The 72089-nt window shown below is 44.2% G+C and overlaps 1 protein-coding gene across 1 annotated transcript; it reads left to right on the top strand.

Annotated features, from left to right (window-relative positions):
• The first annotated feature begins 15753 nt into the window (after positions 1–15753).
• On the top strand, positions 15754–68325 carry NUP153 (nucleoporin 153). The gene is made up of 22 exons (XM_066579403.1): positions 15754–16131; positions 27944–28172; positions 29652–29903; positions 30024–30163; positions 31253–31378; positions 33025–33141; positions 34735–34773; positions 35835–35885; positions 38461–38613; positions 38954–39006; positions 39537–39651; positions 39747–39866; positions 40345–40443; positions 43697–43775; positions 46801–46920; positions 47688–48284; positions 53471–53659; positions 56623–57366; positions 61058–61786; positions 64179–64436; positions 66063–66213; positions 67202–68325. The coding sequence occupies exons 1-22, from the start codon at positions 16000–16002 to the stop codon at positions 67272–67274; spliced, it is 4566 nt and encodes a 1521-aa protein (XP_066435500.1). The 5' UTR covers positions 15754–15999; the 3' UTR covers positions 67275–68325.
• The last annotated feature ends 3764 nt before the right edge of the window (positions 68326–72089 follow it).

Genomic DNA, 72089 nt, shown 5'->3' with positions numbered 1-72089 from the left:
AAAACATACAAAACTGCAAAGATTCATCAATGTGTGAGCAACAACATTCATTTATAGTCAACGCTTCGTAATCCAATTTCCCTGCCATCCGTACCTCCCAGCTCTTATTTGGGGTATGCTCACACAAGCATCTGCTAAAATCGTTGTGCATAAAATGCATATCACTCGCACACCATCACGCACCGGCTTCCTGTTTTTTTATTTTCTTGCCACGTTTTGTATCCTAGCAACATGGGTATAAAATAACGCACATACACAATGTTATTGCCTATGTACAGCGTTTTCATAGAGACCCATAGACAATAGGGCTCTATTGCGCGTAATAAGTGGTAACATAGAACATGCTGCATTATCTTTTTTATATATGCAAGTCTGAATGAATCGATGTACTTTAATTGACTCAATTCACCACCTTTGATGCGCGGTATTATGCAAATTCCCAGTGAATGTCAATGTTATGCAACAGAATTACTAAACCCCTAAAAACAAACAAAAAAAAAACATTTTAAAATGGCTAAGACAGAAGAAACATTGAGCAACAATAAACTTTTAATAATATTAATAACAAAAAGTTTCAAAACTAAGGTAGTCTTCTGTCTGCAAAATCTTCTCTTTGTTTAAAGAGCCGCCTGTTTAGGCAGAACCTCTTCGGGACACTCACAGCACTTGGTGTAGAATGTTCTATGAATTTTGGTGTGACAGGATGGTAGGAGGCTTCCACCTAAAATACGGGAAAATTATCTATTAACCCGAGGTGTTACTTCTAATGCAAAACATACAAAACTGCAAAGATTCCTCAATGTGTGAGCAACAACATTCATTTATAGTCAACGCTTCGTAATCCAATTTCCCTGCCATCCGTACCTCCCAGCTCTTAGTTGGGGTATGCTTACACGAGCATCTGCTAAAATCGTTGTGCATAAAATGCGTATCACTCGCACACCATCACGCACCGGCTTCCTGTTTTTTTATTTTCTTGCCACGTTTTGTATCCTAGCAACATGGGTATAGAATAACGCACATACACAATGTTATTGCCTATGTACAGCGTTTTCATAGAGACCCATAGACAATAGGGCTCTATTGCGCGTAATAAGTGGTAACATAGAACATGCTGCATTATCTTTTTTATATATGCAAGTCTGAATGAATCAATGTACTTTAATTGACTCAATTCACCACCTTTGATGCGCGGTATTATGCAAATTCCCAGTGAATGTCAATGTTATGCAACAGAATTACTAAACCCCTAAAAACAAACAAAAAAAACATTTTAAAATGGCTGACAGAAGAAACATTGAGCAACAATAAACTTTTAATAATATTAATAACAAAAAGTTTCAAAACTAAGGTAGTCTTCTGTCTGCAAAATCTTCTCTTTGTTTAAAGAGCCGCCTGTTTAGGCAGAACCTCTTCGGGACACTCACAGCACTTGGTGTAGAATGTTCTATGAATTTTGGTGTGACAGGATGGTAGGAGGCTTCCACCTAAAATACGGGAAAATTATCTATTAACCCGAGGTGTTACTTCTAATGCAAAACATACAAAACTGCAAAGATTCATCAATGTGTGAGCAACAACATTCATTTATAGTCAATGCTTCGTAATCCAATTTCCCTGCCATGCGTACCTCCCAGCTCTTATTTGGGGTATGCTCACACGAGCATCTGCTAAAATCGTTGTGCATAAAATGCGTATCACTCGCACACCATCACGCACCGGCTTCCTGTTTTTTTATTTTCTTGCCACGTTTTGTTTCCTAGCAACATGGGTATAAAATAACGCACATACACAATGTTATTGCCTATGTACAGCGTTTTCAAAGAGATCCATAGACAATAGGGCTCTATTGCGCGTAATAAGTGGTAACATAGAACATGCTGCATTATAATCGCATCATACAAAAATCGCATAGCACAGACTTGCGATTTTTCCATTAGAGATTGCCACTGACATTTGCATTAACCCCTTAAGGACATGGCCTATTTTGGGCTTAAGGACACAACGATTTTTGGCGGATTTTCATCTAAATTTTTCAAAAGCCATAACTTTTTTTACTTTTCTGTTGACGCGGGCGTACAACGGCTCTTTTTTTTGCGTGGCGAACTGTGCTTTTTGATGTTCTTACAGTCCTGCTGTGTGTTGAGGATTTGCATTCCGTCTGTAGTCGGCATATGTGAACAGGTTTTGCAGGTCTTATATTGCAGGTGTGAGGGTATATATATATATATTGCCATATGTGTTTTTTATGTTTTATACCTATATGCAAGTTTTATTCAATTCCAAATGAGAGAAAAAACTTATATGTCGCCTTACATCAGATATTTCCAAGGCTTTAGAAGGCTGAGAGAGATGTTCTAGAAGTTCAGCAAAGAAGAACCAGACATGAAGGCCGCATGTACTTGGCCGATTTCCCAGAAGCGCTGGAACAAGATATCAAGATGTTCAAATGTACATAACTTTCACTGTCTCAGGCCCGAGATCCGGACTTCTTAGAATTGAGTGGGTGATTCTTTGCACTGGAGTTAATTGAATACGTGATTTTCTGTACGTAAGCCAGAGGCGCCAGTATCAAGATAATGACTGTTATATGATTTTCACTGTCTCAGTCCGCAAATCCGGACTTCCCATATATGGTTATGAGCCCATCACCCCGTGTTGGTGAGGGGACAAAGGGTATAAGATCTCATGTAATCTGTAATAAAGCACGTCGACGTCAGCCGAGAGCCATGTCCCGTGTGAGAAACTATACCAGACCTCTGTGTGGTGTCTATTCTTACGGCCGGCAACGGGGCAAGTGGGGTGGGCCCGATTGGTGCTGTACTTAGAAATTTTAACCTTCATAAATGGCGCCCAACGTGGGGCGACAAAACCGGAGCTTACAGCGCAATTCACCCGGATCCACGCTACTGAGAAGCGTCCTGCTGCAAACCGAGCCTGATCAACTCACTTAGAACTCCAGGTAAGACAAACATATATTTATGTTGTGTTTTACACTGCGAGTCTTGCAGCAGGACTGACTGTCTGTGGTTTGTGACCGGACGGGTTGGGTTAAGAGTTCTACACGGTAACTCGTGTGGGCTCCGGGTTTGCCGTCATGGACCACTGACCGTGATATGCGCACCAATGGCTCACCCAGAAACTAGTCTGTAGTTTATTTGTACTTTGAAGTCCGTAGCGTTTTAACGATAGTGGAGATTGTTTGATTGTTTGTTGTATCTGCAGAATTTTTTTTTCTCTTACTTTTCATTTAATCTCACAGGAGAAGGGACCCTCGGTTGTTCTGCCGGTATATAAGGGGCTGACAATTTGAAAATTAAGAGGGATGCATTCTATGGAGCGTGTTATTATTATTATTATTATTGTTGTTGTAATATGCGTAAGACCTTATTAAAGAAGATAGAGCCCCTCAAGGGCTGCCGCCGTGTGGATGAATCTGTAAAATGGAAGAAAACTCCAATGAAAATGTGTGACACCGACCCGCACGGCAGATTACATAATGGTGTCTGGGAGGAGGTCTTTAGGACCCAGAGGTGCCTTGGAAGATCAAGGTTTGCTAGGAGAGAGAGATAGACAGTCAGAGTAAGTTACGTATGTACACATTATTTGTTTAAGAAAGTATCCGTAAGTGAAATGTTGAAAAGTACAGTAAGTGATCAAGAGGGCGTGAGGAGAGTGTCTATTAAAGGTTATATTGGCAGTTAGGTAGGGAGAAAGTGATGAGTAACAAGCAAGTCGATAAGTAAGTTACAATGCACGTGATTGGTTGGCAAAGAGAGAAAGAAAATGTGTATAATACAAGATAGATAATAGATAATATGTATAATCCATACTAGGTGGATTTATGTGTGTATATATATATATATATATATACTGTAAGTGCAAATAGTTAACTGAGATTGCTTGTAGGGGAGAAGAGTCTGTTGACATGTAGCTGCGAGCTTGTGTTTAGTCTCCAAGGTCGGAAGATAACAGCGAGAGAGAAAATGCAATAACATCCTTGGTTAATATCTTGGCTTGCTTACAGTGAATTGAAATGAATTTAATTAGTTATACTTAACTAATTAAAGGCAGGGAAATATAGCAATTTCTAATGTATATTCTTACTTATACAGGGGTTGAAAATGAATGTTGCAAGGTCCCAGGATATGTGTTAATTATGAGTTCAAATGTTTTTTCAATAGTTTAAGCTAAAACTTATTCAGTCTGTGTCTCATAGTCGCGGAGAGATAAGAGATGTTTTAAAAAAGTGGGGGCTTTCAGATTCACTCTGAGCTCAGGGTCACAAGGGGGGTTGAAAAATACCCAGAGATTCTAAAACACTTCAGCGTTTAATACAGCATATAATAGCTTCAGTAGATAAGAAATATAGAATATTTCAGTAACTCAGCAAACTTTTTCACATAATTTGTCAAAAATAGCGCTCATTCACAATCTCATCTCAATAGAATTATGTACTTTATAAAAATAATAGCACTCACCTCGGTGTTTTTCAGCTGATGTATGTATGTTTGTCAAACTTTTTTGTCTGTGCATCTGTATGTACTGGTACGCCTTCAATAGGGGGTGACGGAGCAGACTTGAGCGCATGGATGGATGAGAGTTAGTGACCCGTGTTCAAGCTATGGTGGAATGTGTGATGTGGATAATTGACTGGGGATAAAAGTCCTCCCCATGCATGGGACTTTGCTTGGTTGAGATGTGGACGTGTGGACGGTTAAGCTGAAATTAAGCTGGGAAGACGGACGCAATGTGCCAATATCGAAGGGGTGGAGCTAGATGATGTAATAGTACGTAGTAATGTTTCATCCTTCTTGCACAAGGGAGGGGTGAGAATTTTGAGCAGCTAGTAAAAGGTTTTGTTTTGTTTTTGTTTTTTTTCTCTGCAGAATACATTCCATTGCAGGCAGGAACAGACTAATAATGAATTCACTTAAAGGGATATCACATTTCAAATATTAATAGATGTTTTGTAGATTATTCTTCCCCGGTGTAACTCATGTTTCTGTTATAGGTGCTAACATCTTACAGGCCTTATCTGCATCCATCAAATCTTTTTACAATGTTGTACTAACTTAAACCCGGCTACTATTCTTCCAATTGAGTACCCTGGTTTAAAGGGGGGAGGAGAAGGCATAGGTGATCTAGGTATTGCAAGTCAGCCATTTTTAAATAGGTATTGCAAGTCAGCCATTTTTAAAAAAAATTTTTGCAAGCCATTTTTACATTTTTAAATTTTTTTGCAACAAGATTCTGATCTTTTTGAAATAGAATACCAGCCTGATTGTCTAGCAGTGATGCAACAAGAAAATTTAAGTTTTAAAAAAGTTACTGAAAGCCCTTGTTAATAATGCATATTTTGAGTTGTTTTTTATAGATGGTACCAGGGTGATTGACAACTCCACACTGGATATACGGTGGTTACACAACAAGATGTCCTAAAAAGCAGAATGTCTCCGCATGTCGCAGTACAAGAAGCGGAATTAAAAGCACTCACGGAGGCGTGTAGAGTGGAGGAAGGTAAGACGGCAAACATTTACACTGACTCCCGGTATGCATTTGGCATAGCTCATGATTACGGCCCAACATGGAAGGCCAGACAGTTTTTTTTACCACAGCAGGACAGCCAATTAAAAATGTTGCAGCGATGCAGTCTCATGGAGGCCCTACTTCTACCTGACAAAGTGGAAAGCTCACACCAATTCCTACACCGGAGAAGCAAGAGGCAACGCCATCACAGACCACACAGCAAAAGCAGCGGCCCTCAAGCCGTGAAAGAAAGAAGAAAAGAAGAATTTAACAATAATTTTGGACTTTGACTACACTTGGACTTTGATTATAACTTTGGACTTTGACTAAAACTACAAATGGACTAAAAAGGGACGGCGTATGGTGAACAGTCAACAGAACTTGCCTACCATAGTCCCTGTGCCTCATAATGGCCCAGCTGACGCACGGAAAGACGCACCTCTCAAAGCAGCAATGATGACGACGCTTGAACGAGGACGGGTGGCTTCTTGGTTTTCTGTAGCTGCTGCATCATTTGTCCAATTTTGCATGATCTTTGCCGTAAAGCAACAGGGCAGAAGTAAATTTGCCACACCACACTTGCCGGGGCCACTCTACCCATTTCAGGGATTGCAAATTGGCTACACTCAGCTCCCACTTGTTGGGAAGCATGAATATGTGCTTGTTGTTGATTTCTTTTCAGGTTGGAGACCTACCCTGTTACCAAAGTAAATAAGCAGGTAACCGCACAGAAGCTCATGAATGAGGTAATCCGCAGATATGGGGTACCGGAAGTGATTGAGTCAAACAAAGGTACAAATGTCACAGGTGAAATAATGCAACACATCATGTCTGTTTTTGGGTATATTCCAGGCTTTTCACACACCCTACCATCCGCGGAGTAGGGGGAAAGTAGATACAAAAGGCAATGAAGAAAATAGAAAAATTTTGAATTGAGTGTCTTCTATTAGTTTTTTTTCCTTAGGAGGATACATGTCACAGTAGCAGAGTTTGGGGAATGATTTTCTTGTTAATTTTGTCACAGGTCCCTCCAAGGAATTGTTAGTAATGTATTCTGTAGTCTCTGCTTTTCTCCCAGGTCCTACAGATGAGTGTCACTATCTAAAACCAGGTGACAGGGTCTATGTGAAAAAGTTTGAGCGAGAAACCCAGTTTGAATGTCCTTACCAGATGTTGTTCACCACCCCAACTGCAGTCAAGCTCGAAGGAAAGCCCACTTGGATCCACACTTCGCACTGAAAGAACTAATGATCCTGCATATCCTTTACATGCTATAATGTGGTACAATTCCTCTAACACACACCTTTGACTACTGTACACTAGCCCCCTGTTTCAGAACAAATTAATACAATCAAATGTGCAATATGAAGACTACACTGAGGGTGAGAATCCAACACCGCATCGTGCTAAGAGAGAAGTTGACGCTCTAGGTGGTAACTTTGATCCACATGTATACATAGATGCAATAGGAGTGCCAAGGGGGGTGCCAGATGAATTTAATTCTAGAGATCAGGTTAAAGCAGGTTTTGAGTCCTTATTTGCTATTGTCACTGTTAATAATAATGTAGATTAGATGAATTATATCTTTTACAATCAGCAGAGGTTTGTAAACTACACCAGGCATACTTTGCAAGGGTTAGCTGACCAGTTAGGGCCCACTGCATCCATGGAGTTCCAAAATAGAGTGGCCGTGGATTCGATTTTAGCAGAAAGAGGTGGGGTATGTAACTTCCTGTATGTGTATTTTCCCTTTGATCAAAAAGAGTATGAGTATGAGTAATGTGACACCAATGTTTCCCTTGTTTGAAAAAGATGAAGAGCCAGTTCCGATAATGCCAACCAGATACGTTACCAGAAGAATGGAGAGATGGACTAGTACTGCGCCGCCTCGGTCTTCTAAGATGGACTGTCAGTGGACTTCCCATTTGCCTAGGGAAAGTGCAGAAGACCTTAGGTTCCGGCGAGGGCGCACCCTGTGGGGTGTTAACTTGTACAGATAGAGGATATGGATGCCCGGAAATAAGCCCAGGGAATCCATGGCCTCCTTCTGAGGTGAGGTAGGGATCCCTCCCTTTTAGGAGTAGGGACTTACGGGCAGTGGAGAAACCCTGACGCAAGGGAGAGACGACCGAGGAAGAGTGCAAAGTCTGATGCTTGATCTCCATATTAAGTTTTTTAGGGGGGTTTGTGAGGGGTATATATATATATTGCCATATGTGTTTTTTATGTTTTATACCTATATGCAAGTTTTATTCAATTCCAAATGAGAGAAAAAACTTATATGTCGCCTTACATCAGATATTTCCAAGGCTTTAGAAGGCTGAGAGAGATGTTCTAGAAGTTCAGCAAAGAAGAACCAGACATGAAGGCCGCATGTACTTGGCCGATTTCCCAGAAGCGCTGGAACAAGATATCAAGATGTTCAAATGTACATAACTTTCACTGTCTCAGGCCCGAGATCCGGACTTCTTAGAATTGAGTGGGTGATTCTTTGCACTGGAGTTAATTGAATACGTGATTTTCTGTACATAAGCCAGAGGCGCCAGTATCAAGATAATGACTGTTATATGATTTTCACTGTCTCAGTCCGCAAATCCGGACTGCCCATATATGGTTATGAGCCCATCACCCCGTGTTGGTGAGGGGACAAAGGGTATAAGATCTCATGTAATCTGTAATAAAGCACGTCGACGTCAGCCGAGAGCCATGTCCCGTGTGAGAAACTATACCAGACCTCTGTGTGGTGTCTATTCTTACGGCCGGCAACGGGGCAAGTGGGGTGGGCCCGATTGGTGCTGTACTTAGAAATTTTAACCTTCATACAGGGATAAGTTCCTTTTTGTGTGTTGGAGGGCAATGCACTCCTGATCATAACATTTCTCATATGTAGAGGATCTCTGTAACTTAGCAGGGAGGGGCTATAAATATTATTTTCAGGTGGTCATCCTTGTGTAGGGTATAATGGAGTTTTCTTGCAGTTTTCCTTAGGACCTCTAGCTGTGGATTGTAGGTCACCACCAGAGGTACACAGTCATGTTGTTCTTTTTCGTTGTATTGGAGCAGTTGACTTCTGAATATCGCGATGAATATCTGGCGGTTTTATCATCAATTAAAGTGGGAAGGTTCAAAAATGCTCTTTTGAGATGGTTAAATGTTCATCTCTGTCTGTTGGGCTGCAATAGGTTTGGTGATATCTGATGCCCTGGAGGTAATGGACTTTTTATTGTGTTTGGGATGGAAGCTGTACCATCTGAGGTGTGTAAGCCTATCAATAGGTCAGTGATTCCCAACTCGCGTGCCGTGGCTACCAGGCTTGGAATCACTCAGCCGACAGCGCCCACTGGGATACACCGAGAACAGAGCAGTAGTGGCCGGCGCTCATATTTGCAGGTGCAGCTCTCATTGAAATCAATGGGAGCTGTACCTGCAATTACAAGCACAGCTCTGATTGATTTCAATGAAAGCTTCGCCTGCAGTTATGAGCATCAGCAACTACACAGGGGTCGCAGCAGTGCTTTCGCTCCGACCCCGGTACATTCTGGCATTTGCTGCATGGAAACCCCCTTTATATACCAAAAATGACTGATCAATGGTGATCCTCTTGCCTAAACCACCGCAATCCTGAAAATGGGGATGTCTTGCTGTTAGGGTTGTGATGCAGTCAGTGATCACATCAGAAGACAGTACTGGCAAATGTTTTTCACCAGCAATAACAATTGTCTGCTTTGCATGCAGTGCCTGCTCCTGCCAAATTCCCTGGTGAAACTGCACAGCAGAGAGGAAGGTACACAAGCAGTGCTCTCCTCTGCTGCTGCACTAGTCAGCACCACCTGTGTAGGCTGCAAACACCACCAGGTTGGGTCCAGACGGGTCAGATTAAGGGCGCCCACCCACTGGCGTTTGCGTTGTTAGTGCGTGAAAAACGCAGCGATTTCGCATCTACGCGTTTGCGTTTTTCGCTGCGTTTTTTTTACGCAAAACGCGGAGAATGTCTCATCCTTAAACCGTTGCATAGCGTTTCTATACCAACACACCCTACAGCACCTGTGAAGAATGCCCGCCCTTCCACAGTCTTCAGTAATGTTGTCTGCAAAAACGCCACGCGGCGCGTGCGAATTGCGTTGCGTTTTTTCCGGGAGCATTGAAAACCATGCGAGAAGTTAGATTAAAAAAAGGAGCCAGAGTGTAAGGACAGCTGCGATGCGATTTTGCGGGGCGGGGCGATTTTAAAAACGCCAGTGGACATGAGCACACTTTATCTCTATGCCTGTGCAGGAAAAACGCAAAACGCAAAACGCAGGTAAAAAAACGCCAGTGGGTGGGCGCCCTTACTGTGGAATTTCGGCGCAGAGGGCATTTACGAGTAGCTGCAAAGGCCCAAAATTGACATGCGGTGCGAAATTTGATTCTGCAGCATGTCACTTTTATCACAGTTTCCACAGCGGAATTCACCTCTTCTCCATGAGGTGGTAAATTCCGCACAAAGATACACAATAAAACCCGCATCAAATGGTGCAGCAAGCTTTCCACTGCTGAAGCAAATCAGCCGTGTGTTGACCCAGCCTTAGGGCTTATTCACACAAGCGTATATCAGCCTGTGTTTTCACAGCCGGCCGATATATGCTACTATGTGATGCACATCCTGCATTAATCTAGCCCAGTGTTTCCCAACTCCAGTCCTCAAGGCACCCCAATAGGTCATGGGTACACGCATATAATGCTCTGAGTTCAGGTTCGGAGACCTCCGGTCTGGCTGGGAAGTACTTCTGCATGCTGTACGTGAAACGGATGGTACAGAAGCCAGTGTGGTCAGGCCATAACACAGAAGCATGGTCAATACTTAGGCAGTCGTCGGTATACAGATAATTACTATATCTGTATACTGACGAGAGCTACCATATACTAGTCAAAGCAAAATTATCTTACAGGAAGGAAGTCGAAGGGACGGACATTTATAGGAAGTCCAAATAGGAAGCTAATAAGGTAATCAAGGCAAAACAAAGCAAAGATTCCTACACTGTAAGGGCTCCCTCACAAGGGCGCCGTGTATTTCGGGTGCAGCTCACCTGAAAATTGCATGAATGAGAGGCAGCAGCGACCAAGTCGCCGCTGCATCTCCCGTTTTAACGCCCATTCAGATGGCGGGGCTGCAGCATGTATACCGTCAGGCGGAATACCTTTGGGCGGGGGGATAGAGTTTAGCTCTGCTAAACTCCCTCCCCCTTCTCGCCACTTGCTGGCTGCCGGTAAGGGGAGGGGAGGAATCGGAAGCTTAGCAGAGCTAGTGTGCTAATCTCCCGCCCCGTCCCTTTGCCGGCAACTGGCGGAGAGGGGGAAGGAAGGGGAAGGGAGTTTAGCAAAGCCGCTGCTAAACTCTCTTCCACCTCCCTTTTCCGGCAGCTGTCATAGGCTCCGATATGAGTCTATGGGACCGGTCGGAGTATTCCGGCAAAAGATAGGTCCCGTCCGGGCGTAAAAACAACCTATCTTTTCCGCCCGGCAGATTTTATACACCTGAAAATCGCCCATCTGAAAAAATGCATTGGAATCCAATGCTTCAGATGGTCGGATTTTCGGCCAGCGTTTTATTGCAGCAGAATTGGTGCAATAAAACGCTCGTGTGAATCCAGCCTAAGGGCTCATTCGCAGAAGCGTGTATACGCCACATATTACACACAGTAAATACAACCCACTGATTTCAATGTGCTCATTCACAGGTGCGTATTTTTCACAAGGCTTTCAGTCACATGAAAAAATACGTGACATGTCCTATCTAAGTGCATATTACACACATTTACAATGGGCGTATGTAAATACACACTAAATATGCAGGAAACCTGAGTATATGCTGCATATTTATACACCAAATCAATGGGATTTCACACACATAAAAAAGGCTGCCGATAAGAAGAAATACAGAATGTAACAGTGTATTGTAGGCCCATGAATACACTGCGTCTTCACAGACTAAAATATGCACACACGTGTAAATGCACCCTAAAGCAAGGCACTATGTCAGTAGTCTAGCAAAGGAGCTGTCCAGAAAAAGCAGTAGCTCTATGAGAAGACTCAAGGTTCCAGGTTCAAATCCCAGCAGTTGTGCCCCCTATTCAAGTTGAATTTTCAGAATGCCTTTGATGGAAAGCTTTTGTTAGATTAGGGGGATGGATGTTTTATGGTGGCTCCCAAAAATTATCTTCTGAACTTTATCCTTTCCACTCAACCAGATATTGCAATTTATTTTAAACAATTTCTAGAGTCCAGAATATTTTCTACAATAATGTGGACATTTACAGTTCAATAAGGTGGCAGAACTTTTTCAAGAAAAAGATTAAATGGTTTCAACAGCAACACATGAAACACAGGATTCATTTTCAATTTATTGGATATTTTTTAGTGAAAAGTAACTAAATTTGGGCAAAAACCTCCAAAAAATGTATGAATTTTTGTCTGAATTTGGAAGACGTTTGTCCAGTTCTGGGCACCCCACTTTAAAGAAGACATAGACAAACTGGAGCAAGTTCAGAGAAGAGTTACCAAGATGGTGAGTGGTCTGCAAATCTTGTCCTATGAAGAATGGTTAAAAGATCTGGGAATGTTTAGCTTGCAAAAAAGAAGGCTGAGAGGAGCCTTAATAGCTGTCTACAAATATATGAAGGGCTGTCACTGTGCAGAGGGATCAGCCCTATTCTCATTTGTACAAGGAAAGACTAGAAGCAATGAGATGAAACTGAAAGGGAGGAGACACAGAATAGATATTAGAAAGACCTTTCTGACAGTGAGGGTGATCAATGAGTGGAACAGGTTACCGTGGGAGATGGTGAGTTCTCCTTCAACGGAAGTGTTCAAACAAAGGCTGAACAAATATTTGTCTGGGATGATTTAGTAAATCCTGCACTGAGTGGGGGGGTTGGACCCAATGACCCTGGAGGTCCCTTCCAACTCTACCATTCTATGATTCTATGACTTTAGTCTTCATACAGGACTTGAAAGTGCAATGATCTGATTACTGGTACAACATACTGCAATACCTCAGTATTGCAGTATATTTTAATTTTACTAGCTGCCTACTAAGCCCTTCCATAGGCTGAAATACATGATGGCTCTGGGAGCCTTCACAAGACTCTAGGCTTTCACATGACCCCATTGACTTTCCACAATCGTGTCACGAATGGGCTGAGGGGCACATCCTCTGGCCAGCTCCTTAGACACCTGGGTCCTCGTATAAGCAGTTACACTGCCACAACTGGAGCTGCTCTATCCACGGCTGTTGTTGGCATCTTCAAGCTGTCAGCAACAGCTGATAGCGTCCAGATATGAAGCGAGCTCAGCTCCCAAGCCTGCTTCATACAACCACTGGTGACCAATGACTGATATATCCATCATAGATCACAAAAGGGGTTAAGATTGCATTTGTAACAAGGCTGGTAATTATACAAGGATGGTTATAATGTAAGGTAGCATGTATTGGGAAATGGAAACAGTAGGTAGATAGAGTGTCAGGCTACTCGAGAAGTTTTATTATGAAGTGTAAAACAGTATTAGTAGGAGTGATGGATGGATAGTATGAAGGTCCAACAAAAATGAGCCTTGGGATTAAAGGGCTTGTGCTACAATGCATAATCCATCCCTAAATGTGGTGCCCGGGGGATTACCCTTGGCATTCCCCCTTGGAAATCTGTTAATTTTGTCTGGGTAGCCGTGGCAATTTCAGCATTGCTGCTGCACGGGAGATGGATTATTACAGAACAATACAAGGTCTGCCAGAAAGGGAGCAATGGTTGTATTGGGGGACCTGAGCAGAAGACCCCGCTCTATAGTGTTCATAAGCCTATAAGAGTCCATAGGAACGGAGGATGCATTTGAAAGCGCAGTAACAACGTGGCAAAGAAAGCCGATGGCGTCACCACTTCCCCTACTGATGACATACAACGCAGCATTCTACCACGTTTTTGACAGTGTTGAAAACGCTCCCCGTTGACTTCAATTGGGGACGCATGCGTTTAAAAACACTTAAACCACCCTGTTTGCCTTCTAATAAATGATCTGTACATGAAATTTCCTATTGCCTGTGTTCCCCACCCCCTGCACCTCCTGTACCACCCCCAACCCATTTGTGTCTAACCTAATGTATCTCACATTGTAATTGTTGCAATTGTTGTATTGTTTTGCATTTATCCATGCCTGACAGCGCCTGGATAAATGCAGATTATTATTAAGATTATTATTATTACTTAAAACACCGAAAATAGGACAGCGGTAAAAATCGTGGCGTTAAAAACACCGCGCTTGAACGCTAGTCTGAGAAGCCCATTGAAATCAATGGAGCCGTTTTACAGTGTTTCAATCACCGTGGTAAACAGTGTAAAGCGTTCTCTGTAAGAGTGGGCTAAGGGCTCCTTCAGAGGGGTGTATGCACGTATTCACACGCCTAAGCCCAAAGCATTTGTGCCATGAATGCCAACTTTTGCGTGTGCATTGGCGCATTTTACTGTACTTTTCGCACCTGCAGGGCATGTTCACATTGGCGCGAGAAACATCTGCCGTGATTTAAAAGGCTAGTAAGCCTATTGCAGTCCAGGAGTGTTCTGTTCGCCACGATTTTGCGCTGTACATTGCACATCCCATTGCGTACGCACCCATCTTGGACTTCTATGGGGCGCTTATGTGCACAAATGCTCACAAAATAGAGATGTTCTTTTTTTTCCACATGTCACAAATGCGCGCACAAAATACAGGAAATTAAAACGAACCCATTGATTTTAATGGGTTCTATTCTCTGCATACCGCATGTGCAAATATGTCCTTGTGAAGCCGCCCTTATGGTGACTACCCACTACAGTTCTTTTTCACTGTGAAATTTGCAGCGTTTTTTTTTCTCCAGGTGTCTATGGGACTTGTTAATGTTAAAATCGTGATCACGCTAAATCGCAACTTACCGCAAAATCGCGATTTTGCGCGATCGCGATTTTAACATTAACAAGTCCCATAGACCATTGGAGAAAAAAAAACGCTGCGAATTTCGCAGTGAAAAAGAACTGTAGTGGGTAGTCACCCTAAGGCTGTGGTCACATGGCGGATACGCTGCGGTATTCCCACAGGGCAGTTGATAAATTGTCCCGAAGCCCGCAAGGCATAAAGTTGCTATTTTTTGCGGATTTTGTGTTGTTTTTCTCAGCTAAGGGCTAAAACACACAGGCGTGATTTACTCAAATGTTACTGCTATGACATGAGAAAACCATCGATTTCAATGGTTTCGTTCTGACTAGTGGGATTTTCGTGTGAGAGAAGATATAACTTGCCCTATTTTCGTTGTCTTTTTTAAAGTCTCGCTCAATAATGTGGAGTTTTAATTATATATATATAAATTCAAAATCAGTTTCATGATTAAATACGCATATTCTCCCAGGCACCCATGTGTTTGAGCCCTAATGGGGCATTGGATTCCTGTGCACATTTTAGTGATTTTGACCTCGGTTCGTTACTGCGGATTTTTCTGTTACTACATTCCTCTATATTAAATTCTGCTGCAAAAACGTGCAGAAAAAGACATTTATACGCTGTTTTTCCACATTAAAATCTGCTCTGCAAGCACAACTCCACAGTGGATATTTTCTGTTCCGTGAAGCCAAAAAAGGAAAATCACAAAAACTCATTTATATGGTGTTTCAAAAACGTGGTGGATCGAACGCTGAGGAACAAAACCTCAACGAAAACCTGTCTGTTGCCCATAGCAACCAGTTAACTTTCCTTTATGAATCTACACTGGTAAAATCTAAGCTGTGCTACGATTGGTTGCTATGGACAACAACAGTTTTTCTTTTTTAAATCTGCCCCAAATCTCATAAACCAACTAAAATGATGTCATGAGGTGAGAGCGTCTAAATATGCCTGATAGCACCAGTCCAACCCACATATAGTTATAGCATATAGAACTATATAGGTCGTACGATTAGAACAGGCAGGGGCCGGAGGTGAAATCACCTCACAACAAGGTGTCATGAATAAGAGTTGCGTAACAAGCCCGTCGCCTCCGTTCCCGCCTCTTTCATCAACCAATCAGACGTCGCGAAGGACTTTACGTTACGTCCTTCTTCGTAACGTCATGAAGCTTGTTACGTCCAGTAGGCGTCTCGCGTGTTATCGCGAAACTACATTTCCCGACAAGCACCGCGCGTGCGTGCCATTGCTCTATTGCGTTATACGTCTTCGAATCGTCGACTACGCGGGCAAGCGCAGTGAGACACAGGCGGGCAGTGTGAGAAGCGGAGGCCTGAGTACTCGGCGCACTCGTACCGGGGACTGAGCGGAGTGTTCACTTGACCTATTCGGTCATTTTTTTTTTTTCGGCCCGTACAACCGGGCCCGAGACTGACGACTATAGTAAGGCCGGCCAATCCAGTTCATCCCACCAGTGTAGTAGCCGCACGGGGTCCTCGGGCCAGAGTGACCCGAGGAGGAGTCAGCCGGATGGCGGCAGCGGGTGGCGGAGGAGGAGGCGGAGGACCATCGGGCGCCGGAGGGAAGATCCGGACCCGGAGATACCATCTGAGCTCTGGCAGAGCCCCGTACAGCCGGAGCCGCCAGCAGGGCCAACAGCAGGTCAGTGTGTGCGGAAGCGTGAGGGTCCATGTGCGCGGGGGGCGGGGGCGCCCCCTGTCAGCGGCACCGGCTGGTGTCAGAGATGGCATGTAATACGGCTGTGCTCCTCAGTCACCGTGGGGGCGCTCAGGTAACCGGGGTCAGCGCGTCTGTGAGGGGGGGGTTACTAAATTCAGGGTTTCCAGCCCCGGTTTTGGTATAATTCTTCCTTTTTCATACATATTAGGCGCGTTATGCCCCGAAAAATACATTATTTACCCTTCTTTCTGTCACAAATTCTCCATAAATCTGTTTGGATTACCATGCCCCCCCTCCCCCCACATGCAGAGCTCCGCCCCCTTCCTGGAAAGGTGGTGAGGAAAAATTCGCACATTTTTGCACAAGTGGGAAAATTTTTTTCCCTTTTCTCTCTACTGTAGAGCTCTGGTGAACGAGCTTTTGTATCCCGTGATCGCCGGCGTCCCAATGGACGACCCACGGTAATACGCGGGCGTTACAAGGCATTTTTTTTTTTCCACACCTGTAAATATAAATTATAGATTCTGCGAGGGGAAGAAAAATCGCCTCATGTTCTATCTTGCTGTGGAATCCGCGCGGTTGGTCTCCGTTGACGGCAGTGGAGGCCGTCCGCCCCGCAGCCCGTACGCAGGTCACATGGCATATGGGTTGTGAGTATCTGCGTCATCGCTAAGCAACAGCGCTGGGAATACAAGGAAACACAGCTGTACTGCGCATGGCCGCCGGCGAGAGGCCACGGGCATTCATTATACAGATAAATCAAGTACGCAGGTCGCCCTCCGGGCTCCCACATGTGGCGTCCCACCCGCTCGTGGGCGCCCGGCCTTAAAGGGATTTTGTCTTTTGAAGCAAACTGTGGCTCCCCCAGCTGGGCTCTGCCTAAAACAACAAAGGAGGGTATACTGACCCCTCACGCCGCTGACATGTGACCGCAGCGGACATCGCGGCTAGGGCTGGTATGGCTGGAGATGGGGGACATGAAGCTACGGCTCTGATTGGCCAAATGCTTCCGCCCGGTCTGTTTGTCCGGAATCGTCTCTGATGCCAGCGCTGGCTGTCAGTTGGGGACCCCGGAGAGGGGAGTACGCCCTTCAGCTGTCAGCGCCTCCTTCACCTGGTAGCCTGTACTGAGTGCAGCGCCGCTGGTCAGGTGATGCAGAAGTGCCATCACCTGACTAGCACCGCTACTCACTAGAGCCCGCCAGGTACCGGGTGAAGGAGGCGCTGATGCACCATAAGGTAGTGCTGGTGACGCTGATTACAGTGATAGGTCTGCTGTATAGATCTGTGCAGGAGTTTGGGAGAAATGTTTATTAGCAGCAGCCAGACACAGAAGTAGTCCTACATATTCATGAGCTGCAGGTTAGCCACACCCACCCCGCTGACCAGCCAATGATTGGCAGCTCTCACTATGCACTATAATAAGTGGAGAGCTATCAATAACTAGCGGGCAGGGTGGGTGTGACTAGCCTACAGCTCATCCAGGACTACTTCCTGTAATCCTCTATGCATGTACTGCTATTGATAAAATGCAAATTTCTCCAAAACTACTGCACGGATCCTCACAGCAGACATATCACCGTAATCGGTGTGACCGGCACTACCTCAGAGAGGGGTGTAAAAGACGGTGACAGGCTCTGTTGAAAAGCTATATATCAGTGGTGATTTTCGGATATGTAATGGGACATTAACGGTTCACACAACCTCCGCTCATCTAACAGCCGGCGTACATCCTCAGTCTTGTAATATACTTTCATTATAAACTGTCATTTAGCACTTGAAAATCAGGCTTGACTTGTCTGCCACTAGAGGTCTCCCTTCCAGCTCCTCTTGTAGTCCACTGCCTGTAGTTAGGCATGTGGATTCTCTAGTAACAGGGGCACGGGGACGCTGCTAGTTACTGCATGCAGCCCGTTATCTATATAAAACTAGTCATTTTGTAAATGGCATTCATTTGTTGGTTTTAGCCAGTCCAGATCTGCATGCATGGTGCTGATGGTGGGAGCCATTAAAGTGTAATTAAAGGGGCATTCAAGTTTAATTAACCTTTTTAAGGACTGTCCCACTTTCTGCATTTGCGTTTTTTTTTCTTCCCAACCAAAAAAAAAAAAAAAAAAAAGAAAAAAAATAAATCCCATTTTAGGTCAATGTAGCGGTCTGAGGGTTTGTTTATTGCAAGAGTTGTGCAATGTGATATACCATTATGTAAAATATTGTATTAAAAATGTAAAAAAAACAAAAATTGTTAGCGTGAAATTGAAAAAAAAATGAAATTCCGTCATCTTTGGGGAAGGAGGGTCTTGGTTTTATCATATACACTGCGGTAAACATGATATTCTCTTAGTCAGTGTGATTTATGATGCCCGATCTATATAGTGTTTTTTTTTTGTTTGCTTGTTTTTTTGTTTTGCTGTTCTACTGTTGTAACTTTTTTAAATGTTTTTCCTTGTCATAGTTGTGCTTTTTTTTTTGCGGTACCATTTTGGCGTACGTGCGACTTTTTGATCTCTCTGTATTACATTTTTTCTTGGAGATGGGGTGACCAAAAGTGCAATTCTGGCGTTGTGTATTTTTTTTGCAGACAACATTCGCCGTGCGGGTTGAATGCGCTACACTGATGGATCGCAACTTTACAGACACAACGATGCCAAATGGGTTTTTATTATATTTTTTTTAAATTCTAAATAGGAAAAGAGTTTAGGAACTTCTAATACCTTCTATTTTTTTCTAATAACTCTTTAAACTGACATTTTTTTAAGTCCTCATAGGGAACTTTGAACTTGCGATCTTTTGATCACTCCTGCATTATAATGTAATACCCTAGAAAGCCCCAGGCTGCCATGGCAACCTGCAATTCACCCAGCATTGCTGATGGCGGCTGTTATATGCGGGTGTCGGCACCCACATTGTAGGGAACGGGATTATCTCCTGATCCCCCCTCCGTACAAACCCCAAGCGCACAGGATGTAAATGTGTGTCCGGTGTCTTTAGGAGTTAGAAGGGTTTAATAATCAAAACCCATTGATGACCTATTTTCAGGATGGGCCATCAATAGTTAATGGCCAGGGACACACTGCTTGGGATCCCCGCCAATCAGCTGATTGCCCAGCTCCCTGTGGGGCTGGAAGTGTTGCTAGGGATGGAAGCGGAAGTGCAGTAGCGGGCTTCACTCCTGTTGACATCCATAGCAGCTATAGCGCTTCCTCATCGGACCCCAGTGCCTGAGGTGGAAGTGTAATAGTTGCATCAACTCCCATGGACTTTAATGGAAGTGAGGCCTCAGCCAATCACAGCCAGCGCTTCCTGGAGGCGGGGATTTTCAAATCCTCATTCAGAAGAGATGCTGAAGAGCAGTGCTGGGGAGAAGATGCTGCGGTGTCGGAGACCGCTTCTAGTTGTGATGTCTGTTTTGAGTTTTCCGCAGCCAGGGCTTAGTTTAGGGCTTTGACAGTAGAATTTCCTAATGTCAAAGTTGTATCGTGCAAAAATTGTGTTTTCATGCGATGCAACGTAGAGAAAGGCTCCGTAGGAAAAGGGCTACAAAACCTGACAAGTGGCGGGCGAATCACGAAATATGAGGTTTTTGTGTCACAATGTCACAGGTTACAAAACATTGCAGATGTGAAGGAACCCATAGGAAAGCATGGGCCCCACATACATGCGATGTGCAGCATTGTCGCAACGCAAGACAATTGTGCGACTTTAAAAGTGGCCTAATGCTTCTGTGGTATAATTGTAGCTTAAACTCCACACCAGGAAGTACTGGTGGAGTCAAGGTTACTAGGGGGGTGAAGCCCCCTGTACCTGATTGGCTGGGCTGCAGGTCCTGGCAGGCCACTAACAGAGTATACAGCTGCATTTGTTTGACGTTCTGACTGCGGCCCTGGCTGTAGCGTTGCATCTGATGGTGCAAGGGTCCTCCCCGCTTCCACAGAAGACGCCACCCCCTTCTGTGTTTACGCGCAGAGCGGGGTCTGCAGCAGGGAGGCCACACCGGCGTGAAGCGCCTTTCCTGGTGGTGGCGCCGGACAAGTGCCTCTTTCCCGCCAACCCCAACCTGTAACAGAAAAATCGCCGGCAGAAGCTGGGGGGATAGACAGTGACGGCCAACGGCCCCAATCTGCAGGCTGTGACCGTGAGGAGACCACAGCGGCGCAGGACAGTCGCTGACATGCCTCCCCCGCACAGCTGTAGCACACCAGGGAGCCAACAGCGGCGGGGGACTGTCAGTCATAGGCAGCGGCCACAGACGCAACGAGGAGGACAGACTGCCAGGGACAGAGATGGCGGGGGGTGGGGGGGTGGTGGAGGCGGGTACATGGAGTCACAGCGGTTGAGCTGAGCACCGGCCGCTTCTGGTAGAAATCCACTGTAGCAGGACCTTCAGCTCTTGAGCCAATCGGGAGCTAGGGGTGTGACGGGGCGTTCCTCATGGAAGCCCTGTCAAACCCCTAGCTTCCGGTGGCGTCAAGATGCAAGAATGCCTGCTCATGTAATAGCGCTAAGTGCCAGGCTGACTTGTATGTTCAGTGGCAGCCGCTGGTGCTCATGTGATAGCAGCCTAACGGGACAGATTGATATCCTTAAGTTTGTGACCTGCACTTAGACTGATGCTTAAAGGGGTTGTCTCGCGGCAAACCTCGAAATTTTACTTTACCCCATTCCCCGTCACCCCCCTGGCATAAAATAGCAAATAAAGCGGTTTTTAAGCCGCTTGCTACTCACCGATCCGACGAAATAAGGACTTTAAAAAATCTTCTCCCAAAGATGGCCGCCGGTCCTTTCCCAGGGATGCACTGCGGTTTTCTCCCATGGTGCACCGTGGGTCTTCTCCCATGGTGCGCCATGGGCTCTGTGCGTTCCATTGCCGATTCCAGCCTCCTGATTGGCTGGAATCGGCACACGTGACGGGGCGGAGCTACGATGACGACGCGGTGACCAGCTCTCCGGCACGAGCGGCCCCATTCACCAGGCAGAAGACCGCACAGCGCAAGCGCGTCTAAAAACGCCAGAAGACATCAGAATTAGATGGATCCATGGAGACGGGGACGCTAGCAACGGAGCAGGTAAGTGAATAACTTCTGTATGGCTCATATTTAATGCACGATGTACATTACAAAGTGCATTAATATGGCCATACAGAAGTGCTGAACCCCACTTGCTGCCGCGGGACAACCCCTTTAAGGCTGCTCTCACACTAGACGCTTCTTACTTTGATTAGCGCACCGTCCTGAATGCTAACCGTGGAGCGATGGGGCCTCACAGACCGGTGCTACAACTGCGTTTCTATCGCCATGACTTGAGTGCAGTCCGCTCGATTTTTCGGCGTGTCGGCGCTTTTTGTAACCCATCTGATCACCCATTACAGTGATAGGGTGCGTTAAAAAATGGTGTAACATGCGGTCCAAGTGTAATAAAATGCTTCGGTTTCCTGAACGCATGTGTGAGAGTGGCTTCAGTGTTCCCTTAAATTGTGTCTGTGCAAATGAGTGTGTGCGTGTATATAATATATAATCTAATTTTAATCATGGTAGTTTTGCGAAGATGTATTTTGCACTTGTTTTAGGTTTCAGTATAATTCTAGTAAACATTTGTTACGTTTGACACTCAAACTGCCGTGTTCGTCCTAATGGCGTTCTGTTTGTGGCACCACTGATGGTGGTCAGCACTCGCTTTCATTTTAGTTTGTGATTTCATGGTGGAGGGTGCAGATTGGAATTACGGTACTTTTGCTAGGGACATGACGCCATCCTGTTCTGCACTGGCTGATCTCACACAGGTGTATTGTCATTGTAATCCCCCCCCCCCCCCCCCCCCCCCATGATGCCAATAGCCTGTTGACTTGTATCGGCCGCTCACACCTGCAATTCTTTTTCTTTGAATGCATATTACTCACGCAGAATGGCAGCTATACACAAAGATAATCTATGGGGATTGGCGACGGCCAGCAAGTAGGCGTGTCATTGTCTACCTTCTGCGTGCATAAATTTGCATGTTGGAGATTTAATTTGCGCTGCGGGTCATTTCTTGAATTCCTGTCCGCTTTGTTCTGTGATGCTCTACATGCCTCCCGCAGGCAAGCCTTTGGCAGATAAAGGGAAGTGTTTTGCTCTTGTATTTACTGTGAGCAGCTAACAGAAGTGAATGCAGTGATTGCGTATAGTGATATGACTGGTCTTATGGCCTTTATTGCCGGTGGCTTCCACTATGGCGCCCAGGTCTAATACAGCGATGACCTCCCAGGTCGTGTATCTGCAATTCACAAAAACTAGGGAGTCATGGGGCCTCCAACCTACTGGCTGGGGAACCCTAAAGTAAGTCTTTAGTGGTCTATGTTGCCTATCTGTTGGCATTCGGCAATTGTGTATTGTGTGCCTTAACTTTTTATTTGCTTTATCACATCAAAAATCCCCCCCCCCCCTTTATTTTCCTGAGCTTTGTTTAAGATTTCGGTGGGGAAAGTCAGTGTGAGTTGTTTGAGTTCAATGGGAGTGCCATGGGCTTCCCTCGGAGGTATGCAAAATGCCTAGTGAAGACAACTGAACATGGCCGCCCACCATTGGTGTGTCATGGGTCTTCAGCTCACAGATGATGATGAAACCTAGACCTAAGCTTACACTTTTATGCCAGTTTATAGGGCCGTTTCTGGAGTAATCGACCTCTTGGTGTAGTAGGCATTCTGGATTATCAGATTTGTATATAGAAATGGTTGTACCGCCCTCCATAAATGTAAAGATGAGACAAGTGTGACTAACGGACACAATTACAACCGCAAATGATGGGTTTTGAGTAAATCTTTTACCATTTGTCTTATGTTTTATTTACTTTGGTCGTCAGTGATGGACCACTGGGTTGCTTTAATGGATATTGTGAAACATTCATGTAAGACCAGCGTTCTACACACCGGTCTTGGGTACCTGTTGGAGTATGATGGCCTGCTGCCATCTACGCCCCCCGTCCGCCAATCTCTGCAAACCTTTTTCAGAAGTGATGAGGATGGTGTAAAATGCAGAAAAGTTGTGCATTTTTGTGCAAAGGGGGACTTGCACAAACATTTGCTATTTTATTTCAGTTCTGCAATAAAATGCTTGTGAGTCCCCAATATCAGTATCAGCTGTATCCCGCTGTGAATCCCTGATAAGGCACACTGAAAGACAAGGACGAGTGATGGTTTAACGAAAACCGCATGGTCAGTGCAGTTACACACAATGATTATCACTCAAAGGATGGCTTTTGAGCGTATTTTGAGCAATAATCATTGTCTAAATGGGGCTCTAATAGTGTGTGAGATGAGAGGTTTGACCTCCCGTAATGATCTTTTATCTTATTGTTTGGTACTTTCCATGATAGTTTCTGTAGGGCTATCTGAAGATCCTGGTTCTCAATGGATAACCACAATAAGGAGCAGCTCCTTTTGTGGTCTTCTGAGGAAAGTTTGGGGTTTATTTAAAAGTTTGTCAGCTGCGAGCTATGCAGTGTAGATGGGGGCAGGTGAATAGGGATGGATACCCCTACCGATCAGTGTAGTCCCTATTCTGTGGATAAAGCATAATAATTTATCATTGCACAACCCCTTTAAGGTTGGGTTCTCACACTCCGGATTCCGGGTGGAAATCTCGCGGTTTGGCCGCAGCAAAAAACCGAAAGATTTCTGCCGGAAATCCGCTGCTTCAAAACCCTCGGCACTTAACTGTGGGTTTTGAAGCGGCCTGGCCGCTCACTTTACCGCTGCGGTCGGTGCTCCCATAGAGGAGAGCGCAGCCACAGCGGAAGAAAAAAAAACTGGGCTAAAAACCAACAAATCCATCAAGCTCCCTTACCATGTCTGGTCCCATGTCCTGAACCAGTGCCCTCCACTATGATGCCCATAGAGAGAATCCGTAATGGGGATCACTTCATGAGGTTACCTTAGGCGGAACAATTATCATTTGCCTGAATTTAGACTGCTCGTTTGAATGATAATCATTCAGTCAAAATTCACGCCAATGGCCAAACGATAAACGTTCGCTTTTCATGCAGTCCTAATAGTCGTTGGCTTGTTCACTTATCGTTACCGATTTGTTCATTCGCTCTCGGTCACTCATAGTAACATAGTATGTAAGGCCGAATGAAGACAATGTCCATCTAGTCCAGCCTGTCTATCCTACTGTGTTGATCCAGAGGAAGGCAAAAAACCCCAAGGCCAGAAGCCAATTAGCCCTTTTGGGGGGAAAATTCCTTCCCGACTCCCTAATGGCAATCAGACTGTTCCCTGGATCAACCCCTAATAGTTCCTACCTGCCTATATACCAGGATTGACACTTAACCTAATATTTATATCCTGTAATATCCTTCTTCTCCAGAAAGACATCAAGTCCCCTTTTAAACTCCTCTATGGATTTTGCCATCACCACTTCCTCCGGCAGAGAGTTCCACAGTCTAACTGCTCTTACAGTAAAGAATCCTCTTCTATGTTGGTGATGAAACCTACTTTCCTCTAATCGTAGCGGATGTCCTCTTGTTACCGTCGCGGTCCTGGGTGTAAACAGATCTTGGGAGAGATCCTTGTATTGTCCCCTCATGTACTTATACATGGTTATTTGGTCGCCTCTTAACCTTCTTTTTTCTAGAGTAAATAGTCCCAATTTTGATGCCTCTCTGGGTATTCCAGTCCCGTCATTCCATGTATTAGTTTAGTTGCCCTTCTTTGAATCCCCTCAAGCACTGTGACATCTTTCCTGAGCACCGGTGACCAGAACTGTACGCAGTATTCCATGTGAGGCCTGACAAGTGCCTTAAATAGTGGGAGGATAATGTTCTTGTCCTTCGCCCCTATACCTCTTTTAATGCACCCCAAGACTTTATTTGCCTTTGCAGCAGCTGACTGGCATTGGTTACTCCAGTTTAGTCTATTATCCACTAGTACCCCCAGATCCTTTTCCATATCACTTTTCCCTAGCGGTACCCCATTAAGTGAATATTGGTGACATCCGTTTCTCCTGCCCATGTGCATAGTCTTACATTTTTCAACATTGAACTTCATTTGCCCTTTTCCTGCCCAAGCCCCCAGCTTATCTCGGTCCGTTTGTAGCCGCACATTGTCCTCCGTTGCATTAATTATATTGTATAATTTTGTGTCATCTGCAAATATTGATATTTTGCTGTGCAGCCCCTCTATCAGGTCATTGATAAATATATTGAACAGAATGGGGCCTAATACTAAATCCTGTGGCACCCCGCTAGCGACTGTGGTCCAATCAGAGTACGAACCATTTATTACCACCCTCTGCTTTCTATCATTGAGCCAATTTTTTACCCACTTAGGCCGGCTTCACACGAGCGTGACGGGCTCCGCCTCGTAATATTCCGCAGTGAAGCCCGTCACGGCGCCCCCCAGAGACCCCATACTTACCAGCGGAAGATAGCGTGAAGACGCTTCCCCGCCCCCACCGCCGTCGCGTCATGTGACACGCCCACCGCGTCACGTGACGCGCCGGCCGCGTCATATGACGCGCGGCGGTAGGCGGGGAAGCGTTTTTTCACGCTATCTTCCGCTGGTTGCAGCGGGAGATGGCGTGAATGGACGGCTTCCATTGACTGCAATGGAAGCTGTGAGCGCGTACACCTGCGGCAAATAAAACATGCTGCGGGTGAGGACGGGAGATTTCACGGTGCGAAATTCCGCGGTGGAATTCCGCACCGTGAGCATTGTGCTATTAGGTTCAATAGAACCTAATAGCAGGGGGCAACGCAGCAGATTTTTGCCGCGAATTTACGCGGCGTAAATCCGTTCGTGGGAAGGAGGCCTTACACATGTTTTCGCCCAGTCCGAGCTGCCTCATTTTGTATATTAGCCTATTATGTGGCACGGTGTCAAAGGCTTTAGAGAAGTCCAGATATACAAGATCAATAGATTCTCCCTGGTCCAGCTTAGAGCTTACTTCATCGTAGAAACTGATCAGATTTGTCTGACATGAGCGACCCTTCATGAATCCATGCTGGTGAGGAGTTATTCCCTTAATCTCCTTGAGGTACTCATCGATGGCGTCTCTCAGAATCCCCTCGAAAATTTTTCCCGTTACTGAAGTGAGACTTACTGGCCTGTAATTACCAGGCTCACTTTTGCTCCCTTTTTTGTAGATTGGAACCACGTTGGCAATGCGCCAATCCAATGGTACTACACCGGTCTTGATAGTGTCTAGAAATATTAGGTATAGCGGCCTAGCTATCTTGTCATTTAGTTCCTTTAGTATCCTTGGGTGTAATCCATCTGGGCCTGGCGATTTATCAATTTTAGTTTTCTTTAGACGCTTCCGCACCTCCTCCTGCGTTGGGTATGAGATATTTTGTGAGGGGTTCGTTTTATTCCCCTGCATCTTGTGTGGCATTTCCTTTTCTTTGGTGAATACACTTGAGAAAAAACTGTTTAGTAGATTTGCTTTCCCTTCGTCATCATCAATGATTTCTCCTGCATTGTTTTTTAAAGGGCCAGCGCTCTCCCTGCAAATCCTTTTGCTGTTAATGTAGTTAAAAAATAGCTTCGGGTTGTTTTTGCTCTCTTTGGCGATCAGTCTTTCTGCTTCCTCCTTGGCAGTTTTGATCGTATCTTTGCATATTTTGTTTTTTTCCCTGTACGATTTTAGCGCTTCTTCGCTGCCTTTTTGCTTTAGTAGTTTGAACGCTTTCTTCTTTTCGTTTATTGCCCCTCGTACCGTCTTGTCGAGCCACATTGGTTTCCTTTTAGCTGAGTTTCTTTTATTTTTAAAGGGAATGAACTGCTCACATGAGGCGATTAGGATCCTTTTAAACTTTTCCCATTTGTCCTCTGTACTGATATTTTTGAGGATGTTGTCCCATTTAATGTTACCAATAGTAGTTCTAAGCTCATCAAATTTTGCTTTACTAAAGTTTAGTTTCTTTGTCACTCCCTGATAAAGCTTCCTATTGATTGACAGCTGGAAGTTGATTATTTTGTGGTCACTGTTCCCCAAGTGCCCCTCAACCTGCACCCCCGTTATACCTTCCGGTTTGTTAGTACTAGGTCCAGAATGGCCCTCCCTCTTGTTGGTTCCTGCACAAGTTGGTTCAGGTAATTGTCTTTAATTACTCTCAAGAACTTATCACCCCTGTGAGATTTGCAGGTTTCGTTCTCCCATGTTATATCTGGGTAATTAAAGTCCCCCATGATAATTACTTCGTTTCGCTTTGACACCTCTTCTATCTGCCTTAGTAGTAAGTCTTCAGTTTCTTCTGTTGCTTTTGGTGAATGTGAATAACTGAGTGATTTATCGTGTGATCGACCCAGCGATGTATCTGCCTGTATAAACGGGTTGCCCGAGCTAGCGGTGACATCGTTCGCACGTTCATAGAAGAATCGTTCGGTGTAGATGGACTGTTGGACAAGGTTCTCTGCACAATTTTTCCTATAATTAATAATTTCCTAAACTTACTTGAGTACCAAAAGTTTTCCGAAGAGTCGTCCTGTCCGTGGTTCTTCCTGGCTGTAGCCCACTATTCAGTGCTGTCTACTCTATTTCGACATACACATTTAGAAGCGTTTGTCTGTAAAAACGTCGCATTCCGATAATCTCGGCGTATTGATATGTGCAGCTTTCCCTAAGTCCTCTGTGTAGCAGAATTGTTGCTTCAGAAGGCCGGACATTGGTTCGCCCGGCATTACTAGAGGATTTGCATTTCCAGGAGGGGTAAAGTAGGCGTCATTTTATGGGAAAGCATTAAACTTAATGAAGTTTCCAGTATTATATACCAAATTCCTGATTGTTTCCTGACTTGTTCCCTTTCTCATCTCATCCAGGGGCTTATCAGTCGTGTCACAGACACTGTAAAGAGCATTGTTCCTGCTTGGCTGCAGAAATATTTTAACAAGGAGGAAGAGGTCCCTAATAGAACCTCAAATTTTCATCGTATTGAAGACCATGTTGATGATGAACAAAACGAAGAGCAGAGTCAAACCTATGTTCAGGATGACCTGCCTAACACTGCAGATGGCAGAATCACTCCAGAGCCTGTTCGGACCCAGGAAGGTAAGTCAAGTGACCCGAGATTAACCCTTTCTAATCCACTGACCTCTTCAGACATTATGATTTAAGACTGTACAGCTCCGATGTTGGAAGACGTTCGTTGGGGTTCTTACTGTATATTGCCAGCCTCTTTGCTCTTGGAACCTATCCAATGTGTCAACTCATGCAGTATTGGCTTTAGCCAGCATATAGCGCTGTTGTATAACGGCAGAAAGAGTAAGCCCCCTAGGAAAACCAGGATGCAAATTGGATTGGAAAGGGTTAAAGGAGCTGCTCAAATGTTGGTATTGCCAAAACTCCTAGAAGTATGTGAGAATTAAAGTGTCTGGCTCAGGCAAAACAACATTGGAGAAATGAGTTCCCAGTTCTGTGGGGAGGTGTTGGTAGTACTAGTTCTCCTTAAGTCGGGCTCTCGCAAAAATGAGATGGAGATGGAGATGGAGATGGAGATGGAGATGGAGATGGAGATGGAGATGGAGATGGAGATGGAGATGGAGATGGAGATGGAGATGGAGATGGAGATGGAGATGGAGATGGAGATGGAGATGGAGATGGAGATGGAGATGGAGATGGAGATGGAGATGGAGATGGAGATGGAGATGGAGATGGAGATGGAGATGGAGATGGAGATGGAGATGGAGATGGAGATGGAGATACCCTATTGTTTTTTATGGGTGTGTCCGGAACACAGTACATACACAATTACTTTGTGTATCTGTGGTGATGTTCGCGCATCTCAATAGATAAAAGGGAATGTTAAAAAAAAAACAAGAAGCCAGTGCAGTACAGCATGCGTAAAATTGCGACAATAGTTTCCCATGCCGGTAAAACTGATTTTTGTGGGCCCAGCCCTAGGCCGAATGTCCACGGACGGATTTTCGCTGTGGAATTCACGACCAGACGCAGTTTGCAATTTCCGCAGCAATGTTCGTAGACCTGCTGGGTTAAGAGTCTCCCCTGCCCACGAGCGGAAATCAACTGCGATTCTTCCATTCATGGGGGGAGAATCGCAGCATGTTCTAATCTGTGCAAAAAATTGCAGTCACTGGAAGTCGTCCGTTCTACAATACTTCTGCAGTAAGCACTGAGCCAGTGCAGGCGTGTCATGCCCTGCACTGCGCCTGCTCAACGGCTGAGACACTTGTGGCGGATCCAGACAGGTGAGTATGGGTCACTGGGGGGCATTGGATCTGATTCCGCTGCAAGATTTTACAGTTGGAATCTGACCCGGCCGTGGGCATGAGGCCTTAGTCAGTTTGTGTAGGGAGTCTTATAGGCAATGCCTGATGGGGATAAGAATATGCGCACTGGCTTGAGGTGTCTGTAGTGTCAGGTAACTTGTAAGCCGATGTACAACCTATTAAAGAAGGAAGAGCTCACATTGTTGTGGTTATGTATGTGTAAATTGTTACAGATTTGGAATATAGGCATGAAGTCTGCCAGGCTGAAGATTTTCTCTGTTGATTTTGTTAACCTTTGCAGATCAGTCAACAAGTCGCCTGACGTTAAATCTTTCTGACGTATTAACCCGACCTTCACTACACAGAGCTAACCTAAACTTCAACATCTTGGATTCTCCAGCACTTAATTGCCAACCCTCGACTTCTTCTACCTACCCTATTGGCACTTCTTCTAGCTTTTCATTGGTGAAGGAAATAAAAGATTCTACCTCTCAGCACGACGATGATAACATTTCCACCACCAGTGGTTTTTCCTCACGGGCATCTGATAAAGGTAAAAGTGGCTTTGGGTTCATTTTTAGTCCTTGATGTTTTGATTGGATTTTTATATGCTTTTATATAGTGAATTAAATTATTGATTTGAAACTTTTTTTTCCCCCCGCCATTTTACCAGATATTACTGTCACAAAAAGTTTGAATCCACCACATCTGTGGTCTCCTGAGACTGATCGTCCACATGTTTCACATAACTCCTCTGTGAACAACTCTAGGAGGCCAACCTTTAACCTTTCTACATTTGGAACCCTGTCACCGGTACGCTCTTATGTTTAATGCTTCGCTTTGTATGAAATGTATCATAACTGTTATTGCCTGGTCATTTCAATGGAATTAATGCAGCACTCAGCAAAGCTTTAAAGGAAACATTTGGAAAAGTATTCTCTTGGTAGTTCCTGCTTGTATGCTAGAATTTGGAAAACAATGCAATTATTTACTGCCACCATCGTCTGACAGCCGCACGCTGAATGCAGAGGGCCGGTCGGATTCCGACTGTGAGATTCTCGTAGCCCCTGCAGTGACCTCCGGCTTAGCTGTCCGGAGTCTTCGCCCTGCGGATGTGCGGGCTGGCGTAGTACAGACCTGGCGCGTCAGGCTCACACTGAAATGGGACATGCGGGTCATTTTTTATAGTGCGAGTTTTCCGATCAATATCGCGGCTGTCTGCATTGGTTTGCGTAAACCAATGCAATCCTATGGAAGTGTTAACGGTGGAATTTCCGCGCATGTGCATTCGGCCATAATTTGTTTTTCTGTCAACGTAGTTGTGCGAGTGCTCATTTTTTGCAGGAAGTCCTGTAGTTACTTTTGTAGTACATATAGCTTTTTATTGTACACTTTTTATTTTTTTTTCTTGGAGACAGTGACCAAAAAAGGCCGTTCAGGTGTTTTTGGTTTTTTCTTTTTTCTGTGATGTTCACCGTATGGGGTAAATAATGTGTTCCGTCGATGTTCAATTAACACAGCTATATAAAATTAAACAAGTACCGGCCACTACACAGAGGTTGGCGCGAAGGCTTCCGCTCCGACCTCTATTTGCGCCGCTGACAGCATGTGCCCGCTCAGCTGATCGGTCAGGGTCCGAGCGATGGACCCCAGCCGATCAGCTATTGATGACCCCCCCCCCCCCCCCCCATGCCCCCATACAAACCCCAACTCCCCAAGATGTAAATGTATGTGCTGGAGCTTTTAGGGGTTAAAGGACGCTGTCAAGTAGATGGTAATTTTGATGATTTTGCTCAATTGCTGGTTGTTAAAATCTCAACCTGTTGCTTTGTCGAATTAATTAAGCTGTGTATTAGAGGAAAATGTAGTAATTTTATATAACTTCTCTGCACTTGTATTCAGTCTCTTGGACATTCATCAGTCTTAAGATCCAGCCAGCTTGGGGATTCTCCCTTCTATCCTGGAAAGACAACTTATGGAGGTGCAGCCGCTGCACGGACACCAAGACTGCGCAGCACTCCGTATCAGGTAAATGGACAGGACTTTTCACCTTCCAGCAGGGGGAAGCAGTCGTTGACTTAAGGCCCTTTTAGACACAACGAGAATGGCTCAAAGCCATCTTTTGAGCGATTTATTGTTCTGTCTAAATACAGGGACATTGTGCTGCTGATCACTGAATTCTAGCTTGCCAGAATTGAGCGATCAGCAGTTACCAGTGAAGCAAAGCTGCTATCAGCTGGCTGCACTGATAAGATTCTCTCTACCTGTGTCCTGCTGTGAATTTACAGTGGGCACACTGGCAGTCAGAGCTGACTGCCAGTGGAGAACACTATAGCTGTTTGCATATGCAAAGCAGCTGTATTCTATTAGTGACAAATGACTGTGTCTCGCTGTGCCTGCATATTCTATAGTAGCCAATTGGCAACTACAAAGTATGCAAAGATGATCGCTCAAAACTATCGTTTGAGCTGCTTTTGAGCGATCCTCTATCAGTGTAAAGGGGGTATTACCCAAATCTTGAGGTTTGCCACATTTTTAAAACTCTACTGACCTTTTAGAACATTCTATTTTTTTTCCCCGTTTTGCTCCAACACTTTGTCATATAAAAGGCATTTTTGAAGAGGAACACGATAGAATCCTAAGCTGTACTTTGGAGGCACAAGTTGTTTTTGTTGGTCCTTCGTTATATGGTCAGAGCAGCAGCTGGAGAAGAGATCTGCGGCTACTTGTGTTTACAGTTTGTGTTGCCCTTGGTTTGGCTTCATCTGTTCAGCACCTGCTGTCTGCTTGTTACTTGTAGGACGTCTTCTGGACCGATTTTTGGTTTAGCAGCAAGAGGATTTTTATCTTTGATTCTGGTTTCGTAAAGTTGAAGTCTTTGATAATTTGATCTAGTTTACATGTCGTTGACTAATAACTGCACACATTAGCGTGAAGGCTTACTTAGTGAAGTAAAATACTAAGCCTTTTGCTTTGGGTGTGAAATAAGTATTTGAACTGACATTTTTCAATTTTATAGCCTGAAAAAATGGCAATAAAGGGAAATGAAGCTGGAAATAAAAGAATCGGATGGGTGGTGTTTGTTTAGAAGGCTGCAGCGCTAGTTTGTCGTACAAGCTCGTGACCAGGTGCTGATTGCTGGCTGCAGCAGTGATGTTACTGCCGCAGCCGGGCAGTAGCTGTCTTGATTTTAGTAGTCTCCTTGCAACAAGAATACTTAGGCTAATTCACATGGGCAAACGCGATATCGGGGCGTAAAACTGGGACTGATATCGCACTCGGGAATGTACTATGTTACTGTGGATGCGAGACATTTGTGTTAAAAACAAAGGCCATGCAATGTTTTTTCTAGCCCCATTGAAAACAATGGGCTAGGCGTTCCGAAGTAACACACAAATAAATATAGAACATGGCGCAATTTTTCTTTTCCTGTGATGTGGCGAAAAAGTCGCTCATGTATCTGACCGCATTCAAAAGAATGGGGATTATATTCATGTGAGATTTGTGTGTCTTGTATCATAAAAGTATTGTGTAATTTTTCTCAGCTGTTAAAAAGCGGCCTTACAGACAGCAGATTTTCACCTCTATTGACTTCCTTTGTCTTGGAATCTGTCTTGCCCGGAATGTCATCGGTGCATCACTTTTATCATTTTTTAATTTCCTTTTTACTGTAGGCACCTGTAAGAAGACAAGTGAGACCCAAGCCAGCGACTAATCAGTCTTACGGTGTTATAAGCACCACAGCACGGAGAATTCTGCAGTCTTTGGAGAAGATGTCAAGCCCTCTGGCGGTAAGTTGCCAACTGCTATTACCGCTCACTGCATTTACTTCTTTATATGGTTGATTTTGAAACTCCAATGTAGTTGCTGACCCAATTTAAATGAAAGCAAATGTCTGCTGAGGTAAAACAAGGTAAATATTTGATTACTAGCAGAAACTGTTGTAAGCGGTATTCAGCAATACAAAGTGAGTGTTAGATACTTGGTAAAATATGTAACTTTGCATTATAATGTTCTAACTTGTTTTACACCGCTTCAGAGATATGGCTTTACCTGTGGGTCCCCCCTGCTTAGTTCTCTGTTGGTATCCAATGGTTCTGACCTCTATGCTGCGCTGTTTTACTGCTCAGGCACGTTCACTGCCTTCAGATTCTGTAATCGGTTTGTACAGTTGTGGATGTGCAGTTGTCAGTAACTGGCAGTGGGGCATTGTGGGAGATGTAGTTTTTGCACTCCCCAGCAGCCATTTAAATAACTTTGTGCAACTGTGAAGATGGCCGTAAAGCAACAGGTCAGCAAAAGTACTGAAAGTTCAGTTTTCTGATTTAGATGGATGTTTGGAATGATGGCAATAAGGAGAGCTGTTTAGAGAATTTTTGAAAAATTTGCTCAGTCTCTGGGATATCCCTTTTTAAAGCTTTTTAAGGAAATTCAAAATATTAAAGCATGTTGTTTCTTAGTCTGAATCTAATGTGTATGTAATGGAAGATTCAGACTAAGAAATAAGGTAGGTGTATGTATATTATATACACACATATATATTACATGCACGCCTGTTGGTTGTTAGGCCTTATGTCCATGGGTGGTTTCTTATGACCACGTATTTCAAAAAACAATCCCCAAATTTTGCCCCAATTCGACACATTTTTATTTTTTTCCCGCAATATATTAAATGGAACATTTAAAATGAATAAAATGCATTCCACAGAAAACTGATTTGATTTATGTCAGTGTTAATTAAAAGGGAAAAAAAACAAAAAAAAACTCCCCCCCCCCCCCCCCCTTCCCCCCCCCTTTACCCTCCTCTTCCAAGAACTAGAACTAGTGGGAAGGGATTGAATGGAGTTATTTCAGCTGTTTAACCCCTTAACGCTACAGGATGTAAGTTTACAATCAGGCTGCGGGGTACTTAATGCAACAGAATGTCAACTTGCTACCTGTAGATGGCATGGCATCAGAAGCTACGCCTGCGAGAGGTGGCTATGAATGTTGCAACAGCGGGGATAGATAGGAAACAACTATTAGCTTCTTTATACTTCATCATATAACCAGGGAGGAGTGAATGCACACACAAACAATGCTTGCAGCTAATGGTGGTTGTTTACTATGTCTTAGCTACTTAAATAACATCTGCACTGCTCGCTATGTCTCTAGCATCCACTGTGATATATGTATATGTGCTTTAGTGTTAGGAAGCAGAAATTTTAGTTGTCTGTGCCATGTATAGAAGACATGATGGCAAGTTCAGACATCTCTGAGCAAGCTGGGAGTCTTTTTATATATAAACTAGAGAGGAGAAAGCTGGTCATAAACGCAGGATGTAAGTCACATAATGGCCACATATGACGTTATTCTCAAATTTATTTTTTCCCTTCTTATTCCAGGATGCCAGGAGAATCCCATCCATCTCTTCTCCAGGACTGGTGAGTTGTTTAAATATGGCAAATGTCTGATAGCAACTTGAGTTGCTAAGTCAACTCCTGTCCTTTGATAATTAACAGTTTTGTCAGGTCTGTTACATAAAATCTAAATTAAAATCTATTTCATTTCTGGGTGAAAAATACAGTGGGGGGTGAATACATTAGCAAGGCGCTGTAGAGCGAAGAAAGTTCTGCGGTGTTTGGTGTGGTAGAAATGAACTTTGCTTACAGGTTGTGAGCTGAAGATACTTTTAGTCGGGTACATTTTGTTTACTGATTAAAGCATTGTTTTTCACTAAGGTGTTTGATTACTTAAAAGGAAGTAGACTTAGTTCTTCTGCAAGTTCTACATTTCTCCTTTCCCCGAGGCGCACTGAACAGTATAATGTATACGTCCCTCGCTGGGTTAGTAGGCGTTTACGTGGTTTATCACTTGAGTTGACAGCAGGTTCCCTAGCGTTTCTTTAAATGGTTCTGTATCTGAGGATGGCAGACTGTACTTATCACTATACATCATCATTTTTTTTTTTTTCTTATCCCCTTTTTCTTTTTATGATCCGTCTTGTGATGTCACGTTTGTAAACCTTTATGCCATTGTGATAGGTCAGCGTTAGGGGGCTTCTCATTTGTTTGAATTGTTTAAGCCATTAGACGTATCTTGCCTGGTTTTCAGTTCCCAGTTATTATAAAGACCTGTATAAAGGGTCGTCATTGATTTGCAGGAATGCTACCATCCAATAGGTGGCGCTGCAGAGGTGTTCCGTCTAACTTGTTTGCATATATTTCCAAGAGTAGCATGCATGGCTTTATAAGTCTCCTCACTCACCTAGTTGTCTCCTTAAGGAGTGATGATACCCCTCTCGACTCCAGCCTCGGGTGATGCTTTGACCAAATCCTCAATGGGGAAACATGGAAGTGTCAGTATGGAAGTAGTGGGGTTCTCTAATAAAGACGTGGACACCCCTTTTCAATGTGCTTCCTATGTAGTGTGCAATATTGTTTTGTCAAAATACCACTGACTGCAGTCCTAGAATATTAACTCAAAAGAATTATTTTTCGTGCAGTCTCCGGACGTCAGTGTCATTGATACCAATGCTTCATTTAAAAGAAAGAAGGTAAGGATGTTTTTAACTATTACTACAGTGGTAACTCTTTTGTCTTTTTTTTTCTTTTCTTTTTCTTTGTTTTTTGTGATGGGACAATTCCACTAAGACCTCACTTTTTGGTCCTCGAATATTGAGGTTTGAGGTGTAGCTTGACTTGCTGCCTGCTCAACATCAATGCCCGTCTTTAACATTTGTCCTGTTGTAAAGGGTCATGCATTAAATGATCAACTATTTACATTTTTCTTCTGGAATAGTCACTGATCATGCAGGGAACTGGTGCATCTGAACATCGGGTGATTTAAATGCCGCTGTCAGAATTGACAGAGGCACTTAAAGGGTTAATAGCCTCTAACGGCCGATTGCAGCTATTGCACGCGGGTGTCAGCTGTAGTCAACAACTGACGCCCGTGCTGTATGCAGAGGTCGATTTTTTTAGCAGTGGATTTGGTGCAGCAAACTTGCAAATTTTTGTCATATACTTCAGTGAAGAGGCTGAAATCTGCAGCAAATCTGCCACAGCAGCCGTGAGTTTAGAGAGGTGATTTCTTTAGCAGACTTTGAAAATACATTAACAATCCACAATAAATCTACAACCGCAGCTGCAGTGCTTTCTAAAGCAGATTTTACCCCCTGGAATCGCTTCAGAAAACCTGGAGCAAAACAGTCCAACTTTAGGCCTAATGTCCACAGGCAAATTTGAATTGCGGTCGATCTGCAATTCAGGTCACCCATAGAGAGACATGGGCAACCGCAGCCTAAGGAAAGCATGCAGATTTGTTTTGCGGACCTTCAGCATGCTCCATTTTGCTGCCATTCCCGCACAGACTGCTTCCATTGAAGTCAATGGAAGCAGTCTGTTTCGTGGCCTGTCCGTAAATGAATTGCAGACAGGTCGTGGATTCCACGGGAAAGCAGGAAGTTACGAAATTAAAAAATCCTACTGAGCATATGTGGCAGCGCGCCGGCCGGCACTTCCGCACACATTCGCAGTGAAGACCCAGTCAGGTAAGCATGGTCTTATGTTGCGGGCAGGATCTGATTCGAACCGCTTATTGACATGAGGCCTTAGGCCAGATTCACATAAGCGAGTCAGATTCTGCATGCGGGAGACCCGCAGCAGGTTTTTTCCGTAAACCCCTCCGGCGACCTCGCGTACAACACTTAACTGTATTGTCCATGACCACGGAGGCTTGCAGGCAATCATGCGCAGTACAGCTTTTGTTTTTTGCATCTCCCGTGCCGTCGCTGGGTGGTGGCATGGGTACTTGCAGGCCATACGCAATGTTAAATTTGTATGTGCTGCGGGTCAGAAGCCTCCATTGACATCAATGGAGGTAGTCCCTGACGAATATGTGGTAAGATAGAGCATGCTGCAATTATTTATTTTTCTTTTTTTTCCCCTGCGCTTGTGGAATACGCAATTCTTATCTGCTACTGTGAATGAAAATGAGAAAATGCATGCCTTTCAATGCCCACATTTTACCGTGGAATCTGCAATTCAAATCCAGTCGTGTGAGATCGGCCTTAGACCAATTTGTACCCGCTATTCTCTGTGCAGAAGCATTGCCGTGTCCCTCATACTGCAGTCAGTATTGTCGGCCGGCTACAAGACCATATTTCTGGCAGGACAGTGTAGCGTTGTTCCATCGGACACGTGGATGTTACTGCAGTTGTTTGTACTTGCAGCTGTCCCTCACATTGTCCATTCATGAGCTTCTTTGGGCTGTGCACAGCAGCACACAATCTGGAAGTGCTTGACTAATGCATAATGCGCCTGCTAATGTGAAGAATACGGATTTCCTAGATACATTTAACCCTTTCCAATCCAGTGTCGGCCCTCACCCGACATTAAGATTTCCCTGCTTTTCTGAGGTCCGACACGTGTTTCTAACACTATGCAAGACAGCGCTCTGACATGGGATCTATGCAGGGAATTCTTTGTCAGACAAAGGACGGCATGGGATTGGAGGTTGGTTGTTTTCAAAAAATTGCTCGTAAAGTTGCCATGAAAGTTCATTTTTATGTGTTTCTGTTGAGCCATTCCAAAGAATTCAAAATGGGATTTCCTGCGGAAAATAAAGCTGGGCTCCAATGGGTGTAATTTGATTGTGTAATACCACGCATAATAGGCGGTGAATTGAGTCAATGAAAGTACATCGATTCATTCAGACTTGCGTATATTAAAAAAAAAAAAAGCAGCGCAGCATGTTCTATGTTACCGCTTATTACGCACAATAGGGCCCTATTCTCTCTGGGTGTGTATGAAAACACTGTACATAGGCAATAACATTGCGTATGTGCGCTATTTTATACGCATGTTGCTAAGAAACAAAACAGGGCAAGTAAAAACAGGAAGCCGGTGCGTGATGGCGTGTGTGTGATACGCACTTTATACGCAGCGTTTTTACCATATAATCATGTGAGCATGCCCCAAATAAGAGCTGGGAGGTGTGCGGGTAATTGGATTAGGAATGGTTAACTAGAAATTAATGTTACTCACTCATTGAATCTTTGCAGATTTTTATGTTTTGCATTACGGTAGAAGTAACAACTCGGGTTAATAGATGATTTTCCCATGTTTTAGGTGGAAGCCTCCTACCCTCCAGTTAAGAAGCTTGTCACACCAAAATCCATCTCGGTTTCAACGAATGCGTCTTTGTACATAAAACCTTCATTAACGCCATCGTCTACAGCAAGTGCAAGCTCGCGCAAACCCCAAGGGAGTGAACAGCACAAAGTGAGTGTCCCGAAGAAGTTTTATTTTCTTCTTTTAGAATGAGGAGGGGGGGGGGGGGGGGTAAACTGACTGATCCTGTAAGTTAATAGGATGCATATGAACCGAAGCCATAAATGTAGTATGGAGAAAGCCTTACCTGTACAGACTAAAAAACTTGAGTCTGTACAGGTAAATTTGACTTCCACAACTTTGATGCAGTAGCAACAGCTGCATCACGTCGTATGAGTAGCACAACCGTTGGCAGATGTTCTGCAACTGGATTCAGTGTTCCCCTTGCTAGAATCAACAGGACTTTGTTTTGAAAAGGTTTTGTAATGTATTGTGTAATATTTAATTACAGGAACCCCCCAAATATCATACCCCTGATGCACCGACACGACAACTCACAGACAGGTTAGTATGGCAATACGTTTTCATTAATTCCTTAATTTTATATTCAAAGGTTTTGTCTTTGTCAGGCCGCTTTCACATCTGCGTTGGAACCTCCCTCGTAGATCTGGTACAAAATACCAGAAGAGAAAAACTGCATGCCGTGTTTTTCTTCTGCTAAAAGCCTGGCAGTTGTCGGAGAGTGAACAGCACCATCTGGTTCTGCCCTGAGACAGAGCCGCTTAGCCATGAACGGAGCAGGAAAGCGGGATGTGAAACCACCCTAACATCTTTGTTCTGAGTTGGTTTGCACATGCGCCTGGGATGTTAAAGCTCTTATAGGTAGTGTGAAATTTGTTAAATTGGCCAAAAAAAATTGCAATTTGGTAAACCTAAAACCCCGAGGTACATTGAAGTGTAGTCAGTAGCACAGAGTTTCACGGAATATATCTACAATTACATCAGTTACATTACTACAAGGGGTTAAAGTTTGTCATTGGCTTTCTTTTATATTGCTGCCTTGTAGATAATGATTTTGCTTTTGCGTTCCACAGCCTCTCCTACCCCAAGTTCAGTACTCCCGCATCTAATGGCTTTCCTTCCGGTAGAGGTGGAGGCAAAATAATGAGGGAGAGAGGATCCCATTATACAACAAAGTTACCAGATGAGGTATGTTGTGTGCCCCTCTATCCCCTTCTTGTTTTATACTTTCATCATTTGCTCTCACTGACACATTGATGGTCATTGTCTGCCTTCCCTTTTAGGATGTGGAAGCTCCCGATTTGCCAGAGATATCTTTACCGATAAGCACCACTGCACTTCCAAAAATTTCCTTTGGTCTCCAGACTAAGACTACACCGCCTCCTCCATCTGTTTTTAGCACAGTAAGTTTCTTTCGCTTTTGGTTTTGAAATGGAATATAGGGGAGTTGTGCCAAAATGTAGTTATCCCCAACTAAAGCATAGGGGGACTCCCAGTGATTACAAGAACAGGGGTCCCAGGTATTTCTGAATGAGGACGACTGCTGTAATCCTTTCAATCGGACTTCTGAGAATAGCAGAGAACTTGAAGTCCGTATCTCCTGCAGCCCCACCGAAATGAATGGAACGTCAGCATGCACGCTTGATCGCTGCTCCAGTTATTAGGGGGCCTCCAGTTTGACAGCACATGCTATTTAGGAGTTCATATATGGCACATGATCTGACTGTATACAACTGTCTGTCCTTTGTGTAGTTTTGTGTTGCATGCGACTTCTGTCTGGCTTTTTTTCCTCTCATTTTGTAAAGTGAATTTTAGTAAAGATGGTAATGGTCAGTGCGACTTGTTGAAAAGCACAAACTGACATGTTGTTCTTCCTGGCAGGCGCAGGTCACCAGCTCCACCAATAAAAATCCCGAGTTCACATTTTCATCTCCCATTGTAAAATCAACTGAATCCAATGCACAATCTCCTGGGTCATCTGTAAGTAATAAGAACCAATATCGCGCGTTGTAGAATATCTGCCGTAGCGTTTCTCATTGACAGACGCTTTGTTTTGGGTCTAAACTGTGTATGTGGCCTAATATTGTAACCCTGTGCTGAACTAGGGATTTCAAATAGATGGTTGTACTTGAGAAGAGTCTCATTGTTGGGCATGACTGCTCGAGTATTTAGTGCTATAAGTTTTATCACACAAAGTTAAGAATTGTTAAATATTTGACACCTTGGTTAAACTCCTCATGACCACATATATTAGCAGGCTTTCTTCTGGAGCCAGTTCATTCCCATGATGAGTCTTTAGCTCTGTACGTTCCTGCACACTGGTTTTCGCAGGTCTGTTACGCTAACATCCGAGTCCTGTAGTGTGTCGGGAACGTGAAATCACGAGTTCCTTGATGTCCACTACAGTTTTAAGGCAAGGGCGGATCGGATTCCGCATGTGGATTTCTGCAGCGGGAGATAGTGGATGTAATGGTTTTTATGCATGGATTCACTGCGGATCATCCATGTGCTAAATAATCCTCAACCCCACCTCCCAGCCTTTTCCCCACCTCCCTAATTGAGTTTTACCTTCAAATCCAGAATTGTATTTGAGGATGCACTGAGGATTGTCCGCATCCATTTACTTCTATTGAGCCCGTCCGCACGGAAATAGAGCATACGGCAACTTGTTTTCTGCCGCAAATGGTCTGCAAATAAATCCGCATGCTTAAATTTAGTTGTGGATGCCAATGCTTCCTAATGGGCACTTTCAATCAAATCCGCCTGTGGACATTATCCACATGTCATAATAGAAAAAAGGGGGGGAGGTTGGGGGTTGGGGACCGGGGACGGATGGACGAACGAACTTGAAAGAGGCAATACTTCCCTCTCCTGGCTTCCCACATGTCCAGCCCAGCACCTGTGTTCTGACCTCTGGGTCTGTGTTTACAGGCTGCTGCAGCCAATTATAGGTCTCTGGTCAGTATGGGCTGCAGCAGCAGCTTGTGACATCCTGTAAACAGACCCAGTGGCCAGAACATGGGGGCTGTGCTAGCCATGTGGGAAGCCGGGAGAGGGGAGTATAGCTGCTTTTATGTTTGGGTATAGGGATCGGGGATCTTACGAAGAAGAAAAGAAGAAAAAAAAACTTTGACAACCCCTTGAAATGTTCAGCAAGGGAGATTGCACATGGTCTGCAGCGAAATGTCTAAAATTAATGGAAGAGCATGTCTGTGGTTTGCTTTAACAATACACTGTTCTGAGCACTCTTCTGTTTATTGTTTATGTATCGAAGAGTACTGAAGCATTTAACCCCTTAACGACCAATGACGTACCTGGTACGTCATGGAGCGTCGGGGTATGTATGAAGAGAGGTTGCGTGGCAACCTCTCTTCATACAGTGCGGGCATCAGCTGTTTATAACAGCTGACACCCGCGGGCAATAGCCGCGAGCGGCCGCGCGGCCGATCGCGGCTATTAACCATTTAAACGCCGCTGTCAATTCTGACAGCGGCATTTAAATTCCCCGAACGATGTTCGGGGGTCCCGCGCGGCCCCCCCCGCGGTGAGATCGGGGGAGCCGTGCACGTATCATGGCAGCCGGGGGCCTAATGAAAGGCCCCAGGGCTGCCTTAGCAGACTGCCTATCAAGCCGTCCCCGTGGGGTGGCTTCATAGGCTGCCTGTCAAAAAGCAGTATGACGTAATGCTATAGCATTACGTCATACTGCAGGAGCGATCAAAGCATCGCATCTTAAAGTCCCCCAGGGGGACTTCAAAGTAAAGTAAAAAAAAGAATCAATAAAGTTTTTTTTTAATTGAAAAAAAAAAAAAGTTGTAAAAGTTTAAATCACCCCCCTTTTGCCATATCTATTATTAAAAAATCTAAATAATAAATTAAAAATATGTATTTGATATCGCCGCGTCCGTAAAAGTCCGATCTATCAAAGTAGCACATAATTTTTCCCGCACGGTGAACGTCGTCCGAAACAAAAAATGAAGAACGCCAGAAATGCACTTTTTTAGTTACCCTGTCTCCAATAAAAAACGCAATAAAAAGCGATCAAAAAGTCGTATGTATTCCAAAATGGTACTATCAGAAACTACAGGACATCCCGCAAAAAATGATACCTTGCTCAACTACGTCGACGGAAAAATAAAGTTATCGCGCGCACAAAATGACGACAGAAAATAATTGAAAAAAATTTTATGTCTTTAAAAAAAAAAAAGAGTAGTATAGTAAAAAAAAACCTAAACAAGTTTGGCATCGTAGTAATCGTACCGACCCATAGAATAAAGTTATCATGTCGTTTTTGTTGCCATTTGTGCGCCGTAGAAGCAAGACGTACTAAAAGATGGCAAAATGTCGGTTTTTTTCCATTTTACTCCACTTAGAATTTTTTAAAAGTTTTTCAGTACATTATATGGTACTTTAAATAGCACCATTGAAAAATACAACTCATCCCGCAAAAAACAAGCCCTCATACAGTGACGTGGATGGATAAATAAAGGAGTTATGATTTTTTTAAAGGGGGGAGGAAAAAACGAAAATGGAAAACGAAAAATGGCCGCGTCATTAAGGGGTTAAATGAGTACAGATAAAGTAACTGGACCTTGAAGTAGTAATGTTTTCCTTTATCCACTCCCCAAATATATGCAGGGGTGATGAGTTTGATCTCCCTGGGTCCCGCTCCCAGTAAATAATTTGCTGGTTCTGTCATGACCAATTGTAGCCTGCCAGGCAATTTCATGTACATTGGCCTATTGTAGGAATAATGTAGCCTTTCATGGTGGCCAGTCAGGTGATTGGCCATCAGTGTAAGGGCTCTCACACAGTGTATTTTTGCTACGCGCCGTACATATCTCACATACTGAAGCGCGCAGCCAGTTCGCACATTGGATCATATCTGTAAAATCATAGTCTACTCAACACTATTATCCTCCAGTGACTACTTAAACATTTCAGCCATATCAAGAAGCCTTGTATATGTGAGTGCATGTTGCAACCCGCTTTAAGCCCCCTGATTCATCTTCAGTGTTATGCCGTCTAACATGAAGAGGGACTTTATCCATGAGCATGTTATATGGTCTACCTTTGTATTCCTTACTGGTTACTAGGTTGCCAGTATTTTTACATTAATGATTTTGTTTAGAAAAGTCATCAACTCTCTCAAATCTTCTTTTTATTTCTTAACTATATATATATATATATATATATTTATTCATTCGAGACTTAAGTGTGTTTCTGTTCGCAGGTTGGCTTTACATTTAGTGTGCCGGCTATGAAAGTATCACCCCTCCCTTCCCAGAGTTACCCCTCCACCAACAGTCCTGGTAAGTACTATGAAGAGCTGTATATGATGTTTAATTGCGACTTGATAGTGACATATGACCATTGTACCAATACACAGGTTCTTTCCCACCTCTGCATTAGATGTCATACATGTATTTCAGAGTCATGCAACTGCACAGACTTGTATTGCAATCTGTGTGTCTCCGTTTTGCAAAAATTGTACATTTGTGATGCCGCACACATTGGTGATAAGCACTGGCCAATCTGAAGTACACCGTGTGCATTAGATAGTTACAAGATTGCTGCAGCCATTTTGGATTGCCGAAAACATGGTTTGAAAGTGGTGGATCAGAGGGGTGACAGAAGAACTGCAAGTAACATAGCCCCCAGGATTTTGTAGCAAATCCTCAAACTGCTTAGAGGTAGACGGTTGTAGTTGACGTATGGGCTTGGCTGTCTGCTTAGTAGAGAAGCAGTCTGACAGCTGAGCCCACCTCTGTATACAGCTCTCTGACTTCAAGTAAAAGGGGGTTTTACCGTGAAACACATCATTGTTGGACATAAAAGTCAAGTTTATTAGCCCCCAAGATTGGGCGACCAGCTTAGGGTTTCTGTTTTTCACATATGCATAATCAAGCGCTGTCTTCACTTTGTGGATAGCATAACCTGGACCATCAGCTTTTCACAAAGTGTCTCTTTGCTTTAAGTAGCCACTCAACAAGTACCCACTGATTTATGAACCCCCAAAAAAAGCTCTGCCCTTACATATTTTTTCTGTACCACATACCTGCACTATAGTTTTTGGCAAACTTAAACATATTTTGTGTGTGTGGCCCTCGTCCCATTGCCTTTCATCGGTTTGTTCCAAATGGACAATCTCTTTCCAATGCAATACTACTAAGGCTCATGGCCATCGTAAATTGTGGTCCTTAGGGGGTCTGGGGTCATTGTGCGTTACCTGAATAACCTTTTGACTAAGATTTGCACGGCTGTATGTGTTGTAAGATGCAATGGATAGCAAATGGACACTCGTCAATGCTGTCCAATCTGCACGAACCATGCGCATTGCATATACTACTCTCATAAATGAAAATGGGTGGGAATAGGACATACACTGCCCTCTGTGGAAACAAACAGGCATGTGAAAGGCCACTTAGGCTATAATGGAGTCGTGCTCTGTCTGGAATGAGTACACAGCCCCGATTTATATGACCAGTGAATAAGCCCCAACGGCTGACACCCAACAGTTCTAGAAATTATAGCACTTAAAAATCATGATTTTCAGTGTTGCAGTTTTCCCTATATAAAGGCAGAGGGCTAAACCACCACTAATTAGATATACCGCAATAAAACAATAAGTCATGCAGTGAAAAACCCAATATAGATGTTATCCGTACATTGGATGGACTTTCTTTCACAACAATGTAACATCTGGTAAGAACATGGTGCAGTCGCTCTGTGAATAACCTTAAAGGTCAGATCTCCCTGCTTTGTTCTGATAAGAAACAGTCCTGTACTTGGCACAAAATATATGGTTCCTATATAAATAATCACGATCTGAAAGCAGCCTAAAGTTGTAATCGTACACCTTAGCTGCTGTAGTAACTTATAAATATCCCTTTGCTCCTGGGTAATGAATACTGGGCATACCCTACAGGGCGGTGATCTTGTGCAGTTTTTGCTACATATTTCCCTGTGGACCTCGGTGGGAAAACTACATATAAAACTGGCACCCTTTTTAATGCCAAGGTTACCTTTGCAAGGTATGATTGTGAGGCGCATAGGTGCCCAACAGGCATACTAACGGCTATCGCTTCTGTGCGTCACATAGGAGCGATGGCTGCTTAAGTGAACAGGCCGGGGATCATTCCATCATGCCCTCCATCATTCACTGTAAATAAACAGTCTCTCATATACTCCTGTTTACACTGAGTTAAGTCACTCAGCAGTCCTTTCGGGTCAGTGAGCTAAAATGGGATGACTGCCTCCTGTCGCTGGTGGTGTAAGTATACGGACTGACAGTCGTCCAAAATCGCTCATTTGAATGGTTATTCAGGCGACTATCGGCCCGAGTAAAGGTACATGGTTGGTATAACATGGCCAACCCAATTAGAATACCGCAGAATTAATATACAGAATTTTTTTTTAACCCTTTCCAATCCACTGTCTGACGTCTTCCAACATTCTGATTGAAGCCTGTACAGCTCTGATGTCGGAAGACGTCCTGCAGAGTATTCTTACTGTATATTACTGGCAGCTCTGTTGGAGGCCTCTCCGGCATGTCACATACTACAGTTCTGGCTCTAGCCAGCAGATGGCGCCAGTGTAAAATGGCAGAAAGAGAGCTTCCCCCTAGGAAAACCTGAATCCAAAATTGGATTGCAAAGGGTTATGGTTTCTTCCCAGAAATGAAGCTTTTGGGTACGGGCTTTCTCACCTGGTCAGGAGCACCTGCTGGCAGTAGTAGGCATCTAACTGATGCCCTAACTTTAAAGGAGTTTGTCCTGACCCTTGACACAAGATAAAGGTGTCCATCACTCGTCCAAAATTTAAAACGAACAGCAAACTTTATACTTTTATTTAAAAAAAAAAAAAAAATCCATCATGGGAATACTGCTTACATGTTTTTAACTCTCACTCTGTCCTGCTACATACATTTGTTAAAGGGAACCTGTCACGTCCCTGCAGCACTATAAACGAAGTTATGTTGCTGTTGGAGAATGGGACAAGGAGCCAGGAGATGTATTTTGTTCTCGACCACTCCTGTGGTTCAGCACTGTCACATGGAGAAGAACGTGCAGAGCACGAAAATCTGTCTCTTTTCAGATAACCGCGGTCTCCCGTACAACTCAGATATTCGTGCCATGCAGAGACTTCACAGTATAACAGCGCTGGATCGTAGGAGCATATGGGAACAAAAATTACATCCCGGGCTCCCTGTCCTGTAACGGCTGCATAACTTGGTTTATGGCGCTGTGTGGACAGGACAGGTTGCCTTTAAAAATTAAGCTAATTTTTCCACCGCTGTATCAAAAGCTAATAACCGTCTGACTTGTTTTTCCTAAGCTAAAACCCCTGTTGTGAACAGCAGCAACGTAAAGAAGACGGAAGAGGAATATAATGGATTTTGTAAACCTGCAAAAACATTAAAAGAGGGAAGCGTGCTTGATATTCTGAAAAATCCAGGTGAGAAGTGAGATATACACCATTGTTGCAGAAATCAGAATTATCAATGTATTTATACGACATTGACAAAGCACTTTTTCTGAGGTGCGCCTGTGTCTGAAAATGTGGCCAGGGCTTCTCAGTTGCATTCAGTGCATCTCCTTATCCAACCTTCTTCCAAGCCGAAAAGTGACCTTATACAATGCCAGGACTCATCTGTTGGCTGTTTAGTTTGTTTTCTATAACCTCCAACAGATTTATCATTTCCTAGTGTATTGGCCCGACAGATGCCAAAGGGGCACTCTTTTAGTGTCTGTTAAGTCAATGGAGGGGTCTGTAGATACATCTTACATGTCTTGTGAGTGTATGCTAAATGTACAGTGTGAATATAGCCTAATGGCCATTTACACGTAACGATTCACTCAAAATTCGTTCAAACAAATTTGAACAATAGTTCAGTGTAAATGCAAAAAAAAAAATTGCTCGCCATTTGTTAACGGTTTACTACTGACTGTCAGTGGGAAAAAACTACCGCTGGATCGCTGGCTTCTCATTAGGTATAAATGCTTCCCGCTCAGCTCTCCACATAAAAGGTGAAGCGCTGAGCGAGAAGCCTGCGATCCAACGAGAAGTCTGTCAGTCTAAACGCTCTGCGCGAGCGCTGACATAGGTGCTTGTGCCGTCGTTTAATTGACTGTCGGCCCGTGTAAAAGGGCCATAAGAAGCTTGAACTCTAGATGCTTTCTAGTACTAATTTAGAGTCCATTTTTCCTTTTATTCCACCATAGGCTTTTCTGCTTCGAGTTCCCCACAGACTACAACAACTATTACTCCTAAAAGCACATCCTCTCCCCTTTCGAGGTCTCCGGCGGTGTTTGGGGAGAGCAGTAAACAGGCTTTGGGGCTTTGGTATTGCAGCAAGTGTTTCATTGACAACAAGGCGTCAGACAATAAATGCGCTGCTTGCAGCGCGCCAAAAGAGCTGCCTACTGGACACCTAAAGGAGTCGGCCGCCATAACTCCCAGCTCCCCTGTTAAAAACGTGACAACTTTGACAAGCGTGCAAGGATTTGGAGAACAGTTTAAAAAGCCTCCTGGGACCTGGGATTGTGAGACTTGCTTAGTACAGAACAAACCTGAATCCACAAGGTGTATAGCATGTGAGACTCCCAAGCCGGGGGCTGAAGCTAAAGCGGCCTTGCTCTTACTCCCCACATCCAAGTCCGATAAACCCACAGCTTCTGCTGACAATAGTTTAACATCTGGAAGCCTTAAATTTGAGGAACTGGCCAGAAAACCCATCGGCTCGTGGGAGTGTGATGTGTGCCTTGTGCAGAATAAAGCCGAAGATAACAAGTGCATCGCCTGCACCACCCCGAAACCAGGTTGGTAAAATACCAGTGTGACAAAACCTACCAATAAAGTCTTGTGTGCATCACTGTTGGCTAGTTTCTGAGCGATCGTAGTAATTGGCCATTTTAAATGCCCGAAGTGTTGAGCAGTTTTGGCGCCATGTAAGTCCTCATTAGTGGCATGATCTGTTAATGTAGAATCCTTCTTGTAGTGACACTTATAATCGACATCTCAGCTCAGAGCTTGTGAAGTCGCTGGGCAACAAAGATGTCCCTCTCACTGCCTTCTGGCAACGTGGACCGTTCTTGTGAGGATGCCAGTTAAGGCCGTCTCACACGAGCGTGTTGTAAAACACTGTGTATAACACTGTTACCGTTGTGTGAGTGGGCCTATCGCCGCATATGACAGGCCATCTCGTGCTCGCTGTCACACACAGTCTTGTTTTGTGTTTTTTTTCTTAATCTCCCACTCTGTCGCTTAGCAACGTTGCATATTAACAAACACATCTGGAATTGTAATTGTGTATGTACAGCGTTTATTTCGCACCCATAGAGAATAAGAGGGCTCTGACGCGCATATTACACGGTAAAATAGAAACAGCTGCCGCCTTTCTTACACGCAGTGCGAATGGAGCAATGAAAATCAATGTACTTTTATTGACTCCATTCACCACGTATTATGCACGTGTAATACACTGTTAAATTGCGCTTGTATGGGCCCCACCTAAAGGGAGTGTCATCAGAAAATGACCCACTGTTCAATTTAAAATAAAAACTTTTTTTTTTTCTATTTTCAATATAATTGACATAAAAAGAAACACAAGGACTTCATGTAAAGGGCCACTTCGATTTTTCTTTTCTTCCCTGTATAGCTGTCTCTCTGTGAGCTAGTGTTACCTCGTTACTTGTTTCCTTAAAACTCCCAGACATTTTTTTCCCTTCATTTTAGTCATGTGATCTCAATTATGACCAGCTCCAGATATGTTTAGGGTTGTGTTCTCATATTAAGTCAATTTCTCAGTCTGCATTAATGCTATTACATGGACCTACCGCAGAAACTGCCTACAGGGGGATACAGGCACTTCTGCCATAGTTACTGATGATCACACTGCTATAATAGAGGAGATCACAGCTCATGCCACTGACTGTATACTTATGCTCTGTAGCTTATTTAAATGGGTATAGTAAATAATGATAAACTGCCCCCTTCTTTGCTGAGGCTGATGCATCATGGGATAGATATGAAACTGAAAGCAAAACATCCCAGCCTCAGAGAGGAGGCTGCACTGCATGGAAGTAACCGCAATACACGAGAGCTGCCAGCATGGCCCTTTAAAATATTGTCTGACATTTTCCTTTTTAAATCGTGGATGAAATCAAAGGTCAAAATTTGCAGCATTTCTAGAATTTTTAGTTCTTTACACTGCAAGTGTGAGTATTTTGAGTATTGCAGTGTACATTTGATGTGGAATGTTATGAACTCTGCAACAGATATGCAATGCGTGAATTAGGCCGTCCTGTGTAGCTCACATAAAACTGATGGGAGCATTTTAGTGCTACACAAGAAAAGCTTAAGATTACACCCTATACATCAGTGCTGCCTGTTCACATCCTAATAGACAGTAGCACTTACCATTGGGACATGAATAGGAGTCTGCTGGCTCCCACTGATGCTCACTCCCTGCCGTTATGTCTCTAACTGCATTGGGGAGTGTGCACACGACCGATGCAATTAGCACCATGGAGGTCATGGCCAGTAGCTGCTGCAGCATATAAGGAGTGGGAGGTTCCATGTCTCACCTCATCGGTGCTCCAATCAAAAATACGTAGTGCAAAAATATCTAAGTGTTTTTTATTCCTCCATTGTTAGACGTGACGTTTCAACCTAAGTGGTCTTTGTCAACATCATCGGTGCCCCCACAAAGGGGTGCCAATGGATTTCAGTGGTGGTTGGTGGCTGAGCGATGGCCCGTAGGTCGGTCAGAGGCATCTGCATAGCCTAAGGCCTCATGTCCACGGGCTTAAAATCCGCAGCGTTTCTCCCGCACGCGGATCCGCGCCCCATAGGGATGCATTGGACACCCGCAGGTGGTTAAATATCTGTGGATGTCATTTTTACCGCCAGACGCGGATCCGCGTGCGGGAAAAAAAATGGACATGCTCCGTTTTCGTGCGGGTCTCCCGCGGGGACTGCTCTATTAAAGCCTATGGAAGCCACCCGGATCCGCGGGAGACCCGTTCCAGAATTAAACTCACCTGCTCCGGACGATGCGGTTCTTCCCTTCTTCGCGGCCGGATTTCCTTTCTTCAGCCCAGCGGATGTGCCCGGCGCATGTGCGCGGCATGCTGCCAGCGTGCCGAGCACATCCACCGGGCCAAAGAAAGAAGATCCGGCCGCAAAGGAAGATCCTCATTGTCCGGAGCAGGTGAGTTTGTTCTGATTTTTAGGCCTCATGTCCGCGGGGCAGGAGGGACCCGCTACGGATTCTACATGAAGAATCTGCGGCGGGCGTGATTTTCCCCGTGGACATGAGGCCTTAATAGTTTGCCTGGTGGGCAAAAATGCTTTGAAATACTGGGTATTTCAAAGAGTCGCTCTTTCTAAGCCCCTTGTTATTACATTTAACGTAGTGTGTTTAGACGTAACGATTATCGGTCAAAAAAATTGTGCAAGAATCGTTCGTTCAGTTTCAGCCGGCATAAAAATCATCGTTGGTACGCTGACTGGAATGTGCAACACTGACCGACAAGTAAACTATTTTCAACCATTATCTGCCTGTCTAAACGTGCTGTGCGAGCGCGAGCGAATTAGCGCTGACATCGCTCGTTCAAATGGAAAGCGGCTCGTCTAAAAAAAGCATTAGTCTTGTCCAGACATGCCGTATTTTTTAGACTGATAGAAGACCCACTTTTCAGCAAGAAAACCTTACTAAATTAGTGCCCGCGTCGTGTATTTGAGTCGAAGGTCTGGTGTTCCCAGATCCCCTGACCACTTACTGATCAGACAAGGCGTTAATAAAGCGCTCTGAGATCCGAGACAGCTATGCGGCTGCAAAGTTCTCTCTCCCTGCCCTCACCCCCGGGTGTGAGTGGTGCAGGGAGGACAGAAGGCGATTCCGAAGAGCCATACTGACCACCCACCCTGAAGGCCATCCTGAAATAGGCAGCACGGTCAGCTGTAAGGCGGTGAGAAGTCCTGGTATTAATAACCTGTGCGATACCGCAAGTATAGGACAAGTCTAGTAGGATGTAGTCTTGGACAGCGTGAGCGCAGCAAGATGGGTTTTTTTTTTTTTTTGCTTTTCTTTTATACTGGTTAATTATAGTTGTAGTTATTAATATAAAGGTGTGTAGCGGAGCTGCATGCGCGGCGGAGCCGGGTGTGTTTATTACTGTTAGTAGTAGAGAGCTCGATGCAGGATGGTCTCGGTTCCGTTGCTTCCCCAATGGTTGCTGTCACGATGCAATAACTACCTAGTAGCCCGACACCGCACTCTTATCAGCGCTGTATGAAGGGAAAGCTTTGGTGCCCATAACAACCAATCACAGCGCAGCTTTTATTTTTATCTCGGCAATATGAAAAATTAAATGAAAGCTGCGCTCTGGTTGGTTGCTATGAGCAACAGTCAGATTTTCTTCTAGACAGCTTTAATAAGTGTGTGGCATCGGGTTTTTCGTGACCCATCCTGTAGATGCTATGGTGATGAGTGTGAGGCATTACATGTGGTTACATAATGTGTACACATGGGGGCAGACTTGTTATAACAAACTGCATTCCATCAGGTAAGATTTGTATATATTAGCTATGCCTCAGAGCGGTTTATGGAAAACGCTTACTATAACCTGCAGGAAAAGCCGACCCCTTACACAGATATTCACACGGGTAGTAAACTGTAACGAGGCATTCACATGCCAAACTGTAATGAGGCATTCACAGTAGTCATCTGTGTCGGAGCTTCTCTAAGGAGCCTCCTCTTTAGGTCTCGTTAAATAGAGGGTGCAATGACACGGTATGTTGTGAGTATACTCCTGAATGGAAGCTGGATGGATCCCTCTAGTCAGCAGGGTTCGTTCCAGACCATTTGGCTTTGTGTTCCTGATCACGGGTGCATAGGGTCCATAAATGCTGATGTGAATGAGCCCCAAATTTACCAGGAGCAGACTGTTGGCTAGTAACCAAGATAGGGGGTGCTAGACCACCAGATGGTGACATTAGCTCTTTTTGAGCTGTGTGCATAATTCTTGATGTGGATTGCACATGGATGAGGCACAGAATTCAGTGTCGGCATATCGACTACAGAGCGGATTCCCATTTGAAGTAACGGGATGCAGATTTGCCATGGAATATGAGGTTTTCGCGTCAACTTTCTGCTGTGTGAACAGATCTTCTAGGGCGGCTTCATGTGGGTGTATTTGCATGTAATACGCATTAGGCTGAATAGCCATTTGAGTCAGGGTGTGGTTGTGTTCCATGCACAAAAAACGCCCTGCAAGCGCAAATCGTATAGTTAAAAGCAGTGATACACAAGCAAAATAAACTCTCTCATAGTGCAAGTGCTGTGCTTGTGCTGAAAAAATGTATGCATTTGTGTAAAATACATTTTTATATATTTTAATTAATTATAGGATATATATATTTTTTTTACCTTCGATTTGTAAGAAGTCAATTTATATGGTACCGCTGCAATTGTAACAACCCGAGGAGGATTATAACACCTTATGGCGCCCAGGGTTAGGAAAGCCCCACAAACAATGCTGTAATTTGTTATAGAATTTATCCCATAGAAAACCTATGCAACTAAGAGTGATGCTTCCATCCAGCTAAGGTACTGCAACATGAATATCAATAGAAAAGTTGGCGTAATCATTCTGATTTGTGGAACGCTCCTACTGCGTGGTCCGTGGGCTATTATAGTGACAACTAGCGACCTCATTTATCAAAACTGTTAAGTCTGTCCTTGTTGCCCGTAGCAACTGGTCCAAGCTCAGTTTGCATTTCACCAGAGCAGTTTTAAGAAATGAAAGCATAGTTCTGATTGGTTGCTATCGGCAACAAGGGAAGTCTTAGTTTTTTTTTCATAAATGAGGGAATTTTCCTGTACACCTCTCTATCAACGGTGGAACTGCAACTTCAAAATTTTTAGACCTCTTGTAATCAATGAAAACCGTTTCTAGGTCTTATTAAAAATAAGAGTAACGCTTTTTATTTTACCATCTAGGATCATCGGCTCCTGCAATCGCTTCTACACTTCCAACTTTGGCTCAGAATCCTCTTGGATTGTTGGATCAGTTCAAGAAAGCGGCTGGAACGTGGGACTGCGATGTCTGCTTGGTGAATAATAAAGCGGAAGTTGTAAAATGCGTCGCGTGCCAGAGTGCCAAACCAGGAAGCAAAGTGGAGCTGACAGGTGGGCTTGAGAAGTTGTTGCAGTGTTCTTTTCTTTAAACCTGTGAAGTAGCTCACTACTTTTAGACTGGGTTCCCACGGAATGTTCGCAGTGTTACTGCACGGACATTCTGTGGTATTTACGCAGTAGAAGGGCTGCTTCTAACCTAGGGCTTTTCCACCTGTATTCCACTGCAGAAATCACTCCCCATAGAGCGAAGAGAGCCCGCAGCGGAAACGGCGATACAATGGATATTCGCGGATTTGAATTCCGCTCCTTATGTCAGTTTCTGCAGTGTGTGGATGAGATTTTTTTTCAAATCTTGTCCATTTTGCAGCTTATTCTCAGGCTTAAGAATGCATGCGGAGAATCCACTCTGAGTGAACCCAGCCTCCGTGTATGAACCCAGCCTCCGTGTATGAACCCAGCCTCCGTGTATGAACCCAGCCTCCGTGTACGACCTGCTGACAGGACAAGCTTCTGTGCTTTTATGGAGTAGCTAAAGTATCTGCCCTCAGAATTGTGCTTGAGTGCTCACTCACATGGGTATATGTGACCCGCGTGTTGTGCACGTGTGTAAAATACACATGTACATGTGTATTTGCTACGTTTTTGTTACACACCAATACAGGCTATGGGGATTTATTATGCGCCAAAATAGTACATGCTGTGGCTTTTCACATATGAAAAATATGCACGTTATATGTGGATAACATAAGCTTATGTGTGCTCTGAGAAAGGAGTACTAGGGCTCGTTCACATGGGCATATAGTCACCGCGCATTACACACGTAGCTCTCGTGCATAACATGCGGCAAATGGAGGCTATGGAAGTTAATGAGCTTGAATTCTTCCCTTCAGAGTAGACTATGTTAAAACTCACTTTTATTATATAATGTTAAAAGCCTATAGGGCAATAAGGGCACACCAGACAAAAGATACAAAAATGTAGCGAGCTGAGTTTAGTGGCCGTCACACCAGATTTTGGGGTGTCTTATTAGAATGACTTAAAGACACAGTAAATATATCTATTCAGTAGCCTTCAGATCCAAACCTGATAACACGATGACGTGAATTCTATTGGAAACCTTAATGTAGAGAGCAATACAAGAGAGCTGATTATCGGAGATGGATTGAAGCACATAGCTCCTTGAATCACGACAGGAAATATGGAGGCGCAAATGGTCCTAGATCATTACTGGATCCTGACCCCCTAATTTTCGTGATTCGTGTGCTTGTTTTAGGGAGCTTCAACACGTTTCTCCGTGGATTACACGGATCATCGGGAAGTTTATTAGGCTCCTATCAATTGTTTTATTTAAATGCTTGATAATGTAAGCTCAATCATCAAGCAATAATACGAGAGCACTACAGTCAATAGTAGCTACTCATGTTCAACTGGCAAATGCCAAATACTCAGTCTAACATTGGTAATAGAGGAGGCTGATATTCTGTTAGTTTGCTGAAGGGCAGTATTACCAACAAGCCAATATGCATATATTATGAGGGGATGCTCGTGCTAGTGACTCTTTTTACCATATGGCCAGTACTCTGTACTGGGGTACTTATGTCCGTCACTCTAGCCTCATCCCCACTTAATATGCCAGCAAGGTGAATGTCATCCTCCTTAAGGCGAGCCCATTAGCTAATACTTGATCTCATTTGATCTCTAGTCCACTATCAGGGCTACAAGTGATGCTTTATTTTACTTTTCTTGTCTATTTAATCGAACTGTATAGGGGGTTATGTTTTGCTGAGATAGGGAAATATGCAGATTTAGCCAGCGAGCTTTAGCTCTAACCAGAGCAGGTGAAATTACACCAACAGGCATTCTATTAAGATCAAATGAGATCCACGGGAAACGTGTTGAAGTTCCCTAAAACAAGCACACAAATGACAATTAGGGGGTCAGGCTCTAGTAATGATTTAGGACTAGAGATGAGCGAACTTACTCGGTAAGGGCGATTTCGCAATCGAGCACCGCGATTTTCGAGTACTTCACTACTCGGGTGAAAAGTACTCGGGTGCGCCGGGGGGCGGGGAGAGGCGTGGGGGGGTAGCAGCGGGGAACAGGGGGGAGCTCTCTCTCCCTCTCCCCCCCCCCCCCCCCACTCCCCGCTGCAACCCCCCGCGCCGCCACGGCGACCCCCGAATTTTTTCGCCCGAGTACGGAAGTACTCGAAAATCGCGGTATTCGGGCGAAAAAGGGGCGTGGCCGAGCACGTTCGCTCATCTCTATTTAGGACCATTTGTGCCTCCATATTTCCTATCGTGATTCAAGGAGATATGTGCTACAATCCATCTCTAATAATCAGCTCTCTTGTATTGCTCTCTACAATAAGTTTTTCCCAATAGAATTCACATTATCATGTTATCAGGTTTGAATCTGAAGCCTATTGGATAGATATATTTACTGTGTCTTTAAGTCATTCTAAAAAGACACCCCAAAATCTTGTGTGACAGCCACTAAACTCAGCTCGTTACATTTGTGTCTTTGTCTGGTGTGCCCTTATTGTCCTACAGGTTTTTAACATTATATAATAAAAGTGAGTTTTAGCATAGTCTACTCTGAAGGGCTGCTATAATTAAAATAGACTACTGCCTCTGTGAAATAGACTTTAATTCCATGCACACCCGTGTGTGGGCAGTGCATATCAATACATAAGAGAAATAAATTGCAGCATGCTCTATTTCTCCACATATCATACGCAGCCCTTGAAATGGGCTGCGTTTGAAACGCTGTACATGCATGGAGATAAAAAAAAAACGAAAAAAAAACTGCATTTCCGTGACGCCAGTTTCCCAGGTATGCACAGTGCCGATCACAACCCGTACACAATCTCTGCCCGCAGTATGTTTTGGCTGTAATATGTACAATGCTGTGGGAGATTTGCAGTGTTGTACACATAAGCCCATGTGAACGAGCACTTATTTGTGCTTTGGTTGTTGGTTTTCTTGGAATTAAATTTCATTTATTCTCTTCAGGATTTGGTACGTCATCTGGTTCCAGTGAATCCACACTTCCAACAATTAAATTTGGATTACCACCCTCTAGTGGCTCCACGGACTCATTAACATCTACGCCAGGGGGATTTTCTTTTCCCGCATTTACTGGAGAGATTAAGTTCGGTATTAGTTCTTCCTCCAAGTCAACAGATGAGAACAAAGATGCGGGCTTTAAGTTTGGGACATCTAGTTCTGGCAGCAATTCAAGTTCAACATCAAATGTGGTGTTTGGCTTTGGCAAGCCTGCTGAGAAGGACGCTACTTTTAAACCATTGTCCGGTGGCAATCCATTTGCATCTGCGCCCGGTGCGCCGGCTTCTGCCTCTAAACCAGAGACTTCAGAAGGTCTTTCTTCTAATGAGAAATCAAACCTGACCGTGTCGTTTGGTTTCAAGGAGCCTGAAGGGGAGAAGAAGAATGAAACTCCCGTTGCAAGTGGCTTTCTGTTTGGTAAAGCGGAGCAGAAAGAGACAAATCCTCCTTTTGTTTTTAGGAAAAAAGATGAGAAATCTGAGACGATCGCTACAGCAACATCTGTCTTTGGATCCAAGAATGAGGGTGAACAGCCAAAGCCATTTGTGTTTGGCAAGCCGGAAGTGGCCAAAGCTGATGCTCCAACCGCCGTCTCTTTTTCTTTTGGCGTGCCTAGTGCTACAGAGAAGAAAGATACGGATCAGGCGAAAAAGCCAGTTTTTTCTTTCGGCCTTCCTGCTCCAACCATAGGTAACTGCTGATCTCATGTGAACAACATGCACCTTTCTTGCACAGTGCTCTTTAAGGCCACCTACATATGGACGAGCAGGAACTTGGGCCGAGAAACTCTGCCCGATATCACACTCGCCAATGTGTGTTTTCACACTGATGCAAGGGATTTTTCTGTGACAGACATCTCCCATCACTCCTGTGAAGTAGCGATCCTCCGCGCAGCTTTCAGGTGTATTTAGAGGATCGGCAAGCATTTCCCATTGTTTCCAATGAGACCTCTCGCGTGCGCGGCGTGAAATGTGTTTTACTGTCCCACTGAAAACAATGGGTGCTGTGTGCCAAGGAACAGCAAAAATATGGGTTAGGCCCTGATTTTTTTTTTTCCCCCCTGCACAGAGATGCTGTGTGAGAAACATCGCTCATGTATATAACTCCATTTAAATTAATGAGGTTCATATTCGCCGGAGATTCGAGAGCCCCCCGCACACATTTTGGGCAAGTTTCTCAGCCGTGTGAAATTGGCCTAAGGGAGGAAATTGGGTTTTATAAAACATTCATACAGTGGCAGAATACCTGCCCACCATGGTTTGTCCTGTGCCATGTAGGGAAGTTTTCAGCCATGTTTTTCGCTAGTCTATATAAGAGAAGCAACCCGGTGCTCCTGGACTCAGGAACAGGCCACAGGCTACTCGGGGTCAGTACATGGGCCGAAGGATTCTGGGAATTTAGTAAAGGGGAGTCGGCGACCCAGCTAGAGATAAAACTTAATTGACCACCTAAATAGTAATGGGATACAGGAGTAAAAAAAGGTAATGTGAGCAAAGCTCTGACATACACATCTCCAACACTCCCATGCAAAACAATCCAATTAAGATGAGTTTTGATGATGCTGGGGCTCTTAATGTAATTAAAGGAGATGTCCCGCGCCGAAACGGGGGGTTTTTTTTTTAAACCCCCCCCCCCCCCCCGTTCGGCGCGAGACAACCCCGATGCAGGGGTTAAAAAAACCACCCGCACAGCGCTTACCTGAATCCCGGCGGTCCGGCGTCTTCATACTCACCTGCTGAAGATGGCCGCCGGGATCCTCTGTCTTCATGGACCGCAGGGCTTCTGTGCGGTCCATTGCCGATTCCAGCCTCCTGATTGGCTGGAATCGGCACGTGACGGGGCGGAGCTACACGGAGCCCCATAGAGAAGAGAAGACCCGGACTGCGCAAGCGCGGCTAATTTGGCCATCGGAGGGCGAAAATTAGTCGGCACCATGGAGACGGGGACGCCAGCAACGGAGCAGGTAAGTATAAAACTTTTTATAACTTCTGTATGGCTCATAATTAATGCACAATGTACATTACAAAGTGCATTATTATGGCCATGCAGAAGTGTATAGACCCACTTGCTGCCTCGGGACATCTCCTTTAAGAGGGGAGATATGGGAGGGGGGATATGGGAAATATTTTGCTTGGGGGAGCTTCACTGTATATGGATCCCTGTTGCAGGAGCTGAAATCAAATATCCATAATTGATAAATTCTAATATGCACCTAGTCTATTCCTTCTAACGCTCATGTATAAAAAGGCTGCTCCATTAGCGAGGTCTGGTCCTTGTAGTGAGGAAGTGGGTTTGCCTGTTTGATCTTTCCATCATACTGTATAGATCCAGCTATGAATCCGTGACCTTGTGTAAAACCTCACAGAATAAGTTTGCTACGTGTTAGTCAGTAAATCAAAATGAAGATGGTCTCCGTAAGAGAAAGGCAGTAATCTTGTGAATATGATACCTTAGTGGCTAACAAAAAGATGTTGCAGCCAGCTTCTGCGGTTACTGAGCCTCTTCCTCAGGCTTGTGTCAGCATAGATATAAAGAAAGTGAATTGTCCCACCTTGCTCCATGTGCTGCAACTTTGATCCCGTAAGCGGGTATACTCACACGCCTTCACATTGCCATCCGGCTACTTTGGCTTTAGTTAGACACACAAATTTCCATATGCAGGAGTCCGGCTTTGTGAGAAAAAAACCTTGCTTTATTCCAATAACTTTGTGCTCATAACAGACAGAGTACGCGTTTCAGTTCACATAGAACCTTGCTCACCTCTAACTAACAAACATTACACATGTACACGTGTGTAATGTTTGTTAGTTAGAGGTGAGCAAGGTTCTATGTGAACCGAAACGCGTACTCTGTCTGTTATGAGCACAAAGTTATTGGAATAAAGCAAGGTTTTTTTCTCACAAAGCCGGACTCCTGCATATGGAAATTTGTGTCAGCATATACCCTGCTGGAAGGAGCCTTGAAAGCTTACTGTAACATTTGTTTTTATCAGCCTTGAAAAGGTTACTTTGTTTCTCTTGTCGCAATGATTCTAAAACCTTGCTGTTACTAGCGGCATTGTCACACAGATACATTTACTGAACTTCATAGTATTAATAACTAAAATATGAAGCAGGTTATTAACGATGGTTAAAGCGAGACATTTGAACAGTTTTTCAGTATAATAAAATGTATTGCTATAAGAGATCTGCTGTGAGTTTCCTGTAGAGGGAGCACTAATCCCATTGTACAGAGCATCGGGCAGTAAGGTCACCTGTCCATGAATTTTATTAGCTCCTTGGAGAAACATTAAAAACTGATTAGGACCAAGTCTGGCGATTGGCTTTAGGTTGGGTTCACACGGGGCAGATCTTCCGCGGATATTCCGTGTGGAATTTCGCCGTGGCAAATCCGCATGCAGCCGCTAATCCCGGGATTAGCCAGCCATGTGGACGAGATTTCTCAGAAATCTCGTCCACACGGGACGGCAAATCCGCTGCGGCTAAGCGCCAGCCGCAGCGGAAGAGCAAGCGGCCAGGCCGCTTCAAAACCGCTGCGGATTTTGAAGCAGCAATTCTCCCGGCGGAAATCTCGCGGTTTTTCGCTGCGGCCAAACCGCGGGTTTTTCGTCGGGAATCCGCCCAGTGAGAACCCAGCCTTACTGTTACACTGTCAACGCTAGAGTCTTCTCTAAAGGTCAGAGTTGCCATCAATCCTCATATGCATACAGTTAAACTAATAGGTACTAAACGTTAAGGGGGTTTTATCATTAGAAAAGAAAAATTCTATACTTGCCTGTTCCTCCCTGTCAGTCTTCTTGCCGCATCTTCTCCTCCCTGAGCTACTGCACTACTTCGGGTCACCTAACTTCCAGCCGGCCGATTCTTCTTCCGGTGACGAAGCGTCCATTCTCAGCAGTCTCCTTCTTGCGGGGCAAGGTACCCAGTCACTAGTGACGTAACGTTCACCGCCTAGCAGGGAGTCCTGAGCTATTGCTGAGACTGCATGGGCTCTCACTGCAATAGTATATGAACTCTCACGGCCAGACAGCGCACATACACAGTCTCTGCAATACATCAGCATTCCTTCCTAGGTAGTGATTGTCACTAGTGGTGTAACCTTAAGTGACCTGTTGGAAGAAGGTGGCGAAAACGCCCAGAACAAGAGGGTGATCCAGACGGCTGGTGGTGAGCTGACCCGGGGGAATGGAGAAGATCAGCGAGAAGATGCAGTAAGAAAGCTGATGGGGGAGGAATAGGTAAGTATTGTTTTTTTGTTTTTTTTTAAGCAAAACCCCAGTCGGTACGGAGTTATGTATGTATGCTAACTTCACTGTGATAAACTGTGTTTCAGCATGAATATCCAGCTAAGATTTGTCTCCTTTTTCCTTTTGCAAACACAGGAGCTGCAAAGCCGTTTGAATTTGGATTTCCGAGTAACGGATCGTCTCCGGCGCCCCAGCCGAGCAGTATTGGAGGTTCTGGGAGTGCGTTTGGCAGTGTCCAGCAGCCCAGCACCCAAACCAGTACCAGTGGTATATTTGGAAGTGCTGTGCAGTCTAGCAGTACATCTGGCACCAGTGGTTTTGGCTCCACAGCTCCGGCAAGTGCATCCGCCAGCACCGGGTTTAGCACATCTGCTGCATTATCTGCTCCCGCCGCTTCTAGCAGTCTGTTGGGTAGTACAACAACTTTAAACACATCAAGTTCCAGCACGATATTTGGAAGTGCAGCTCCTTCCATCGCTGCTTCTAGCGCCAGCAGTGTGTTTGGCAGTGCTGCCCCTGTAAATACAACCAGTGCTAGCAGTGTCTTTGGAGCTGGAGCTTCCACAAACACATCAGCAAGTTCCAGCAGTTTATTTGGCAGTTCTGGTGCCTCCACCACCTCTTCAGCTGCGCCCTTTGTTTTTGGACAACCTGCCACCACCGCGAGCAACACTTTGTTTGGCAATCCCAATGATTCCAAGTCTAACTTTGTTTTCGCTGGATCGGAAAGTCAGCCAGCAGTGACCTCCACGGGCGCCGCTCCACCTTCTGCCACACCATTTGTCTTTGGAGCCGGTGCTCCCAGTACGGCACCAGCAGCCCCCAACTTTAACTTCACAGGAGCCAACACAGCAAATGTCACAGGTAATCCGTCCAGACAGGACTACTCTGTAGGTCAGCCCGTTCTACAAGACTTCTATATTAGAATATGTGAAATTAATAGTTTGTGACCTGGTTCTAGAGCCTTTTAACCCCTTAAGGACCCCAGGGTATTTTGGTCCGAAAGGACTAGACACTTTTTAGGGATTTTACTTATGTGGTGGTGGTAGAGGTAAAACGTATTTTTCTAGCTAGTTTATTTTAGCATAAATGTACGATTTTAAATATAAAGTATGGGAGTAGGTTCCTCATTTTCTTTCGGACGTTCAGATATTTAATTTGTTTAGTTTTGATTTATAGTGCGCATGTGGCGGCTGCTTTGGTTGACATCGGCACTGGGTCGTCTTTCTTTTCTTTCTTTTTGTTTAACATCTTTGTCCCCCATTGCGTTATATAAGACCTCTGGGGGTCATTCACATTGTTGTGGGGGGGTTTTTCCACACTTTTCCACTGTAGCTGGATCATCCAAGGGAGCAGCATCTGTAGGAGCCCCAGTTACAGGGGAAAACATCCCCCTAGTGTGACAGTAGTCTCTAACTGAGCTGATCACGATCTGCAAGGACCCATGCGACTCTGCTGTGAGAGGGCTCCCAGGATGTGATCGCCAGGTCGCAGAACAGAACTAACACTTCCACTTTCACTCTTTAAGCGCTACGTAGCCTGGAAAGAAGTAAGCAGAAGCAGTTAAAAACCACTTACCTTCTGGGTGCTTGGCTGTGTCTGACAGCCAAGGATCCAGCCTGCTCCTGATTGATTGCAGGAGCTTTAATCTTGCACCATTCTATTGCTGGCCAGGATAAAAGCCCAGAACTTAGTCCCATATATTTATTGTGACTGGTCCTTAAAGGGTTAAAAGAAAAATTTTACATTAGTAGTTATCCTTTCCATTGGAGCCCCCTGTACCCGACTTAACGTCATATGGGAAATACAGCGCCTAATAATCTCGTGAGGGGATGTGTTATTGCTCTCATTGTCTGATTTGAAGACCTCCCCTTTCCATATGCTGCCATTTCGGGGCAGAAGAATGTCATGGAGGAGTTCCTTTGCTTTAACTTTTCCTCTTCCAGCATAAAGCCATGGCAAACATCAGCGCCTGTTCTGATGAACTCATGTATTACAAGCACGGACATTCATTTGAACACTAAATTTTAATGCCGAAATTAAAACATGTGGCAGTAGGAGGTTCCCCGCAGCAATGACCGCTGATCACTAGGGGTCTTGGGAGGGATTCATCTGCTGTTGGGGAAGGGGGGGGGGGGATTGGGTTATTTTTTAAATGGCTGACCTTGCAGAGCTTTGTGCTGAAATGTACTCTCTGCATACATACAGCGGAAACCACTGACCGGAGTGGTTGCATACATAGACTTCATCCGCGGCAGCTTCTACTCTGACAAGTGGTGGTAATGCAAATGTGACACGCACTAAGAACTGACCGCAGAGATCAGCAGTCGGTGCCCTATTTCTTTTATTTGAGCGTCCCTTCAAGGGTATTGCTGTATATACAATTGTGTTACTGCGACAGGTCTGTAGTTCTGGTGGATGCGACGCTTGGTACAGCTCTTGGCTACATATACGAATGACCGCTATACTGCCGGTTTTATTTATTTTTCATGCCATTACAAAAACATTCCTTACGAATTCAAGAGTCTGATACATTTTTTTTGCTAAACGTTTGGTGCTTTTTTTTATTTTATTTTTTATTTTAGTGTGAAAACACATTGGGGGCATTTATTGTGCCACTTAAATGCTGTAAATAACTTTCAAAAGTTTAGAGAAAAGTTGAAAATACGGTGCCCAAAAATTTGCAAGTGTCAGGTTTAGTCGTAGGCTATGACCTGCAGCAGTCTGACAAATTCACCCCCTCTTGGGTACTTTTACACAAACCCCGACAAGGCAAGTGAGCGACAATCGCTTGTTGGAGTTACTCAGTTTTCCGCCCGCCCAAAAACTGAGCGACTGTCGGCCCTGTGTAAACAGGCAGTTCATCTATGAACATCTGCCTGTTCTGGATGGAGGCGAGTAGCCGGAAGAGATATGTGGCCCCTTCTGCCTCCATTCACTGAGCAATGATCGCTGGGATGACTGTCGTCCAGTGTAAAAGTACCCTTTACATTTATAGGCATTAAAATTAATTTTCCACATTCTTGTCCGTGGTGCCACTTCAAATGAAGCTGGTAAATGAAAACTCGGCCTTAATAAATCTCCCCCATTGTGTTTAAGCAGCAACCGTCCAATGAGGCAGACACTAAAATGAATATTCCTAGCGGTACAAGATGGAGAGCATTTAGACATGATAGATTGGAATGTTTTATGGGAAGAGGGACTGTCCGGGCCTGGTGACGTGCCATTTACACTGTTTTGTTCTTCCCCTCTCCAGCTCCTGGCTCCACTCCCTTTATCTTCGGTGCTGTAGCTGCCCCTGCTGCCGCTGCCAGCCCTGTTCCAGCATTTGGAAAGCCGGCCTCCCAGACAAATGCACCCCCAGCCTTCGGCTCATCAGCATCTACTAGTTTGTTTCCCGGTGCTTCTCAAAATGTCCCTGCCTTTGGGTCAATGACCAGCAATGTGCAGACACCAGTGTTTGGGCAGCAAAGCTCTCAACCTGCTTTTGGATCCGCCGCAGCTCCTGCTAGTGGTAAGTACTGGGTGCTTGCGACTTTAATGGGCGTTCACGAAATCTGAGCCCAATGATTAAATATTGTCATTTATTTTTCATTCTTTGGGAGCCAAACTCTGAAATCAAGATCTTACGGTCAACACTTGGGATTTAATGGGATTTTTCTGCTAGGAGTATTTGGTTTTGCATTTGGCTACTCAGGATTCCAGTTGGTGAATAAAATGGTCACCAATGCACTCAAAATTTTGCTGATTAGATTGCAACTATCGCCATCGCTGCATGGCTGTAGGCGTAAAAATGATCCCCTCGTCTCCTAGCAGACGTGCCACATGCAGGCATGTCTGCTAGAAGACAACGACCTCTCGCACAGTCCAGAAGGAACTGGGGAAGCTTATCAGAGTTGCTTGTTTAGTTGCTTTCCCTTCAGTGTTGCTTGTCCAGGGATTTATAAGTTATCTGACCCGTGCTGAGGGTGATGGCAGCCAGACCTCTACTGACCCAATAGATACACCATAAATATTTTGCCTACCAAAAAAGGTCAAACATAGCTTTAAGAATTCGGGTTGACTTAACCCATTTAGGAACAAGCACTGTAAATATACGGCGCTTGGTCCCAGTCTTTAAGCCCAGCTGTATGTAAAGTTACGGCGAGGATTAAAGCCTCCTGCTTCTGTCATAAATCAGAAGCAGGACGGGTTGTCAGCTGATAGCCCGGAGGAGGAGGCAGAAGTGGGTTTTAACCCTTTCAGCATTCTCCTTTCTTCAGTACACAGCACTCAATGAGCACTATATACTAAAAGTGGAAGTGTTTAATGAGCACTATATACTAAAAGTGGAAGTGTTTCTTCCACTACGCGAGCTGGCAGTCACGTGTCCATCGGGATTCCCTGCTATAGCAGAGCTGCAGGGTCGTAGTAGACCCTGATCATCTCTGCCAGTGACTAATGTTACTACAGGGGTTGTTTACCCCTGTAACTGAGGCTCCTGTGGGTGCCCCAGCTACAGTGGGAAAGTGTCAAATAAAAAAAAAATGTGACTGTCCCCCAGAGGTCTTATGACGTCATGGGGGGGGACATAGATGGTAAAAAACATAATTGCATACACAAGTAAAACAAAACTACAGAATAAAACAATATATACATAAGAAAGAAAATAACCCAAAGCAGACGCCAACGAAACCGTCGCTACAAGCATCCTGTAATCCAAAACCATACAGATTATATATCAAAACGTCCAAACTAAAATGAGGAACCCGTTCCCGTACTTTATTTTAGCGTAAATTTACTAATTAAAAAAAAAAAAAAATGTTAGTCATTTTTTAGCTTTTTACCCCCAATAAAAGTAAAAAAAAGTCAGTGAAAAAGATATTAAATAGCCCTATACGTCACAGTAAAAAAAAAACACAGCAAAAATAATTTTGTTAGCTAAAGGAAAGAAAATAGGGCAGTAAAACTACTGCATGGGTAAAATCCCTAAAAAAGTGTTTGGTCCTTAAGGTACAAAACAGCCTGGTCCTTAAGGTCAACCCACAGTTTCCGGTATCTTAGGGATTATTGTGCTACTTCTTTGGGTCAGGGACTGAAACGGGATAGCAATGTGCCCAGTTGTTTTGATCAGTCATATTACACAATTATTTTCTTTCAGGCTCTGGATTTCAGTTTGGGAACTCAAACTTTAACTTTGCAAGTGGGAGCGCTCCAGGAGTGTTCCAGTTTGGTGCAAATCCTTCCTCTGCCCCGGCACAGCCTGCAAACTCTGCATTTGGCTTTACCCAGCCCCCCACATTTAATATGGGGTGAGTATTTATAATTAGCATTATGATTTTATATTCAGGTTTATACTGAAATGAAGCAAATGTATAAACTTTGTGTACGACATTACCTGTTTGGTGTATTATCTGTCCCCCTATTGCTGTGTTAGATGATACGACATTATTGTGAATGTTCCATCAAGGTGAAGCGCACATCTGGCTTTCAATATACTCAAACTCCTTCCCCTGCACACAACCACCCTCTATATCCTCTCTGTCCTATGGCATTTGCTATCCTGTCTTTTTATATGCCTACTTGGTCAGACTACTTGAAAAGGTTATTAGCAAACTCTTATATAATAGAGGTGCCATGGTGCTGGTCAAGTGATACTAAACTAAGCCACGCTGTGCATGTAGTATAGGGTTGCTGGAACGGGGTGGCATGCAGTATAGGGTTGCTGGAACGGGGTGGCATGCAGTATAGGGTTGCTGGACCGGGGTGGCATGCAGTATAGGGTTGCTGGAACGGGGTGGCATGCAGAGTATAGGGTTGCTGGACCGGGGTGGCATGCAGAGTATAGGGTTGCTGGACCGGGGTGGCATGCAGAGTATAGGGTTGCTGGACCGGGGTGGCATGCAGAGTATAGGGTTGCTGGACCGGGGTGGCATGCAGAGTATAGGGTTGCTGGACCGGGGTGGCATGCAGAGTATAGGGTTGCTGGACCGGGGTGGCATGCAGAGTATAGGGTTGCTGGACCGGGGTGGCATGCAGAGTATAGGGTTGCTGGACCGGGGTGGCATGCAGAGTATAGGGTTGCTGGACCGGGGTGGCATGCAGAGTATAGGGTTGCTGGACCGGGGTGGCATGCAGAGTATAGGGTTGCTGGACCGGGGTGGCATGCAGAGTATAGGGTTGCTGGACCTGGGGTGGCATGTAGCTGCCCATATACCTGTCCTCCTTCCATCATCTTAAAGGTATTTTAGATTGTATCTCAGTAATGTAAGTGTATTGACTGTACGGTTTCTCTCCTAGGGCAAATGGACGAACTGCAACCCCTTCTACAATTTCTAATCGTAAAATAAAGACTGCAAGAAGACGAAAATAGGCTTCGATATGTTAAACCCTCCCGCCCCGCCTCCCCCTTTTTTTGATTAGAAGAATAAATGAAACTTAAAAGATGGTGTCCTGCATTGTGCAAATACTGGAGTGTACCTCATGCTGTGTTTAGTTGAAGTCAGATCTGCCCAAGGACTTGCCGAAAGTCCCCCAATTCATGCCATCCCCCCCCTTGTAATTAGACGTGTGACGATGGGAAGATTTTTTTGGAAAAAAGAAATATCGAACTCTAGCAACTTTTAATCCCAGACTTGGCATGATCTGGCTATACGAGCAAACCTAGCCTGCACAGCGAATGGCTTTTGTATAATAATACCTCTTTCATCCGCACCACTATTTTACTGATGCTTTGAAACTGTAATTACGAGTTGAGGGGTTCTGTATAGTGTAGAGGAAGACAAAGATGAATGATTTCTATGCCTCGTTTGTGCTGGTGTATGTGTGAAGTTGAGTGTATTGTGCACCAAAACTTTTCTGATAGTTGAAGATTGATTCATGGATGGTCCTTTGCTTGGGAACTGTTAGATACGTAGTTAGTTCTTCATCCTATAAATATGCTTCTTCCTTCCTTCTTTTTTTTTTCTTTCTCTTTTCTTTTTTTTCTCCTCGCCTTTCTCTCCTTATTTTATGATATTCATGTAAATATGATTTTCGTCTTTCTGCGTATTTTTCAGCATAACCTAAAAAATCTGTGAACTTGAAATTTTAAATTTTTTTTGTGTTGCAGCGAATCTTTGTTTAGACTTGTTTCAGATTTTATTATGTAAATCTCATTATTCAAAGTTGCCTAATTCCATACAAATAGTCTTTAAAGAAAATTGGAAATTCTTTAAAGTATTAGGTTATTGGCTTTTCTGATCCATTTTTGTTTGGACCAAAAACCAGTATTGTACAAAGTATTAAGTATATATTTTTATATTTACACAAATGGACTGTGGTGACTTTGGATAATAAGTAAGTTTAATATTAAAGCCATGTTTATTACAGTATAATTAACATGTTAAACCATGGGATAAATGCCATCAATAAAATGATAAAATACAAATGGTTTTAACTCGACGGTGTTTATGCTGTGGCTCGCATGATTTATTAGGCTTGTGGAGGTCACGGGTGATCAGGGGAGGGGAGGGTGTGGCGGCTTTGTTAATCATATACCTTTTTTTTTTTTTCTTATGCAATAATTCATCTAGAAGACATTGACATTTAAAGAGACATGTCTGCTGTTCAGATTTGTATAAATCAGGTAGAAGCTGTACAACCCTTGTCTCTGGTATTGCAGACCAACCTCAAACCCGTAAGGTTTAGGCTTCCTTTATGTTGGTCAGGAGGGGTGTCGTGTCTCCTTAAGGAGAGTAGTTAGAAGGTGTGTGGAGACACCTAGTAGGTGAGTGGGTTGGGAGGGGCAGTGTCTCTCCCCAAGGAGAACACCCAAAAGGTGTGGGGACACCTAAAAGCTGAAGGAGACTTTATAAGGCCATGCTAGCTTCTCTGGGTAATTTATTCAAATAAGGAAGATGGAACAAGACCTCTGCATGAAACCACCTTATCTCTCCAAAATTGAGCTTACATGGTTAAAAATCAAATAAAGCTGGCTTTTTTTAATGGGAATGTTTTTAATCTGATACCTTAAGTGTGATCTGGGTTCTCACCCTGCTATGTCTGAGCACAGGTATATCTGTGAACAATTGGTCTGTTAAGGCCCGTTTACACGGCGAGATGATCGCTCAAACGACAGTTTGAGTGACAGCTTTGAGCGATCATTTTGCATAAACTATTAAGTAGCTTCTCAGCTACTTAATAGCTTATTAGCGTGCAAATGAAGCCTTTGGCTGAAAGCCGTTAATAGCCCGAGGACCTTATTGGCTTTCAGTTCTTTTTTTCTCCAACGGGAAACAATGCTATCAGCACTACACAGGGAGAACTCCTGATAAGGCCAAACAGCGATTTTTAGGTTGGCCTGAATTTAATGATCAGCTAGCAGTGCACGATGGCCATGTGTTTAGACACAATGATGATCGTTCAAATGATGGCTTTTTAGCGATTTTATATTTTTTTTAAGCCAACATCGCTTCGTGTAAATGGGCCTTTAGTCATCCCGTGTAAAGTTGCCTTATCAAATGCATAAATGCCCGACAGCAGTCTGATGGACTACCGCCTGACTAGCGCTCCTTTTCTTTATAGACTATCTGTGAATGGAGGCGGACCAGGCCAGATATTTCAGTCACCCGCCTTGATTCACCGTAACCATGCAGTTCATAGTTGGGATGACTGCCTGCTTACACAGACCGACAGTCACTTGGCTTTAAGTTCTGCTACAAACCATGCGACTGAGAAATTGCTCACTTGTCTGCTTCTGGTCTGCAGTTGTGTGTACACCAGACTATTATCTTGCGAGTTTGCCGTTTTCAGCAATAATTCTGGCAATAATCGCCCTCTGTGAAATTTCTATTAGAGCTCACTCACATGGGCTTTTGTGTCCTGCGTTTAACGTACACAGCAGATCCGCATGTGCATGTTTATTTGCGACATGTTTAACCCCTTAGTGACGGCTCCATTGCCTTTTTACGTCCTCACTAAGTGGGCTTTAATCCTAGAGGACATAGAAGCATGCATACTCTTAGGATTAAAGCCCTCTTGTCTGAGGACGTGACAGCTCTATCAGGGCAGCTGAAATTACTTACCCGGCTTGTAGGAGGTGTCCCGTGGGGAGTGGGTCCTCCGGGACCCGGCGCCTCTCTTCTGCGCATGCGCAGAAGGCCGGGAGCCAAAAAATTAAAAAAAATTAAAGAAAAAAGGCCGGGAGCCCCGGCAAATTCAAAATCTCCTGGCTCCCGGCTCCTGAAGGTAGCCGGGAACCAGGAGATGTCACCGGGTACCCTGGTGAGCGGTCCCCGGGCCCGCGATCGCCGCTATCCAGTGGAAAGCGGCGATTTGCGAAATAGTTTCAAAGTAAAAAAGTTCCAGTTTCTCCTCCCCTCATGGATCGGATCCATGAGGGGAGGTGAAAATACTTACCTCGGGTCCTCCACGATGTCCTGGTCTTCCGGCACCCGAAATCCCCCTCTGCGCATGCGCGCCCGACGTCAATCAGGCGCGTGCACAGAGGGGCTTGAGCCCCAGGAAATTCAAAATCCCTCTGCTCCTGGCTGCCATGTGTAGCCAAGAGCAGAGGGATGTCACTGGAGAGATGATCACTGTTATTCAATGGATAACAGTGATCATTTCAAGTAAAAAAGTGTAAAGTAAAATAAAGGTTTAAAAGTAAAAAAAAGCTTTTTTTAAGGTGTCAATTTTTATTCCGTACAAGTGAGCAATGGAGCCTGGAATTTATTCAGTTGTGCCCTGCATTCCAACAGGTGTTCCCTCCATTACAGGCTTTGCTATGTGTCCTATAAGTAGATTAGGGCCACAAAGGAAATGTTTTTGAACATGGGACAAACGGGGGGATCCATTTTTAGGTTACCGTCTTCATTTCTATGTACACAAAAAACTGTTTTTAAATTGCCAAAATTGCCCAAAAAATGAAAAATCTTAATTTTTTTCCTTCTGCTTTGCTTAGATTCAGTCAAATACTGTGGAGTCAAAATAGGCAGTATAACCCTAGATTAATTCGTTAAGGGGCTAGTTTTCAATGGGGTCATTTGTGGGGGTTATCGTTTTGGCCGCTTAAGGGCTCTACAAGTGGGCAATGGGGCCTGGAATTTATTCCGTTGTATCCTGAAACGGTGCTCCTTCCATTATAGGCCTAGCCATGTGTCCTTTAAGTAGATTAGGGCCACAAGAGGTATGTTTCTGAACATGGGACAAACGGGTATCCATTTTGGAGTGAAAGTCTTCACGTGTGTGCTGTACAAAAAAACCCCTGTTTTTAAATTGATACAACTGCCAAAAAAATGAAAATTGTAATTTTTTTCGTACTGCTTTGCTAGGATTTATTCAAAAATTGTAGGGTAAAAATACACAGTACACCCCTAGAATTCGTTAAGGGGTCCACTTTTCAAAATGGGATCATTTGTTGGGGTTCTCTGTGGTTTTGGCTGCTCAAGGCCTCTACAAGTGGGCAATGGGGCCTAAATCACCTTCATGCTAAATTTCTGTTCTGAAAGCCACCGACTACTCCCTACATTTTGGGCCCCGTTGTGCATCCAGACATAAGATTAGGGCCACAATGGGTATGTCTCTGAACACGGGACAAACAGGCGTATCCATTTTGGGGTGTAAATCTTCATTCATGTGTGTGCTGTACAAAAAGCTGTTTTTAAAATGACAATTGCCAAAAAAACGAAAATCACATTTTTTTTCTTTTTTGCTTTGCTTTAATTCATCCAAAAACTGTGGGGTCAAATTAGGCAGTAAACCCCTAGATAAATTCGTTAAGGGGTCTAGTTTTCAAAATAGGGTCATTTGTGGGGGTTCTCTATGGTTTTGGCCGCTCAAGAGCTCTACAAGAGTGCTATAGGGCCTAAAAGGCCTTCAAGCAAAATGTATGTTCTGAAAGACACTGACTACTCCTTTCTTTTTGGGCCCCGTTGCGCCTCCAGACATAAGATTAGGGCCACAATGGGTATATTTCTGAACACAGGAGAAACAGGGGTATCCATTTTGGGGTGTCAATCCTCATTTTTATGTGCACTATAGTAAAAAAATGTCTTTAAAATGACATATTTGCAAAAATATGAAATTTTATTTTTTTCTCTAAATTGAATTAATTCCTGTGGGGTCATTCAAAAACTGTGGGGTCAAAATACTCATGACACCCCTCAGCGGATACATTAAGGGGTGTAGTTTTTAAAATGGGTTCATT

The sequence above is a fragment of the Eleutherodactylus coqui genome, chromosome 9 (genome assembly GCF_035609145.1).
Source record: "Eleutherodactylus coqui strain aEleCoq1 chromosome 9, aEleCoq1.hap1, whole genome shotgun sequence".
Lineage (NCBI taxonomy): Eukaryota > Metazoa > Chordata > Amphibia > Anura > Eleutherodactylidae > Eleutherodactylus > Eleutherodactylus coqui.
Note: the sequence above shows the minus strand (reverse complement) of the source record. Positions and strands in the feature narration are given on the sequence as shown.

Coding starts and splice junctions, on each gene's coding strand:
- NUP153 (XM_066579403.1), top strand. CDS start 16,000: ATGGCGGCAGCGGGTGGCGGAGGAGGAGGCGGAGGACCATCGGGCGCC. Junction 39,652..39,746: donor CAACAAAGTTACCAGATGAG/GTATGTTGTGTG, acceptor CTTCCCTTTTAG/GATGTGGAAGCTCCCGATTT. Junction 48,285..53,470: donor CTGCACCACCCCGAAACCAG/GTTGGTAAAATA, acceptor TTTACCATCTAG/GATCATCGGCTCCTGCAATC.